General features: G+C 37.4%; 2 protein-coding genes across 3 annotated transcripts; both read right to left on the reverse strand.

Moving 5' to 3' along the window:
• Positions 1 to 17,002: 17,002 nt before the first annotated feature.
• On the reverse strand, positions 17,003 to 33,766 carry HTATSF1 (HIV-1 Tat specific factor 1). 2 transcript variants are annotated; one of them, XM_079124466.1, is made up of 10 exons: positions 33,620 to 33,766; positions 33,165 to 33,405; positions 31,359 to 31,539; positions 30,957 to 31,004; positions 30,089 to 30,243; positions 27,797 to 27,960; positions 26,307 to 26,406; positions 20,785 to 20,874; positions 19,758 to 19,895; positions 17,003 to 19,219 (listed from the first exon to the last, which is right to left on the reverse strand). In XM_079124466.1, exons 2-10 carry the CDS (start codon positions 33,348 to 33,350, stop codon positions 17,993 to 17,995), a joined length of 2,289 nt encoding a protein of 762 aa, XP_078980592.1. In that variant the 5' UTR covers positions 33,351 to 33,405; positions 33,620 to 33,766; the 3' UTR covers positions 17,003 to 17,992. The 2 variants fall into 2 exon arrangements, with proteins under 2 accessions (XP_078980592.1, XP_078980591.1); XM_079124465.1 differs by having other exon boundaries at positions 33,606 to 33,752.
• Positions 33,767 to 38,576: 4,810 nt separating this feature from the next.
• On the reverse strand, positions 38,577 to 42,898 carry BRS3 (bombesin receptor subtype 3; the record flags this gene model as incomplete). The annotated part of the gene is made up of 3 exons (XM_079123945.1): positions 38,577 to 38,996; positions 40,527 to 40,878; positions 42,465 to 42,898. 3 exons carry the CDS (start codon positions 42,896 to 42,898, stop codon positions 38,577 to 38,579), a joined length of 1,206 nt encoding a protein of 401 aa, XP_078980071.1.
• Between the last annotated feature and the right edge of the window lie 29,191 nt (positions 42,899 to 72,089).

Here is a 72,089-nt window from a genome sequence, read left to right on the forward strand (position 1 = left end):
ACTGACAATATGGACAGTACTTTGCAGGTGTTTGGAAGTAGAAGAATGGAGAGATGAAACAATCTGGGGTAGGAGTAGGAGGGTTGAATAAAGTTGTTTCCTTTTCTTAAGCAACATATTTCAACATGATTAAAGACGAGTGGAAAAGGTCTAGTTGAAAGCAGGAGGTTGAATTTACCACAGAAAGGTGTTATTAACAATAAAATACTTGAAAAAACAGGAGGAGAGGATGGGATCAAAGTCCAGCAGAAGGATTGCTTTTTTAATAGAAGGAGACACTGCTCTGTTTTAAGAGGAGAAAAGGAGCATAGGATGGGCACAGACACAAGGAAGTTTATGACCTAGGTCCCTGTGGTAGATATTATTAATTTATTTATTTTTAGGGGTTATATAATTAGACTAGATGACAAGAGACTTTGAATCTATTCTGGGATATTCGTCTGAGTGGATTTGCAATTTGGGAAAGGCTATTTTTCATTTCTTTGCCCATTTTTAAGTGAGGGTGCTCCATTAGATGATCTCTAAGGTTTCTTACAAGTTACACTTTTTTAAGCAAATCAAAAGAAGGTGAAGTCCAACATGGCAGAAAATTAACAACTTAGGAATGTTCGTTTCATTGTTTTCAAATGAGAGTACTCATTTCTAATTGAAGGTGATAGAGTCAATGCATTTAATCTTATTTCCCTTCCAAAATTCCACTAAAATATAAAAAGAAATATAAAAATAAGAAAAATTCCAGAGAGTGTGTTATGGTTTAAATATTAGCTTTTCCCCAAAAGCTCATGTGTGAGACACTGCAAGAAGGTTTAGAGGTGAAATAATTGAGTTATAAGAACCTTAACCCAATGGATGAATTAATCCCCTGATAGGGATTTACAGAGTGGTAACCGAAGACAGGCAGGGTGTAGCTGGAGGAGGTGGGTTCCTGGGGGAATGCCTTTGGGGTATATATTTTTGTCCCTGGTGAGTGGAGTCTCTCTCTCCTTCTTGATGCCATGTTCCCAGCTGCTTTCCTCTGCCACACCATTTCACCATGATGTTCTCTCTTCCTTCTAGCCCAGAGCATCAGAGTGGATCATCAATGGATGGAGACCTCTGAAACTGTGAGCCACAAAATAAACCTTCCACCTCTAAAATTGTTCTTGCCAGGACTTTTGGTCACAGCAGTAACAAAGCTTACTAAAAGAGAGTGCTAGAAAGCCAGAAAAGGTATCACCAGCAGACCAGAAAAATTTAGCCAGCCAGGTATTATGTTAAACAGTTTACATGCATAAAACCATTCAAATAATTCTATAAGGCAGATACTATTGCCACACAATTTTTAAAAGTTGAGTAAACAGAGCCACAGAGAGGTTAATTAGCTTGTCCAAGCCAGGCAACATGACTCTAGAGTCTACACATTACTCTGCTATGTTATTTGACCTTCCAGGAACAGTAAGAACTTTCTGGAAATTATAATACAGAACCCACACCCTGCTAACCCAGAAATAGGAGAAGAATATTGGAGAAATTATCATGAATCTTCTAAATGCAGGCCCAGAAAACGCTCAGAGTTAACAGAGGCTAGGAGCTAGAGTGAGTCATGAAGCAGAAAGTAGAGATGTGAGTTGAAGTTGTGCCAAAGCAACTGGGCCATGCTCCAACTCTGTGCACAGTGTCTTGCTGTAGTGCTTACCTCTGGCTATGGCTGGTGAGAACAGGATTCTAAGCAAAGCTCTTCTCGTGCACAGAGAGGGAACATTAATATGGACTTTGTGGTTGGAAAAGAGTGGGGAGTGCCCAGGTGATTTAGGGGCCATCATAAGTATATGGTTTCAAAAGACATGTTGATATCACTGTTAAATTCTCAAATGCACTCTACATTCCTTAAGGCACTTTTCCAAATTCTGAACTACTAGCTCCCTGAACTTCAACCAGTACCCTATCCACACTTCATAAATGGAAACTCTCCTGTCCCCAGGTCCTCAACCATTTACCTGCACAATGTGGTCACATTGGCAAAGGAGGTCTCTCGGGTGAATAGCGACTTTTACAACTATTGAGGACTCCAAGTCAGTTACCAAAATGTAGCAATCTAGTCTTATCTCATTTGAATAACCAATCATCAGACATTTAAGGAAACCCAACAGCATGGTACAGAAACACTAAGATGATGAGACCAAATAACTGACTTCTGAGGAGAAAAATCAATGGAGAAAACAGAAGATACATTTTAAAAATTCTTTTTAGGGTTTTGAGAGATGTTCATGAGAGCATTGTGTTCATAGGACAAAATTAGTCTGGCATTAAAAATAAGTAATCAGAATATAAGACAGAGTTCTTAAAAAATTGAAAACATAATTGCTGAAATGAAATAACTCAGTAAAATGGCTAAGTTGCCATGGAAATAACTTGAAAACTCTTAGTAGTTTGGAAGCACATGTCATGGAATATCAGTAGAATATTCTATGCAGTAATACAAAATTCACATGTGTGTGTGAATTTCATATTATAGGTTTCAAATCAGTAAGGAAAAGATAGGTTAATTGATGAAATTGAGATAATTGGCTAGTCATTGGGAAAAAAATCAAGTTTATAGACTATATTAAATCTCATTTACCCATTTTCTGTCCTGCTTCAATTTCTTCATCTCTACCAAATCATTTCCATCATCTTTCAAATCTCTGTCCCATTTCTAAAACCTCTTTTTCCATTTCCATGTCCATTCCTCTGATCAATTTTGCAGCAAAACTTCTTAAGTTTGTTATCTATGGCTGGTCACAACCTCTATTTCTCACCTTTACATTCACTCCTAAACTCACTCCTTTGGGGCTTCCACTTAACACCAGTCCAATATATTTGCTCTTGTCAAGGTCACCAATCACCTTGATGTTACTAAATCCAATGACACTGTCCTGTCCTCATCTTGCTCAATCTCTTAGAGGTATTTACAGAGTTGATCACTCTTCTTCTATTCTTCATTCTCCTGTTGGCTTCCATGGCACTTCCCTTGTCTGTTTTTCTTTGAATTCAGTAGTTCTTTCTTCTCATTCTCCTTTATTCAGTCACTAAATCTGATTGCCTCAGAGATTGATTGGTTATGGGATTCCTCCACTGATTCTACAATCTCTCCTTTGATCATCCTAGCCCAGATTTTAATATCTTCTGTGACTATGTCACAAATTTATATCTCCAGCCAGACCTCTCCTCTAATAGGCATTTCAAACTTAATATGTCTAAACCTGAACTATTGATTCCCTGTCAATCTGTTTCTCATACTGTATACAAAAACATATATCATTAAGGTTAAATATAAAAACATAAACATTAAACTATTAAGCTAATAAAAGAATACATAGAAAGGTACATACAGGAAATACACTAAGATAAATATAATATTAAGGTTGGAATGGTCTTTCTAAGCCTGATATGAAGCTCAAAGTCATAAAGAGAACAATTTGGCAACTAGCACGCAGTAAATGTGTATGCCCCAAACCCATCAAGTTCCCAGACAAGCAGCAGATGAAGAGAAACTCCTTGAGATATCTACCCATAATGGTTGCCATTCATAATATTTCAAAATATTTCTATAAATCATTAAGAAAAGGCATATAAGTCCATAGAAAACTCAGCAAAGAATACAAACAACCAAACTAGAGGAATGCCAAGTGAACAAGTATAAGAATCAATGCTTAACTTTAATAGTTATTAGGGAAGTATAAATGAAAATGAGTTGTCATTTTCAACTATCAGATTGGCAAAAGTTTGAACAACCAGTAACACCCAGTATTAACAAAATTATGGGAACAGAGTATTCTAATATGCTTCTCATGAATATAAATTAGATCAATGTTGCTAGAAGTAAATTTGTCCAAGTTTATCAAAATATAACACACATGGCTGGGATTGTGGCTCAGTGGTACAGCGCTTGCCTAGCATGTGTGAAGCACTGGATTTGATTCTCAGCACTGCATATAAATAAATGAATACAAATAAAGGTCCACCAACAACTAAAATATAATATATATATAAAACATGCATATAATTTATGATGTAGCAAAAACAATTTATGAAATCTATTTTTAAAAAATACTTTTCCCTAAATATAATAAAGATATCTAAAAAGAAATTGCATTTAACAAAAAATATTTTTAATTTATAATAAGATAGCTATAAGCAAACTATGAAGTCTCAACATGAATGCTGTTCATCTGTACAAACCTGCAGAAAGACTATATACCACTGTTGATCTTCACTTAAAAACTAAACTGAGCCAAACTAAGGAATGTCAGTCTGTAGAGAGGTAGAATAAAACTGCCTCTTTCTCAAATAGGTAGAAACTGTAGCTATTAACAAAGGTTTCTTGAGGGTGGGGCAGAAGTAGTGGATCTTTTCTGAAATGTTGATTAATAATCTATTATATTTATGGCAGGAAATAAAACACACGTGCATTCCTCTTTCTTTCCTTCTTTGTAAGTAAATTATGATTCACAGAATCTAAATTTGCAGTACAGAAATAGCTAAGCATCGTTCGATTTTTCCCCATAATATTTATTTGGTAAAACTTATACATTCATTAAAACTGCATTACCTAAATCAGTATTTCCTTGGAATGGCTGACAGCACAGCAGATGTGTTTGTTATAGTTTTGTTAACAATATGCTTGGATCACCACATGATAATTTAGCCTAAGCTGCCACCAAAAGAAACAAATAAGGACCCTTTCTCTATTCCTGTTGTTGGCATGCCTAACATTTATGCATTTCTGCGATTCACATGCCTTTTATAGTTAGCTTTTCCTGATTCGCCCCATCAGAAAGGAGTCAGTTCCTTCTCTGCCCAAGGTTCCCAAAGTGTGGTCTCTGGTGCAGCATCATCAGCATCCCCTACGATAGTATGAGAAATGTAGAATCTCAGACTCTACCCTGGACCTACTAAGTTACAATCTCTGGGGGGTGGGGGGTGGGCCTTACATTCTAACTAGTCTTTTGAGGTTTGCATTGCTAAAGTCTTAAGAACCACTGACCTCAGGGCACTTTATCAGAGCATCATCAGTCACTGGGTACAAATAAGGCCACAGTCACACCAGTGCCTAGATGTTATCGGGTCCCTTGATCACCTATGTTTGCAGGATTCCCAAATCTTTTCAAGGTCTATTCTCTTCCCCTAAAGTATTTCTGGGAGTCCCTAGGGCATGTTCACATCTTGAATCGGTAATGGGTTCTGCTAATTTCTTCCGTGCCTGGTCCCCACTGTTGTTCAATAGGTGATAGTTAAAATGAGTAGAGAGTTAAAATGAGTCCAGTCACCACAACTAGACAAAAATACAAGGTGTGATGACTTGATGGAGTGAGGTATGGAAACCACTGGACACAATGCAGGACCAAGTGATGTTAGCTACCCTACAAGTTGCATTGCTAAGGTTGAGTTGCCCACCAAAAGACAACTTGACTACATCTCTACAATTGAGATAGCCTACCTCAGGACTGTTATTTTCCTCTCCTCTCATGCATGTGTATTTCTCCTTCAGCTTTCCCTGATATAATAATACCCATTTAAAAAAAAAAAAACCTTCCTCCCAGAATCTGCTCCTTTCTCTATTCTTCTTCACAACAAAACTACTCAAACTAGTTATGTATAGTTGCTGCCTCCACATTCTTGCCTCCTTTCTCTTCTCACCACCCCTAATTTGGGTTTAATCCTAAGCATTCTACTGAAATGGCTCTCAACAAAGATCACTATCTTCGATCTTGACAAATGAAATGGCCCACTTTCTATTCTCATCTCAACTTCTAGTATCAGGGTTGACCATTCCTCCCAACAGGAAATAGTTCATGTGTTTCCAGACACCCATGTTCTCTTCTCTTTTTATATCATTTACCACTCCTCTATTTCTTTTTCTGTCCCATTTTTCTCTGTCTTGCCTACAAAAGCTCAAGTGTATGAGGGGTTCATCTGGTCCCATTCTCTTCTCTCTCTACACTCTCTCCTGAGGACATTTAATCCAATTCCTTCATTTAAATATCTTCTTTTTGCTGATGTCACCCAGTTTGTATCTCCAGCTCTTATTTCATCCCAAGCTTTTGACTCATATATCTAATCCACTACTTAACATATCGCATTGAATATCATAGATGCCTAAACCTTAACGCAATCAAGACAGAAACCTTCAGGTGCTTCACTCCTCCAGCATATTTCTTTTCCTATTGTCACCTACCAAAGTTAATATAGCACCACCAGCCAGTCACTTAGTAGCTCAGGTCAAAATCCTAGAGAGTCATTCTTGATTTCTTTTCCTTAATACTCACAAGCTAACCATCTGCAAATTCTATCACCTCCACCACAAAAATATAGACAGAATGAATCCTGTCATTTCTCACCATCTTTACTAATATCCTACTTTGAGCCACTATCACCTCTCACTTGGAGTACTGCAACAGTCCCTTAAGGCCACCCTCTGACACCAGCCCATAGTTTGTCCTGTTTTCAGCAGTCAGAATGATCTTTCAGCATAAATCAGATCACACAACTTCTCTGTTTAAAAGCTCCGTAGTCTGTTACCTGCATATGTATTTTTATGTTGGTGATTACTTAAGTAATACTGGAATAATGTTGTTATAACAGAAATGGCTTTGGTTATACGATATAGTCTACTGTCATATATGTCTAAAATGAACCACAAAAACAAAAGAATGGGAACCTAATTACAATAAGATATGCTCCATGTGTGTATATGTCAAAATATACTCTACTTTAAAAGAAAAAAAATTTTAAAAAAGAAATGACATTGGTCACATGCCATTTTTCTAGCACATTGATGTTTTGAAGCTGTGACCAACTTTCACACTACTAAAAAGAAGGCTTTAGCAATACATGAAGATGATAAGCAAAAAGTAGAAAATCTACAGAGAGACCCTCTTGGTACTAGTGTGAGTAGTTAAATGGTTTAAATATCTGCTGGTTTTTTTCCTTCGTTAAGCTAGCTGGCAAAAATGAGTACAGAGGAAGATACTGCAAAAGTAATGTTAACGTTTAACATTCTATGTTAAATGATGAAAAAAGGCTATGTTCCAGAGCACTTTTTACATTTTGATAAAAATCCTCACTATTAGAAGTGAATATTCTCTAAGATTCACATCTTAAAGGAGGAAGCTGAGCAGGGATAAATTGACTGAGTTATGGGGTGCAAATGGCATCAGAGATAAATTCCACTATTACTATCACTGGACTTGATATTTTTCTTCTTAATGCTCCACTTACTAAGTTCCATAGATTTTGGATGGTTTGCCCTAACCCTGCACTTCTCATAAGCCCTATTATTTTTAGCACACATTTTTGCATTGTGTGAGGTATTCAGAGGCATCATTACACTAGAAATAACTATACTTACCATAAAATCCAAACTTCTTAACATGTTCTCCCGGCTTTTTATATCTACCACCAAAATATATCCTAAATCCAATCACTTGTCACTACCTGAATGGATATCACCATCTTTTGCTTGCCACAGCAACTGAAAAACCCACCTAATCTTCTAGTTCTCTCCCCTTGATACAGCTAAAAAGCTCTGTTTAAAACATAAATCAGATGGAACCACTGCTTTGTTTAAAAATCGATATTTTAGTGGCTTTCCACTACACTCCAAATAAAACTCACCTTCTTTCCAGGGTTCTGAAGTCCCTCTCTTTTCTGAACTGGCTCTATGACCTTTCCAGCCTCATCATCCTCTGCTCCCTCCCTTGCTCACTCCACTCCAGACACACTGACCTCTTTTGGATTTTGGACATGCCAAGTTTATTCCTGCCTTTCCTGCCTTAGGGTCTTTTTATTTCTATGTCTGCTGCCTGGAACCATCTTATCCCAATCTTTTTACCTGGCAGGTCTTTTCCTTGATTGGATATTGGCTTAAATGTTACCTCCTCAGCAACCCTCACTCCCTACCATGCTAGCTAAAGAACATCTCCCTGGGCAAAGTTGTCTCTAGTACATCAACCTGATATGATTTGTTCCTAGCATCTTTCATCATAATTTATCCTTCCCTAATTTCTCCTTTTTAATGAATGGTGGGTTTCATTGTGGCATATTTGTACATATTTAAAACTGTAATTTGATTACCTTCCCCACACCTAGAACAATGTCAGGTCCATGGTCTATAATCATTGTGAGAATGGAGAGTCTAACTCCCACTTCTGGAACTTTTATAAGCAAACTTCCATTGCATGGAACTTCGGTATAAAAAGGCTAATATTCAAACAATTGCAGGGCCATTCTTAGAGTCAATAGATATTCTTACATACTCTCACTCATTCATTGTAACTGGCTCATTGATTTCACCATTATCCCTGTCATCATTCCTGGTGATTTCAATATGAAGGGGAGCTAGAAGTGAAGCTCAATGCCTTAATATTAAGAAGACTAAGTTTGTAACAGAAACATTGGTAAGTATATACATGAAAAATTGTCTTATTGCCAAATGGCCCAAATTCCTTTACTTTTGCAGTGATACTAGAATCTACCCTTGAATTGGGCTCTTATTCTTTATTTTAATCAAGGAAGGAGATACTTCTAGTGACTTGAGATAATAGATGTAGTCAAGCTGAAAGGGATCCAAACAAATTTGTAAACACACAATAATTTTTAGTAAATTTGATGGCTGTCTGCAGAACAGATGCAGAAAGTACAATAACAGGGAAGAACAGTGTAGGGAAGTCAAAGACTCAATTTTAGAGATAAAAACAAGGGGTTTCTGAATGGAAATTTCTTGTAGTTCATTTTCCAGCTTGTTATGCTATGCATGTTTTTTCTTGTTTTATTTTTATTGGTCCATACTAATTATGCAGAAAAGTTAGTTTCATTGTGGTGTATTGGTATATACATAAAAGGTAATTTGATCAATTTCACTCCCCAATACCTCCCCCACACCCCTCTCCCTTCCCCTAACGAAAAAAAAAAAAAATCAGATTTCCCTTCTACTATCATGACATCCTTTTCTCCTGATTGTTTGTCTGTTTCCCTCTAGCTTCCACATATGAGAGAAAATGTATGCTATTTTTCTCACTAAGTCTGACTTATTTTGCTCAAAATTATGTTCTCCACTTCCCTCCATTTTCCTGCAAATGATATAATTTCATTTTTATTTATGGCTGAATAAAATTCCATTCTGTGTATGTACATTTTGTTTATCCATTCATCTGTTGATGGACTCTTAGGCTGATTCCATGACTTGCCTATTGTGATTTGTGCTGTGATAAGCATGGGTAAGCTTCTATCTTTAAGTATGCTTACTTTAAATCTTTTGAATAAATGCCAAGGTGTGGTATACTGGGATGATATGGTAGTTCTATCTTTAGCTTTTAGAGGAACCTCCAAATTGATTTCCATTGTGGTTGTACTAACATGCATTGTCACCAAGAGTGTATAAGATTTCCTTTTCCTGCATCCTCCCCAGCATTTCTTGTTATTTTTATTCTTGGTGATTGCCATTCTAACTGGAGTGAGATAGAATTTCAGTGTAGTTTTAATGACAGAAATAAACAGTATAGTTTCAATGATATAAATAAAATGATTTGCGTGTCACTGATAGCTAAAGGTGATGTGAATATTTTTTCATATAATTGTTGATTATTTCTACTTCTTTTGAGAAGTGTCTGTCCAGTTCATTTGTCTATTTATTGATTGGGTTATTTTTTTTATAATGTTGAGTATTTTGGGTTCTTTATATATTCTGGATATTAATTCTCTGTCAGAAGAGAACCTGACAGACATATTCTCCTATTTTGTAGGTTCTTTTCACACTCTTGTTTCCTTTGCTGCGTGAAGCATTTTAATTTGATGCCATTTCATTTATTGATTGTTGCTCTCATTTCCTGTACATCTTTGTCTCTGCCTATATGTTGAGGAGTCTTCCATATTTTTTCTTCTAACAGTTTCAATCTTGCAAAGTTTCAGGTCTTATATTTAAGTCTTTGATCCATTTTGAGTTGATTTTATAGAAGGTGAGTGGGATCTAGTTTCATTCTTCTACATATGGAGATCTAGTTGTCCGAGTACCATTTGTTAAAGAGGCTGTCTTTTCTCCAATGTATGCTTATGGTACCTTTGTGAAGAATCAGATGACTGTAATGAATCCTACCATTATGTGCAATTATAATGAACCAATAAAAATATGGAAACAAATAAATGCATTCCCTTTAAAAAAAATCAGAAGACTGTAGTTGTGTGGGTTTGTTTGCATCTTTCATTCTATTCTATTGGTCTACACGTCTGTCTTTATGCCATCGTCATGCTGGTTTTGTTACTGTGAGTATCTAGTATCATTTGAAATCAGGTATTGTGATACTGCCAACATTTCTCTTTTTGCTCCAGATTATTTTGGCTGTTCTGTCTTTTGTTCTTTCATAAGAATTTTAGGATTATTTTTCTAGTTCTGTGAAGAATATCATTAGTATTTGGATGAGGACTGCATTGAATCTGTAGTACACTTTTGATAATATGGTCATTTAAAAAATAAAAATTCCTCCTGTCCATGAACACAGGAAATCTAACCATCCTCTAAGGCCATCTTCAATTTCTTCAGTGTTGTATAATTTTTATTGTAAATATTTTCACCTTCTTGGTTAGTATTTCTAGGTGGTTTTTTTTTTTTTATATTTTTTTGAAGTTATTTAAATGGAATTGTTTTCCTGATTTCTTTCTCAGTCTATTCACTATTAGTTTGTGGAAAAACAATTTTTGTATATTGAGTGTGTGTGCTGCTACTTTTCTAAATGTGTTTATCAGCTCTAGAAGTCTTCTGGTGGGAAATTTATGGTCTTCTAATTATAGGATCATGTCATCTACAAATATTATTTCTTCCTTTCCAATTTCCATCCCTTTTATTTTTTCTTGCCTGATTGTTTTGGATAAAGTTTCAAATGCCATAAGTAGGAGTAGTAAGAGTGGACATCTGGGTCTTTTTCCTGATTTTAGAGGAAATGCTTTCAGTTTTTCCCCATTCAGTATGATGTTGGCTTTGCAATTTTCATAAATAGCCTTTATTATGTTGAAGTAAGTTCCTTTTATGCCTCGTTTCTTCAGTACTTAGATTCCAAAGAGTCGCTGAATTTTTTCAAAGGCTTTTTCTGCATTAAGATGATCATGTGATTTTTCTCTTAATTCTATTTATGTGGTCAATTACATTTATTGATTTGCATATGTTGAGTCAACTTTGCACCCTGGGATGAAACCAACTAGATCATAGGGTATCGGCATTTGCCCCGATTTTTTATTTGTTCTCTTTAGTTATACTTGACAGTAGAGTGTATTTTGATATATCCTACACACATGGAGTATAACTTCCCATTCTTGTGGTTGTACATGATGCGGAGTTTCACTGGTGGTGTATTCATATATGAACACAGGAAAGTGATGTCCAATTCATTCCACTGTCTTTCCTATTCCCAACCCCCCTCCCTTCCCTTCATTCCCCTTTGTCTAACCCAATGAATTTCTGTCCTTCCCTCTTCACCCCCTCATTGTGTGTTACCAACCACATATCAGATAAGGTTTGGCCTTTGGTTTTTTGGGACTGGCTTATTTTACTTAGTATGATAGTCTCCAGTTCCATACATTTACTGACAAATGCCATAATTTCATTCTTCTTTATTGTATGTGATTTTTAATGCATTCTTGAATTCAATAGTTAATTTAAGAAAGATGTTTTAGGGCTGGTGATGTAGTTCAGTAGTAGAGTGCTTGCCTAGCATGTAAGGTACTGGGTTCAATGCCCAGCACCACATACACACAAAAAAGATACTATCTAGAAAGGTTTCCAGAAATAAGATTCCATAAGGTTCCCACTGAGAGGCTCTAAAGATTAGCTGTCAGAAAACTTAATAGATTTCACCAAATCCTTTGACTACAATACAAATTAAGTTCCTTATGAAGATAAAGAATATATTAAGACTGTAATGATATAAATTCTATATCCCCAAATAGTGATTAACTCTGTGAGATTTGTGTTTTCAAAATTGTATCTTATGGTTTTATGTTACAAATAGGTATTATTGCTCTCCTTCCCTTGACCTACTCAAAGTCCTTCACATTCTTCTAAAATCATGGAGCTCCTAATAATACAACATATTCTTGATGATTATTCCTAACATACACACACACACACACACACACACACACACACACACACACACAAATATCTGGTTGTCTATTTTATGCCAGTCCCTGTGTGTGTCACTGTTCTAACCTCTGGAGATATAACAAAGGCCAGAACAGTGACTGGTACAGAATTTGTGTGCTGCTAGGATGGTGGGGAAAGAGTTGGGGGAAGTGAAATAAACAAACAAAAAAAAAGGCAATTTGAGAGTATAAAAATTGTGCTGAAGAAGGTTCAACAGTAATAGCAGATTTATTTATATGCAGAGGAGGGACAGGTAATAGTGGACAAGATGGTCAGGATTGCTAAGTAGGTAATTCTTAAGCAGCATGAAGAATGAAAAAGATCCTGCTTGGCTGGGGATGTGTATCCCAGACACAGGCATGTGCAAAGGTCCTGAGGTAGCTGTGAGAAATTGAAATAATGCCTGAACAACTGAAGAGTGGTAGACAAGTCTGAAGAGCAGACAAGGGCAAGATCATTTGGGGCCTTGTAAGTAGAACACAGTAAGGAGTTTGAATTTTTTTTTTTTTTTTTTTTTTTTTTTTTTTTTTTTTTTTTTGCAGAGCTGGGGATCGAGGAGTTTGAATTTTATTCTAAGTATTATTGGAGCATTTTCCTAAAGTAATCAGGGCATTTGGAACAGTGGTGGAATAATCATCCTGGTTGTTGTGTAAAATGTTACTTAGAATAGGACAAAACTGCAAGGGAGGCATCCAACTTGGAGACTCTTTCAGGCAGGAAAGAATGATGGGGGTTTGTACTAGGGTGCTGAAAATAGAAATTGGGACATGGATTGAGATTCTTGAAATATTTGGAATTAGAACCAATAGGACTTGGTCATGTAGGGTGAAGGAGGAAGAGAAATCAAAGATGTTTCCTAAATTTTTGAACAGTTGGGCTACTGACATGAGAGGATTGGTAAAAGAATATAATCATGTACTTATTAAATAGTAAAATCATCAAGGATGATAATGAGACAGTAGTGAGGTCAATGAGCCACTTTAAGAGAATGAATGGGGAGTGCTCAAGTTTATCTAAAGGATAAATAACAAATATTTGTTGAGCCTTTACTATGTGCCAGGCATTGTTGTAGACTCTAGAAGTGATTTTGCTGGATCAATACAGTACTAGTGTTCTCTAGAAGAATAGAATCACAAGGATATGTATATGTATGATTATAAAAGTCGACTTGATTGGCTCACACAGTCAGGAGCTGGATAGTCCCAAAATGGCCTTCTGCAGGTTGGAGAACTGGAGGAATAAGTGGCTGTTCAGTCAAAGAAGCAGGAGCCTTACAAGAGGGACCAATGGTGCAGTCCGAGTCTGGACCCAAGGTCTGGTAACTCCCTGGAGAACTGCTGGTGAGATTCCATGTTGGGAGATGTTGGGCGATGGCAGTAGCCATAGATGCACTAACTCAAGAAGAATCAAGCTTGCATCCACTGCAGCCTCCTCATTCTCCCATTTTTTTTCTGTCCCATCTGGGCCTCCAGTCTATTGAATAGTGTCACCATTCAGGGCAAGTCTTCCCCCTCAATTTGCTGTCCCCCATGCCAATTGTTTCTGGAAATACCCTCATAGACATGCTCAGAAGTCTCTTAATCCTAGGCATCTTTCAATTCAGTCAAGTTTACAATTCTGATTAACCATCACAAATGCCAATTCTAATTTTTTTTTCGGTTGTCTTATATCCTTATAGACACTACACCTACCATTCAAGGAGGTACCCATTTCTAATTTCCCCCTTATTCCTCACTGGCCCACCTGATCTAGCATATTATTGGGCACATACTAGCCCAATACATACCTGCTTTCTACCATTGCAACAAAATTCCTGACAAACAAAAGGAGGAAAGGTATATTTTTTGGCTCACAGTTTCACAGGTTTCACTCCAAGGTCGCTTGGCTCTGCTTTTTCTTTTTTGGTACCAGGGACCCCAGGATTGCTTCACCCCTGAGCCACATCCCCACCCGTTTTTATATTCTATTTTGAGACAGGGTCTTACTAAGTTGCTTAGGGCTTTACTTGCTGAGGCTGGTTTTGAACTTGCAATCCTCTTGCCTCAGCCTCCTGAGCTGTTGGGATTATAGGCATGTGTCACTGCACCCAAATTGGCTCTATCATTTCTTCATCCATAGTAAAACAGAACATCATAGTGGGGAGTATGTGGTGAGGCAAAGCTGCTCACCTCATGGCAGCCAGGAAGAAGAGAGAGACAGAGGAAGGGGCCAGGGGCAAAACATACTGTTCTAGGGCATGCTCCCAGTGACCTACTTCCTCCAAATAGGCCCCACCTCGAACAGTTTCCATCATCTCCCAATAATGCCATCATATTATGAATCCATCAATGATTAATTCCTTGATGAGATTAAAGCCATCGTGATTCAATCACTTTCCTAAAAGCTGCATCTCTGTGTGCTGCTGATTAGGGGACCAAGCCTTCAATATGTGAGACTTTGGGGGACATTCCAGACCCAACCCATAACAGATGCTACGGTGAGTATAAATACTCTAAATCAATAGTTTAACATTGCTACCATCTCAATAGGACCCATATATTCCCAGTACATTGTGATACAAAACATTGAAATGCCATGCAAAATTTGATTGACCTAATCTATAATTTCTTCAGAATCACTAAAGATTGAATTATATAAAAAGTAGTATAAAATATTTAGAAAAAAGGGAGTCAAGATAATCACACTTTCAAATCTGAAAGTCAGACACATAGTTGACTGGACATTTTTACATTAAGATGTTGTGGTTTATCATTATTACTTATGCTGAATTGCTATGATAAACCTGGAAAACAGCAAAACAAAGGATGTTTTACACTTGGATTCTGACTTCTAATATTACTATCTCAGCAGAAACACTGAAAAGTAGTGCTTACAGTGGAAACTGGCAGTGAAAAAGCCACCTTGGTACTGTCGGTGCCGTCCTAGCTTTCTTTATCTTGGGATGACCAGCACATCTTAATATTATAAACTTCAAGTCCTACAGGTAACTAAAATATGAACACAAGCCAACCTGTTTATGGTTTCTAACTGAGGGTACTACATCTGATCTATTATATAATCTCAGTATCTTCTTGGTTTCAAATGGAAAATAAAACCATCATGGGAAACTCTGAACACCTTTAAAGTTAACTTCATGTGAGGAATCACTTTTCTCAAGCAGTTATTCCCCATGATAATGGACTATTTGCAGTATCAATTTGTGGATTTTGGAAGATTAATTTCAACTTTTTCTAACATCGGTGAGGTATTTTACTGAGAGATATAAATGAAGTGTGGTAAGAGGCAAACAAGCATGTGAGCAAACTGATTTTAAAGGAAGTGATTGTCTAAAAAACGTATGAAGCTTGTATATGAAAGAGATTCAATAAGGAAAAGTCCCTAAGAATATTGACAAATACTGACAAATTTATAAACATTCTACCATTCACCAAGCCATGGCTTTTTTCAAACTAATTAAAAACATTTCTATTACATGAGTACACCAAGCTTACTTTTTAAAAAAGTTTTGTATTATTCGAGAAAAGCATAATCCAAATATTAGCTAATTCCTAACTTCTATCCAAGGCTTAGAAATAATGAAATAACTTACATCAGGAAAACAGGAAGATGTAGGGCTTCCCAAGTAGATGTGTCTCCTCCAGGCTCCAGAAAGAACCTACTTATGACTGCTTAAGAAAGGAGGATACTAGAAATGGCTTACTCCAATTTTTCCCCTTATCATTTCTTCTGTAGAAAGCAGGAACAACTTCAATACTTCATTAATACTGCTAAAGATAAGTAATTTTTTTTTATCTAACATGAAAGTTTCAAGTTTATTTTTCAAGATAGCTGTGGGCGGAGAACAGGGCAATCACACCATTCAAACGCATGCCTGAAGCCATTTGTGGTTCATACATTCAGGGCTGAATGCAATACAATATGAAATATTTTGTAAAATTAACTAGTCTGAAGGAACATTCAATTTAGACATTATCAGGCAATTATTGAGTGTTGTTGTGCTTAGAATCCATCCCCATATTTTCTTTTGATAATAGGATGTATTGTTGCCTCACAATAAACTGTTTTTAGGACCAATAAAATCTGATTACTTAGTAAACAGGTGGCTATGTGAGTGTGCTGTGCAGCTGTTAATTTCTATTCTTATCACAAGTCATTTACCATTTTACAGCTGTCTGACTTTCATTTCCAGTGTTTATATGAAAAGAGCAGAACTTGGTATCAACCAAATTAAAGAACAGGGAGAAAAGAGGTCAGAATATGGGGACATACCCTAAGTAAAAGATTTCTCTCTCTCACACACACACACACACACAAATGTTCACACAGTAGATGGGAACCTCGCAGGGCTGGCAATGCTTTGTTTAGATGATGCAGTCCCCCAAATACTGAAAGCTTACTATATTCTTAATTTTCCATCCTTATATTGGTCATATTTAGTGAGCAAAGGTTAATATCTGAAACAACAGATGAAATTTATAGTCCTGACAAATTCTGGATCTTCAAAATTACAATTTTAACACAAAGAATGAAGAGGCCCTTCTCGTGGTCATAGAATGTGTAATGTGTCCCAACCCGTTTACAGATGATAAAGCATTCCTTTCCTTTTATTTAGAAAACCAATGCTGCAATAAACCAGTGTTTAAATGATTCCAGCTTATCTTTGAAGAGAACAGTCTGGGTTTACAATATTTCTATATGTAACTTTTTTACTGACTCATCCCTGGTAAAATACTGAAGATGTTAAGAAATCCCACACATTGACTAAAAAGTCCTCAGAACAAAAATGGCCTTCAAGTACAGGAACTCCTTGCTGTCTAAGGAAGATAATGATTACACTTACAGACGCTATAATGAAAGAGCACCAATGCAGTTTATTTTAATGCTAATTTATGAGAATAATTTCTTCCTGCTACATCATTAGTAAAGTCATCAGTACTGAATTTGGAAAGCACAATGAAGACCCATAACTGTATTGGAACTACACAACTTCACACAATACTATGCACCAGGATTCTAAAATAAAAACAAAAAAATAACTGAAGTATGCATGACAAAGTTCTTAATCTTCAAGGGATTCATGAACCTCCCCAAACTGTACAGAAGTTGTATAGTATGCATGCGTACATTTTTCTGGGGAGCAGCCTCATTAATCTACTTCTAAAGGGGTGCAAGGAGGCTAAGAAACAGTACATGGAAGAATGTACTAATCTTCCCTATATTTTTAATGGTTGAAGTTGTGGACCACAGGAAGTTCACTTTTGCACATCTGAGGGTCAATTTTGATGGAAATGGGTAGAAAAGAAAACAACAGATAGCTTGCAAGGATTGGGCAGGGGTAAACTCCAAAGTGGCGTTTGTTTTATGAGTTTAGAAACATGTTCTGATTTAGGAGAAATGGGGCCACAAGTGGTAACATGAGCTGGAAACAAGGAGACTCCTAAGGGATTTTGTATGAATAAAGCAATAGCATGAATTTAAGATGCAATGTAACTCAAGTACAATTTTTAGTTTCTGCATATTATCAACTTATTTTTATTTTTGAATATCACAAACATCAATCAGAATACTTTTAAAAATATTATTTTGCATGCATTTAACAAATCTGACAAAAAGGACAAGTATCCAGTATACTTGCGTTATCAACTATGAAGTTTTAACTCAACAGCCAATTAACATATATTTAAAATAATTAGGTACAGGTAACAATGGAAAAACTTCAATGAATTAAATGGATGGCATCCTATCACTATGCATATGTTCATGTTTAACACTACTAGTAATGACCCTGAAGCACAGGCAAATGGAGATGGAGGACTCTCCCTAAAAAGCAAGTTTAAGGGATTAAATATCGTCGTCATCATCATCACTACTAAGGACAAAGCTGCTGCCTGTGGACAGCCCATCTTCCTTCATGTTCCCCAAAGTCCCCCTCTCATCAGAATCGTCAAACACCTTCTCGTTGGAACCCTCCTCCTCATCAAACTTCTCGTTGGAATTGCCATCTTCAAATACCTTCTCATCTCCATCTTCATCTTCCTTTAGATCTGCATCTTCTTCGTCTTCCTTTTCATCGGAGTCTTCAAACAGCTTTTCATCAGCATCATCATCATCTTCTTTTTCAATAGCATCTTCCCGCTCTTTTTCATTGGCAAACTCTTCATCCTCTTTCTCATCAGACTCATCATCAAAAACCTTTTCATACATATCTTCCTCTTCTTCCTTTTCATCAGAATCTTCATCAAACTCTCTCTCAGAACCTTCCTCATCATCTAACACTCTCTCAGAGCCTTCATCAAATTCGGATTTGTCGGTGTCATTTTCTTCTAACTCTTTGTCAAGAAGGTTTTCAGGAAACTCCTTGTCAGAGCCATCTTCGTCAAAATCATTTTCAAGGCCATTTTCTTCAAATTCTTTTTCAGAGCCTTCTTCCGACTGTTTTTCAGAACCATCTTCATCAGATTCTCTCTCTGAGTCATCCTCTCCAGATTCTTTTTTGGGGCTACCCTCCTCTTCAGACTCCTTTCCAGGGTCATCATCTTCAGACTCTTTGGCAAGGCCGTTCTCTTCATAATCATGTTTGAGTTTCTTCTTTTTAGACTCTCGCTCAGGGCCATTCTCTTTCAGCTCCTTCTTAGGACTATCCCCTTCAGCATCTTTTTCAGGGCAGTCTTCTTCATATTCTCTCTTGGAGCAGCCTCCCTCACACTCTCTCTCAAGGCAACTCTCTTCAGATTCTTTTTCAGTGAAGTCTTCTTTGACCTCTTCTTCAGGCCCACCTTCTTTAGCATCTTTTCCAGAAGCACCTTCTTCAACTTCTTCCCCAGCTTCTGTTTTTTCAAACTTCTTCTCATCAATAGGTTCTTCAAATGCCACTCCAGTTGCAGCTTCTTGGGCATTCATTTTAGATGTGCTTGGGTGCTCTGAAAAATGCCTTATTCTAGAAGGCCCTGCCCTTTCTGGAGCACAGACAGAATTTGAACGCTGAAGGCCTCTGTTGGCCTCAGGAGCATTGAGGAATGCCTCCCATCCCCTCAGCCTTTCCTCCCTTTCTCTTGAGGTCTCCTCCACCTGTGGATGAGTAGAAACTGCCATTAAAATGATTTTAGGCAAAAAGAACAATATCTCTGAGCGTTTCTAATAATGATGAAAATACTCTGATTTTACAAGGCAGCTCCCCTTAGGAAATCCAAGTAATTTCCTGTCTTCAGTTTTCAACACTTTACATTTTGATTTACTGACTTTAAATAACAGTCAACATTAAATAGGATCATTTAAGTAAATGCAAACACCACAGTATTGCAGAAATGTTTCATGTTTTAAGAGTTAGTATTTGAGTCCTGTCTGCACACAACAATGAAGAAAGGAAGCGAAATGTTTTGGTTTTTTGTTCTCTTCTTATCACTAATCTGGGCAAGACTTAGAATTTCAGACTTACAAAGTGCAACATTTTTTCTTTCCATCCTCTGAATGCAAAGTATTGTTTAAAAGAAGTATTGTTAAACTAAACAGATTAAACTAAACCCAAAACTTCACCCTGAAAGACTGCTAGATCAATATTTGTTGGTAATGAAACAATTTGTGTGGCCTTGACAATTGCAGAATTTACCTGATAATCTGTAGTCCCATCCCATGCTTGGGCGGTGATCTGACGACCACCAAACCATCTTCCATCAAGGGTCTGAATACAATGATCAGCTTCCTCTGGATCCCTAAAGGACACAGAGGCCACACCATCTGGGTGTCTCTAGAAAGACAAGAAGGAACAAAAAAGAATGAACAATAAGATTAAAAGTAAAACATTTGATATAGTAGGTAAGGAGTAGTGTTCTCTTTGGTACTTCGAGGTAGAAGACTTTAAGAAGTCTTTTTCCCTTTTATCCCAGGAAATACATGCAATTCAGTTTCTTTATCTTCACCTTCTCTAGCAAGAGCCAAGCATGATGTCCTTGGAATTATTTCTGCTGACAATATTGTCTAATGAGAGGCAAGACAGTTTAATTGTCTGTGAACACTGAAGTGAGATTCACCCTGGGGTCAAATCCTGGCTCTGTTGGTTACCAGTCGAATGAACCCTAGGCAAGGAGGTGTTCCATCTGAAAAGTTTCAGTTTCCTCATCTGTAAAGTCGGTAGAAGAGTACCTATCTACCTTGGAAGGGTTGTGAGGGCTAACTGAGATAAAATGTAAAATGGCTTATAGTACAATCAAAATAAAGGGTGACTTTAAGTTACTATGTCCATTTTGGAAGTAAAAGAAGGAAGAGAAGGGGAAATATACAGCAGAATATTTTCCCAATTGATCCAAATATAGAGGAGAATAATTCTGAGAGGGGAAAATGTGGGCAAATAGAGAACAGTAAAGTCTCATACATATTTCTTGTTGTTTCTTTCACCTGATCACATCCTCTAAGAGGGATGATGAAGGAAAATAAGCAAGGTGTACCAAATCTATCAAAGCCTTGACTTGTAAACCATGTGTATCTAATTATTGTTAACAGATGACTACCACTAAAGAGCAGACTTACTATATCAAATTATTAAAACACAATTTAGGGGCTTACTGATGTTCAATAATCACTTATTAACCTAGAAGAACGACTGCTTTAGGATTCATTTTTCCAAACCATGAACTTACATCGAAGAGAAGGAGCTTCCTAATTTGTCCAAACTTTGAACACTCTACCCGAAGATCTTCTCTGATCTCATTCAGCACCAATGGATCATCCTGTAAAAATGAACTATGATTAAAATGGTTTCCCCTGCTTCTTCGACTATAATTCCTGAGAATCAAATTTATTGCTCTGACAAACCCACAAATAAAACAGTTTTTGCTTATGTTTGACTATGTTTGCCTATAGTCTACAAACTTCAAGGAAAAAAATAAAAATCAAATGAAGTTAGACCACTGCAGACAATGCTACTAGTATAGGTCTACCCTGCTTTAAGACAGAGGAAATGGATAAGCATGGCAAACAGCAGAGGGGGGCCTACAGTGACAAAGGAAAAAGGAGGAGAAGTGGGACTGGAAACTCCAAATGAACAGTAGTAGTAAAGGAAGAAGCCCTGTGGCAATTTTTAGTCAAAGACTGCTAATTCCTATACTGCATGGGCAGCATAATACTGATGAGAGTCCTTTGCTCTGATTTTCTGGATAGATTCGTATTTATGGAAATACTGCAGTAGAGAGAGAGTTATCACTTTCATTGACTAAATGTTCTAAAACCTTTTTTTCTGTGTGCTTCCAATATTCTACTTTAACTCACAAGGTAAACCTTATGAGGATTCCTGTTTATCTTATCTTCTGCCATGTTATAAGAGAACCACACAGCACACAGGTATTAAGCAAACATTAAGACACCTTCTTACTGTTGCTCTTACAACTAGTGAGTGTACTGAGAACATTTGAGCACTACTATTTCTAGTGGCCAAGTTCAGGTGTACTTTCCCCATAAAAGGACTTTTAGTATTCCAGTGGGAATATTTCTCTAAGTCTCAATGTATGAAAAAGGCTCAGAAAAAAGCTATGTTATAAACTTGAATTTCAACTACAAACATATAAATGAAGATATGCTATCTATTTCTACTGAAATCCACTTAAACTAAGAAACAGTTGAATGCATCTATTTTTTTGACAGGTTTTTATTTTTCTTACCAACTACAAAGGAACTACAATGAAGTACCAAAAAGTAGTTTATCCCCCTACAGTTCTCTCAAAAAACAATAAACTGGGAAGCAGTTACTAAAATCAGATTTAATAGGAAAAATATAAAACCCAAGTCACTTGCACACATCTGCAGCTTCTAAAACTAGAGCTGGCAAACTGGATTTCCCCACTTAGAAAACCTAATTTTGGAGAAGAAGCCAATTCATTTTATGCAGAACTATCAGATCTGAGTGTGGGGCAACAAAATATACACATCTGTTGGTAAAGTCATGCAGTGGCCACTGGTGGTGCATGTGTCCAATCAGCTCCTATGGTATCATGTGCTTGCAGAAGGCAGGAACCTTGTTTCACTGAGTTTTGTAAGCAGTACAGAATTTTATATACAACCAATAGTCAATAAAAGCCTTTTCAGAGTTTGACAAACTCTTCCTAATCTCTCTCTTATTCACCAAGGAAAATCAGGGTTATATAAAAAACAAAAAAGAGCTGTTTCTAAATATTTAGCAAATTTTGAATTTAAATGTGATCCCATTAGGACAAGGAACACCATTATTTCCATATCAATGTCTCAGTACTCTTCCTATAAAGTAGGTATCAATTTTGAGCCTAAGACTTCCCAATCCTTTCTTTTTATTTATACCAACTTGAAAAACTAATACATTATTATTGCCGTACAGTATCCTGATGCTCCATAATAATGTTTGCCTCCTTTAGGAAGACTCTTTAACCTAGGGAGCTACACATGGAAATTTTCTGAAGATGACACTTTGCAATCTGTGACTTAAACTGGCCTCCTGTACTGCAACTTTCTACAGTTAACTCTCAGGATTTTCTCCCCAGGATAGTGTTTTGTTTTGTACAGAAGAAATAAATGATATTTCTCATGCCGTTCTGACATAAAATTACACTGGCTAAGACGGTGGACACTGATCACATGAGCCTACTGAACACCTAAAACGTGGCTAATCCAAATCAAGGTACTCTTCGTGTGAAATGCACACCAGACTTTGAAAATTTAGTAGCAAAAGGAAAAAAAGTATACCTCGCTAATATTTTTATATTCACTACATATCAAAACTGTAATAGTCTAGATATGCTGGATTAAATAAAAATTCACAAAAATTAATTTCCTTAGTTTCACATTGTACTTCTATTTGCATTACAGAAAAAGTTCACACAGGCCTTACTTTATATTTCTATTGGACAGTGTAGATACACACAAAGAGAAATGTACCTCTGCAATTGAATTTTCATTCCTCATCTCTTGGTATTCAAATTTGCCAGACAATACATTCTTAAATAAGGCTGAATCAAATACTGCAGACCCTCTGACGTTACATTAAAAACATAAGGCTTCAATGTTTACCCTGTCCCCAAAGAGTATTTTTAGATATGCTGCTTCTAACATTGGTCAACTGTTTAGAATAAAAATATATTACACTCCCAAAACCTGACTTATTTCTGGTAACTTGTAGTAACTTGAGAATTCGGTTTTATGTTTTCCACTAAAAAGCTCAATGCTAATGTCTGCTCTTCAAGCTCACAAGAAGTCTTCAGTCAAATCAATTAATCCCCAAAATTTTGTAATGAAAGCAGGCTTCCCTGTTAAACCCTTCTATTCACTGTCACATAACATCTATACCAGTATTGTCCAATACTTTTCATGGTGATAGGAAATTTGTGTACCTGCATTATTCAATTTGGTACCTATTAACTCCATATAGATAATACAGCTGAAGAATTGAACTTCTTATTTTATTTAATTTTAATTAAAATATTCATATGGGGTTACAGTCTACCATATCAGGTATAGGTCTACACCATACATTCTGAAGTTCAGGCACAGAGAGATAGTGAACAAAAACCAAGACTATTATCTCTCTTGTTGATGGGCTCTCATCAATATAGTTGAACCACTTAAAACTAGGTTGGTGCACAAACAAGGAGAGGGTCACCAAGGATTTCTCTGCCTGTGAATTCTGAAGCCTACCATTGCCAGGACAGACTGTCCTGCCACCCTCTGAAGCATAGCATCTGAGAAGAAAATTGCATTCACTTACAAAAATGGTAAAGACAAAAATATTTTACCCACTGCATGAAAGAAGAAATTCTGCTTTAGAAGAAACAGGGATTTCATTCACTCTTTCAATTATTCTTCACATAAATAATAGGGCAGTGGTTGTGGGGAGCTCAGTGCTAGAGCATGTGCTTAGTACACACAAAGCTCTGGGTTCAATTGCAGAACCATAAAAATATGGAGGGCTTATTAATAAATACATATTGAGGGTCTATAATTCTATGCACTGGAAATACAGCAGCAAACACAGTAGGCAAAGTCCTGGTTCTCATGAAACTCACATTCTAGCAGAAAAGAGAAAATTACTTCAGACAATAATAAATGCTACAAAGGAAACAAAACAGAGTAAAATAAAGACTCTAACTCCAAAGTAAAGTTGTTTATACTAAACCAAATAGGGTTTGTTTTTGAACAATCAGAAACTTATAAACAGATCTGTAAGGGTCAAGATAGAATAAATGTAGCCTTAGTGGGGAAATAATATTTGTAAAGGTAAGTCTGCTCGGGGTGACAGACAAAAATAAGGTATCTCAATGAGCAAGGCAGAAGGCAGAAACAAGAACACATAAAATTACAGACTTCTTTAGAGGATCCAAATGCTTTGAACTAAGTTTGCAATTATATTCACATTTGAATGTCAGGAGTTTGGCATATGCAAATCAAGGACCTCTATGTCACAAAAACAAATATGCTACCTAAAAAACCCAGGGGGATAAAATGCGATGAATCACAGGAAATTCTAGAGTTGTACCTAGTAGATTAGATACTATGATTTATCTATAAATTGCTTTTAAAGCTCTACCTGGCAAGGGCAGCACTTCAAAGAGCAACTACAGGTGCTCTGCAACTTACAATGGGGTCATGTCCCAACAAACCCATCAGAAATTGAAATTATACTAAGTACAAAATGCATTTAGTACACTAAACCTACTGAACATCAGAGCTTAGCCTAGACTACCTTAAATATGCTCAGAACATTTACATTAGCCCACAGTTGGGCAAAATCATCTATTTTATAATACAGACTTGAATATTGCACATAGTTTAGTGAATACTGTATATACACTGTAGAGTATTGGTTGTTTATCCTCATGATTGACTAGGAGTTGCAGCTTGCTGCTACTGCTGCTGTCCAGCAGCATGATAAAGGACCATATCAAATATTGATAGCCAGGGAAAATATCAAAATCCAAAATTTGAAACACCATTTCTACTGAACACATATTGTTCTCACACCATCGAAGAGTCAAAAATGTGTTAAGTCGAAGCAAGGTAAAATCAGAGACCTTCTGTAGTGTGCATGTACACATTTCTGTTTTTAAATCATACTTCATTACTACTGCAAACCTAAAGTACCTCTGTAATATTTCAAGATTCTGGATTTCTAGTCAGCAGAGACGTCATGCAACCTTATAAATACACCATCTGCATCTATCCAATGACTTTGAAAGATGACCAGACTCCACAGGTGCCCGGTGGGTCCAACTGCATCACTATTCAGAGATGGATTTCAACTGATCATCCTGGGGAACATTCTAATGGAACTAAAATGATACTGCATTTTGACATTTTTTACAAACCACACCCAAAACAACAGGAATGAGCACTGGTTGCACCTAGAACGTTTGTAAATCTGGAATTTTACATTATGAACATTCTTTCTTCATGCGTGACTTGCTCTAATTAATTCCAGAACCAGGCAGAGAATAGAGTTGTTTTCCACTAATGATAGTGTCAATCTACACCAGCAAAAATCAGAAGCAGAATGCAGCAAGATACCTTGACAATTAGTATTCCTTAAACCTCTTCAGTAGTTAGAAAACATCCTTTATTCACATTAATTTGCTGTACTTAAGAATTTAATATGAACAATAAATATTACAACCTTCTCCTAATAGCCACTGAAGGGATTTGTAAAACTGAGGTTCTGAAAAAACAACCCTATTATTTAAAACATTGGGGGCTGAATTTTATTAAACTAAGGTTTTCTAAGGATTAAACTTTTAGTAGCAAAGTGAGTTTTCACTTGCAAGTGTGCAACTGGTACTCTCCACCCAAATTAGTCATACTTGTTGAACTGCATGCACTCAAAACCCACAAGCTGTCCTTATCAATATTTAAATGATGATATTTCTTAACAATTTCCTATACCAAGAAGCTGTTATTTGGGGCTGCAATAACAGTATTAAGCAGGGGTGAGGGGAGGAGTTCACTGGACTAGACAAATAAAATGAAGGGAAGGAAAGTGAGATGGGAATAGGAAAGATAGTGGAATGAATCAGACGTAACTTTCCTATGTTCATACACATAAAACCTTAACAATGGGAAGTTGTACGTCACATTATGTTTAATATGTTAAAATACACACTACTGTCATGTATAACTAAAAAGGACAAATTAGAACACCATTTCCTACCTCAAAATCCATAGGGTGAAACATATTTTTGATGATAACAACTCGCTCATGGCGCATCCGGGATGGCCCAGCCCTCCTCTCAGGTCTCCAATCCAACTGCCTAAATATAATAAAATAGTAGAGAAAATGAATTTTGTTTCAGACTTGTTGGACAGAAAATGAGTTGCTAATATAATTCTTTGAGTATTTAATAATGATGACTATTTGATTCCAAAACAATGTGTATTTTTGCCACAAATCCATTCATGGAACTTTCTGAAATAAAAATGCTGAGCAGGGGAAAAAGTAAACCCAGTTTCTGAAACCCTCAGCATATATAAGCAACTCGTACAAACATTCCAATAAAACTCCTAAAATGTCTCATTATTTAATACTTACTACTCTCTGGAAGATATATAGTTATTCCTTAGTATACATGGATGACTGGTTCCAGGAACCCCCTTGCATACAAAACTCCACACACTCAAGTTCTTTATATAAAATAGCACAGTATTTGCACAGAACCTACACACATCCTCCTGTATAATTTACATCATCTTTAGATTACTTATCATATCTCATATGATAGAAATGCTACATAAATAGGTGTTGTATTATATTGCTTAGGGAATTATAACAAGAAAAATAGTTTCTACATGTTCACTACAGATGCAATTTTTTTCCAAATATTTTTCAATCCACAGTACGCTGAGTCCACAGATATGGAACCCATGGATATGAAAAGCTGACTGTTCTTTGAGGTTAAAATTGTTTTGTTAGTTTTTAGACACTTTATCATAAAGAACAAGCTGCACTGAAATATATAAAACTACTCACTTTGTCTTAAATTTTACTGATACCATTTACAAAATCGGTAGTATCTTTTTAAACTAATCTTGTAAAAACTAGGGGACAGTACAACTGAACACTTTTATGATTATTTTATCATCAGTGTAAGCATAATGTTAGAAGTGTAAGCATTCACTCTAATGAAAGTATTTATTATTTTGACTAATTTCTTAAAACTAGCATACTTCAGTCTCAGTCTGTTTAATAAATTAATAAAAATCTGACAATATTACATATATGCTACATATAATTATATAGCAAATGCAATACAAAGTCTATCATTTCTAATTTCTACTAACAAACCTATATGTAAAAATTTAGCTCCTGGTATAACTGATTTCAATCCACAGTGAAAATAAACCAAAGGTTCTGGTATATAAGACTAAACTATCTTGCTAATTTGATGGTCAACATTTTTAAAAAAATTATTTTCTTAGCTCAGTTAATCACCATTATATTACAAATAAATACTGCAGAAAAGAAAAACACCACCATTGCCAAATCAGCCTTTCAACTAGATTACTGAAGATCCCTGATTGATGAAATAATGAAATTCTTTTAAAATGATCTGTAAAACATATTTGATGAAAAAGTGGCTATTATCAAAAATATACTTTCGGATATTCATAGAGAACCTTTCACAAAGAAAAACTAATACAAACTTCTGTTGCAGAGACAGCTTCTTCTTATAGTCCTTGCACTTCTTCTTCTTCTTTGAGGCATCATATTCCCCCTTCAGCTGAAACTTTGCTACCTCGACATGTAATTTGTAGCCTCTAATTTCGTCTTCATCCAAAAGTTTTAATGCAAGTTCCACAGATTCCCTCTTTATAAAGGTAAAATAAAATACAGTCAATAAGTACACATTGAAATAAAACTTGAGACGTTTTATAGAAAGGAATGTTGACAACTACCTACTTTAGGATAAAGAACTTTAGAATGTAAATCAAGAAACCTGCTTTGGAGACACAGCTGCCCCTAACCAGCTGTGTAAACTTAGGCCACTTGCTTAAAATACTGAGTCCCAATTTCTTCATTTGTAAAATGGAATAATACTATGTTCATCACAGGGCTCCTAATGAAATTAAATGAAATAATGCATAGAAAGTATAGGAACTAGCAGACAGTTAAGTGTTTGATAAACTAATTACTGGGTAATTTTGCCTCCTGGAACCATAACTGCAGATCTACAAAATAAGGTGAGTGGACCTGCATAACAGAAAGTTAATTCTAGTTTTAAAATCATATAGTACTCCCACTTGAAAGGCAGGATGACTCAAGGAACTGGAAATAAGATAGAAAGCCTTTAATTTTTTGCTTCAACAACTAAACTGTTCTGCAATACACTAATAATTAGAAGATAATCTGATGGCTTATTCATTAAATACATTTATGTATTGTGGGTCCTACACAAAGTGGGCAGTTATCAGATCCAAACAAAGACCTGAAGGTCTGAGGAAAACAAAAGAAATGAAAACTGCTCAAATCAAATATGGATTCTAAAATAATTATCCATAGTTTTCTGGAACTCAACTTACTGTTTTGATAATCTTGTGCTTTCACGTGCCCTAAATTATACATAGGAAGTTTCATAAAAGTCCATTTTTTTTCTTTAATATTTAAAGAAAATCCACTCAAATCCCCTTAAGAATCAATTCACAGATATTTAATAATCCCTTCAAGAGCTTGTAAAACTCTCAAATCTCCTTACATTTGAAAGTTACAAAAGTACTTTCCTCAAATGGTCATGCTCATGTTTCACACCCATCATGTTTAAGAACCAGGTTAAAAACCTACCTACCAAAAAGCTGTCAGCTTAATCCTTCCTGCTTCTGAAACACAGCAGATTCACAACACACCTGTAGTGTTTGCACTGCCATTTCATCATTTTTATTTTACTTTTTAATTATTGTCAGGTTCTATGACAAACATACATGTCATTATCATGCCCATTTATTTTGTACCCAGCAATAACACATTAATACTCATTTCTAAGGTGGCAAGTGTTCCTGCCTTTGGCACTGAGCTACCTCTGTGCAATTTATGGTACCAAGACTACACAAACTTCTGCAATTTTCTGTTAATATCACTCTCTTCTCTCCCATTCAAAAATATTTTAAGAACTGGGGTTGTGGCTCAGTGGTAGAAGTGCTTGCCTGGCATGTGTGAGGCACTGGGTTCAATCCTCAACCCCACATAAAAATGAATAAATATATTACGTCCACCTACAACTAAAAAAATATTTTTTGAAAATTTTAAAGAAGTATAAGCTATCATCTCATTTATGATCTAATTCAAGGGTCAGAAAAATCCTTTATAAAGAGCCAGTTAGTAAGTAGTTTAGGCTTTGTGGGCCCTGAGGTCTATGCTCAACTCTGATAAAACACAAAAGCAGCCACAGACAAATGCTTAGATCAATGTGTGGCTGTGTTCCAATAAAGCTTTATTTACAAAAACAGGTGGCAGGCTGGAATTTGCTAAACCCTGGTCAAATTCATTGCAGCGGGCCAAAAAATAATGTCTCTAGTTTTTATTTTTCTTCTCAGATTTTTAAACTGTTTTCTCAATTACATTCATGAAGAGATCTTTACAGTGAGAATTTTAAGACAAAAGAAGTACCTCAGTCATATACTTACATACTTTCAAACAAGTGAAAACCTTACCAAAGTGATATACGCACAGGTACCATCTGAAATTTGTTTTCTTTATATCCTGTTTTGAATAGTTCTTGGTTTAAGTTATCATCTATAAAAGATTATAGCCCTGGTTCCTGAGATAGAAATGTAGATATACAGGCCAGATGCTATGGTGCATGCCTTTAGTCCTAGCTACGCAGGAGCATGAATCAAGAGGATCACTTGAGCCCATGAGTTCAAGATCAGTCCGAGCAAGACAGTAAGACTGCCATTTGAAAAAAATGGAAATATGAGAACTTATTTGACCACATAACTAACCTTCAAGTAACAGCAAAGTCCATCTCCTTTAAGATTTCCTTGATTATCTTTGTAAAGCTTGACCTTAAATTCTTCCGTCTGAGGATCCCTCATAATAATACCAAACTTGGACATAAGCTGTATAAATTCATCCACTGTAATGTCAGGAGGCAAACCTGTAAAATCAGGAAAATTTTTCAAAATACTTATAAACGTGAAAGTTACTTAGCATTCTATTAATTAGAAATCTACAACTTAGGTGAATGCAAAACTGATTTTCCAAATGAATACAAAAACCTTACAGCTATAAAACTAAGGAATAGTCACATACTTATGTATTGAAATATACATTAAAATTAATCTTTGCTCAGGCATTACTGAATCTGAACAGGGCAAACTGCCATGAATTAGCTAAAACAGGCAAAGTAAATGGTATATAAAGTTGCAAACACTTAATTTTTCTTAGTTGTATAATAAACAAATTCCTCAGCGTAAACAAGTGAGCAAATAATTCTACAATGAGCTGGGCATGGTGGCACACATCTGTAATCCCAGTGACTTGGAAGGCCAAGGAGGTTCTCAAGTTTGAGGGCAGACTCAGCAACTTAGCAAGACCCTCTCAAAATTAAAAAAAAAAAAAAAAAAAAAGGTCTGAGGATATAGCTCAGGGACAGAGCACCCCTGGGTTCTGTACCCTGTAAAATGTGTGTGTGTGTGTGTGTGTGTGTGTGTGTTTGTGTATACATGCATGTATATGTGTGCGCATATATATATATCCACAATCACTTAAAAAATGGACTTTGAAGCAACTCAAAACTAAAAATCACTGTGAAAAAATCTCAACCTTAAGTATTTTCAATCTCAAATTTGTTTAAAAAGGTATACATACCAGACACATATACGTTTGTATTTCTGTCTTCTTCAACATGAAACCATCCTAAAAATCAAAAGGAAATAAATAAAATATTTGCAAGTCACGTAAGAGTCACATTATGAAGTTTTGACAATGTGACAGTTTGTTGAAATTTCTAGGACCTTTCTTTTACCTTTAGAAGACTAACAAATTCAAATCACTATGTAGCTTTCAAAGTATTTGAATCTTTTGACATATTAGTTTTAGAGCCCTGGCTAAAAGACAAGATGGCCATTTTACTTGATTCTTTATGACTAAGACATCTTAAATAAAAAACTCATTCCTTCGAAGCTATTACAATTCTCCAAAAACTATCTATGTTTACACACTCACATTTTAAAATTTTATGCTCATGTTTTGCAAGCTACAACCACTTGCCTGATTCAGCCTTTCTTTTTTCTCCCTTCTTTTTAGGATCAGCAGGTTCAGGGGTTTTTCTTTGTGGTGGTTCCTCTACAGTCCTAGTATTGGCATCTTGAACATTTGCAGTAGAACTAGATGCACCATCGTTAGAGAAGCCATAATTAGCCTGATAGGTAGCAATGAAATCTTCGGTGATCTAGACAAGAAAGTCAAAACATACATACAAAAATTCAAAATTATCTCCACCCATAAAATGTTTAAATTATTATATTATGGCACACTCAGGTATATAACTTAACATAGAAATGCTTCTGCAGATAACAGTTGTAGTAATTAAACTGTAAATGTAAAAAATACTAAAGCATTAAAAGTAATAATAGCTCCTTTTTTTGTTTCATTTGTAAATTACTACTTCCCTACCATACACTTGACTAAAGCTACAAATACCTAAAACAAAGGAAATAGCAGCCAACAATAAAGCAGGAAAAAAAAAAACAAATGTCATCTAATAATCTACTATAGAAACCACCTTTTTACTGTCTGTATGCACAAATATACGTGTACAATTAATACTCACATATCTGTATACGAGAGCATATGGCATAGAACTCTGATGGTGTATATGAAGAACGAGGCTAACAATTGTAAAATAAAATGCTCATAACTCTTTCACTAATTAAATTACACTATCAGTTAACGTCAACACAAATTAAGGACAAGTCCAAATCATATGTCTTCCTTGCTTTTGGAAGTACAACTGCACAATGACAAAAATGCAGTTACTATACCAATCAATATGAGGTACACATAGGAATGGGGGAAATTTAAAACAAAGTTTGAAGAGTGTGCTTCAACAACATAAAAAGAGAGTTATAGATTAATCCGTTATCAGACTATTGGTATAAGTACTCAGAAGGAGAAAGAAAACAAATCTGTACTCAAGCTGGTATTACCAGTACATAAGTAAAACAGTCCATTTTAACGATTTGTAGAGATTGGAATATACACAATACAAAATAGAAAAAACACTGAAATAAAGTTTTAAAATAACCATCCAATCACACAATGGAGACGTGTTTTGTATTATTGGCTTGCAAGTCACTTACTGTGTTGTTAGTATCCTTTCATACTGATGCTCATGTGGGTCTTACATTATCAGGGTACTTTTACCACAAAGTTTAGAGAACCAAGCTTAACACTGGTTATTTTATTTCCAAGCTGAAATAAAACACTTAACGATTACCTAAGTACTCCAAACAAATGTACACAGATCATTTCCATCTATCTTCTGTGCCTCTCTAGTCACAGTCTTCCGGTTGGTTATACGGTTCAAAGATTTGTGCCCAGGGACAAAATTTAGTATGAAAATAAAGCAAGGGGCAAAGAAAGTTCAAACAATAAAGATATATAAATGGCTATTTTCTAAAAAAAAAAAAAAAAAAAAAAAAAACCAACAAACTGTACACAGTACATAAGCTACACATCTGAATTCCCAGGGTATGTCACCTTGATTATCTTGAGATCAACCGTTCCTAAATCTAGTGTTTTTCCTCTTTGCAATAAAAATCAGTCATCAATGTAATAACCAGCTGTGACCTTCACAGACAAAATTAATAAGGCATACAGAAGGCATTTAAGACACCACCTAAAGATTTACGTTTCTCTACACATCGGTTCTGCAACAGACGCAACAAAAAGACGCGTCACGACCAGACATGGGGGGCTAGGATCATGGACCTGAGCAAAGCAAACGTAATAGGAGTAACCAGCAAGGCTGACCAGGCGGCCCGCTCCGCAGTGGCGCCCGTGCCACTATTTTACCTTGGGGAACCAAGCCTTCTTGTCCAGGTCCCACTCATAGGGGGTGTCAGCCGGCTGCTGCCCAAAAGAATCAGGTTCTCCGCTGGGATCATTCTGGGTGTCACCGTCCTTGGTGTCTCCGTACAATTCTTGCATTCGCAACTGCTCATCAAACTCATCGTTCGCATCCAAGTTGTTGCCGCTCATGTTTCCTACCTTGCCCGCGGGCAGGGTTTAGACTAGAGAGGAGGCCGAGATGACGCTAGAGGGGAGCAGAAAAAGGGAGGTCCGCTGTGCTAGGCTCGCGCCCCGCCGCCCCCCGGCCCGCCTCCCCGCGGCGCCCCAGCAGTCCCCGGGAAGTCGGGGCAGCTCTGCCGCCGCACCACCCCCGACTCCGCCCGCCCGTCGCACGCGCGCGCGCGCGCGCGCAGCTGCTCCGAGCTCGGCCGCGCCGCCGCCCACCTGACTCGCTTTACCGGGCCGCGTTGCCGCCGCTCGGTCCGGGGCGCAGCAGGAGCGCCCGGGCGCGCCGCTGCCGCCGTCGCCGCCAACCGGGTCTAAGGCGATCGCGGCTCCCGCGGCAATGTCAGGAAATGATTTAAAAACGAAGCCCCTCAGGCTGACGCAGTCGCCATTGCCGGCGCGTCGAGACGTCGCGGATCGCGCCGACACGCCCACAGTAGCGTCAAAAAGCGCCGACGCAGGCTTGCGGCTCGCGGACCGAGGGCGGGGCGCCAGGGGGCGCGTTGCTGCCTCGTGTCAACGCCCAACCGAGCCCGCCCGGAAACGGGACGTGGCCCGCTGGGACCCGCAACCCCTTGGGAACCTGAGGCTGGGCGGAGTCTCTCGCGGGTTGGCCAGGTTGGGCTCCAGCGGTGTCCCGAAGGAAGGCGTGGGAATATTCCCATGCAGCGGGCGCCGGGCGGTATCGCGGCAGCCGCCATCTTGGGAAAGTGGGTGGGGCGGGCAGGAGAACTTTCTCTTGCTTAGAGAAAATGACGCGCCTCCTTCGCCTGATAGCCCCTCCCCCGCGCAGAAAACGTGTTTTACTTATTTTTCAATGATTGCCCTAGGATAGGCATCCACTGTAATTCAACGTGGTAGCATAAGCACCTGATACGGGGTCTGGTGTTTAGCGCAGACTGAGTGAATGAATGAATGAGTGACTGAACAAACGATGGGGTAGAAGTGCCAGTCTTTCCTCAGGCTTAGCTTTCTCTTATATTGATCTGGTACCTTCCTCAGGCTATACTTCCATTCTATTGGAAGGTCGGACGGGCAGCGGTTGCCTGCGCTTCTACTCCAGTACTCAGAGGTGCTCAAGGTCCAAACTTGAAGCGAAATTGTAAACATTCCAGTGTAAACGCCAGCCTCAGTGGTCGACTGTTTCTTTGTCTTCCTTTTATAAATACACAACATGCTTCTTTTTCAAATAGATTTTTTTCAGAAATTGTACACATTGATGAGAGTGAAGGGGTCCATATTTTTTAATTGGGTGAATATTTATTGAACTACTAAGTGTCAAGCACTGTACCAGGCTCTGGCGACAACAGTGAACAAGACAGGCACAGTTCAAGGGATAAAAAGACTTGGAATAATTGGCAAATGATATGTTAGGAAAGGTTCGGGATGCTGGAGAACAGCAGTTCTTAAACTTTAGGGTATCAGCATCCCTTTACATTCAAAAACTATTGAAGACTACAAAGAGATTTTTTTGTATGTGTATTATATTTATCAATATTTGTTGCCCTAGTATTAAAAATTCCTTTTAAAAACTATTAATTCATTACAAATAATACACGATGTGTAAACATCAGTATAATAACCCGGACTTCAGAGTGGGGAAAAGCTTTCCAGGAGAAATTATTTCTGTTATTCCAGTGACCTTTGATTATAAACATAGAGGTTGTGTATGAATTCTAGAAAACCCTGGTTCCACACATACCAGCAATGTGAATCTGGTTTCAATCATAACAGTGTTTTTTAAAATAGTAGTTTGGGTTTGTTTTTGTTTTCAGTTACATTTTTTTATCATGAAGTTCTTATTCTGGTAGGAACTATTAGTGAACTGAATTTGCATGCATTGTATATGGGTTTTGTTAGGCTCCTTTAAACATTGCTTAATGTTTTTTCCTGGATCCAAAAATTGTATACAACTGTTTCCAGCAGTATGTTATTGGGCTCCTATTTCATTCCTGAATTCACAGTATAGGTGATTATAGGCTCCCTACCCTACTGCACATGACAGTGAATGTTTGCTGCACCCACAAGCCCTTTTCAAACAGGTGACCAAACATATCCCTTATGCCTAAGTCCCATATCACCCAGGCACCCTGGTCCAAAGGCTGCCCAGATATCTGTAGGGTGACCTGGCAGGTTAGATAGCAATGCCTTGTAGACTGTGTTTGATTGAGTCAATAAGAGCCTCCCCCAGAAAGTTTAAGTATGGAACACATGGGTGTCAGACTAGAACAGAAGCAAGGAGACCCAGATAGAGAAGGTAAAAGGAGCAGCTGAAGCAGCGTTAGTTACTGATACATGATAATAGTGGAGCAGTGGAATTGAGAGCTAAGCACACTTGTACCTGTGATGTCATTCTCTTTGGCTGTGACACCTGACCATTGAATTTTAACAGTGCTGTCCTCTGTGAGGCCAGGTTCCTCTTTGTGCTTTTTCCCTTTATATATGCACAGAATAACTCTAGTAACATGTTATCCAGAAGTGTCTCTCTTTGCAACTTGTCTTTTTCAAGATTTTTTTAAATTTGCAAGACACAGAAAAACTAAAACAAGTAAAAAGAGAGTCTATAAAGATAGGCAGCAGCTCCTGAAACACCAGGAGCACAATGGAAATGGGCCACATAGAGACTGCTGGCTTTAGGAAGAGGAATCCAAATAGCTGAATAGCTGCTTCCTCCTCCTCTCTCTGACCTCTGTAAGGGATGATCTGTGTGGTAGTCCTGGCCTAATAGAACACAGCCTTCTTGGTAAATAGAAATACATGAATCTACAAAAATAGAGACTACTTGGCCAGAGAAGTCACCTGTGTAGCCTAAGGAACTGTTTCTGGAAAGTCTAGGAACTATACCAAACTTTAGTTTGTAAAAATAACCTCTTCAAGCCCACTTTGTTTAGGAATGTTCTTGTCCTCATATCCTATAATTTCAAGACTTAGTGGAAATAAAAGGACTTCTTCCAACAGAGATTGATGGATCCTTGACCTAAGATAATTCAAATTACAGAAATTCTTTAAACCCAAATTTGCTATCTGCAGCAGGCATGCCAGTGTTAAATGTAGCACTTTCAACTTCTATGACAAAAACTTCCCTGATGAACATGATTTTGGTTATACCTAACTTTGTGACTATGTTTTCATGCTTTATCAGTATTAATATAGCCCATGTCCTAAATCTTGGGTAAGGGAAGACTGAGCAAAATTGAAAGGTATATGAAATATGTTGGGTATATATCCCACTTTTCCACTATCTAGGACTTTCTCCAAAGAAGTAAAATCTTCCATGGAAACATTTCTGGTACCACAATAAGCAGTGTGAATGAAACTGTGGATATTGTGGCCTACTTATAAGGTTACCTCTGATAAAATCTGTTAAAAGAGAGACCACCCCCTCTGAAAAACATCAAAACAAAGCAATGAATTTTAAACCCAATTCTCCAGCTGTGTGGATGGGAGGAGGTTGGCACCCTATAAAACCATTTAGGGAATTACTTTATATCAGATCCCTAACTCACTTGGGGATTACTAAGAATGAAAAAAGAAAGTTCTTTGATCTCTGGTTTTATGAACTGCTAAAAGGTTCTCTTGGCTTTTATAATCTGGTACTTTTATCAAGTTATTCCTAAAATGTTATTTTTAGGAGAGTAAAGATGTAACTTTTACTCAAAGTGAGGATAAAGGTAATATTTTGGAGTTCCGTGACTTGAAAATAACATAAATCTTGGAGTTGAAATGGGTTCTTAGTTATATTCTGCCAGAAATGCTGTTTTTTGGATATAAATTACACAAAGCCATTCAAAACTTTTATTTCATATTTGTTTCTCCCCACTTATTACAATGCTAACTTTAAAACAATATTAATACAATATGAGCACCCCCACTTTAAGTAAACCAGTTTTACAGAAATTTGGTCTAGTGTTGATATATATATTCCCTTTTGAGCCACATCATTAGCAAAAGTTTACAACTACACAAGCCATTGAAAGAAGGCTCAAAACTACCAAAAGCATACTCAAAAATCAAGTTTTTTAAAATACAAATTTATCTATAGTGACAAATGTAAGTTTTAATTTGCTTCCAAGAATACATTTTCTGAAACCACAAATCTACATCTGACAAATCTATTGACAACAGTTTTTAAAATGACAGTAACAAGCTTATTGTGTTAGCAAGTAAGATCAGAGGATAGGAGATCAGATTCTTCCATCTGATTTCTAGGAACAGAGATTAATTAGGTCATACTCTTACAGGACTTAGGCACCCATTGAGTTTAATAAAATCAAGCAGGAAGATGATCTGATGATGATCGCACATCCAGGTGTTAGGGATTTCCGTGTGGTAATTCTACATGTTTTTAGAAAGAGGGCACTGCTTACCCAAAAGAAATCAATTTCCTTAAAGGAAGAATTTCACACACTGGCAGGATTGCAGCTTTTTCAACAGTGTCCCTTAATGATACCAGAAATATGCCATTTATTCTGCCTGTGAAAATGGCTAGTTCTTCAAAATATTTGTGGAAAATAACTTTGCCCAGTTATTAATCTGTGATAATTGTAAGTAGAACCCACATTAAGTCAGTTAAGTGTTGACCCAGTAAGGCAATCATCTTCCCCAGACCCTTACTCAGTACTCACCCCAAACATTTACATTTCAGTTGCACAGATTTATAATGAGATAGCCATTAATGGAAAGGGGAAATCATTCTGTGAAGGTGTTCTTTTTTTTTTTTCCAAAGAAAACTGCTTAAGAGACGTTTTATCTTTTATATCCCCTTTTCATACACGAAGTATAACTGCAGTTGCTAGGTTTACAGCACATTATAAACACGGACACAGTTTTATGACAATCACATGAGTGGGTGAGAAATGCGAAGCATCAGAGATGGATGGAAACAGTGGATTTTTAAGTTTCATTGTCTTTCTTTTGCCTTCCCTCCTGTTCAGCTTCCCTTACTATTCACCAGCATATGCAAAAGCATCTTTCTATACTTAACAGGCTTCATTTTATTTAGAAAGCCCAAGGACATTTCTGCTTGTACTTTGAAGAAAATCATGGTTTGTCTTTTACTAATAAGAATCCTTCGCTCCTAAGATTTCAACACAGTTCACAAACAACAAGAATCTGGACACCATACACCTATGCACAGCTTACAGTTGGATATACACATTGGGAGGAAAAACACCACTTTGAATTGAAAAGCTAGACTCTGTCCTCTTCCTTCTTCATACTGCACCCACTGAACAGGGTCACACTAATTTCAGACACCTGTGTGCTCCCAGTGCCCATAACCGGGACCCTTCCCATCACAGCCAGGTTATTAAGAGGGGTAGCAGCAGGAGAAGGCTCAGACAGCTCTGCCTTGCAGCAGAATAGCTGAGCTTTAAAATGCTTCTGGAAGGTTTTGCTCAGCCAGTAGAGAGCAAAGGGATTTACGCAAGAATTACTAAAAGCCAGCACCCGAGAGAAAATGGTCACAATAAAATGGATGGCAGAGGGATCTACATAGGTTTGGTAAGTGAATGAGTGGTAGAGATACAGTAGGTGATTCGGCAACCAGCAGAGAGCAAACAGAGCCACCAGCACAAGTACCGTTTTGGCAATTCTCTTCCGGGATTCAATCTATAGGGGGAAGAAAAATAACACACACACACACACACACAAATCATTTAGCTGGCAGAGATTTTTTAAAGCCAGTCTCTATAGATTTACACAGAAATTTTCAATTAACAAACTGGTCTCCCTCTGAACATGTGCTGTGAGCTAACTGGCTGGGATGTGCCAGAAGTCAGCCTGTGGCTACAGAATACAGCAAGTTAATTGGCATGGTTACCCATGATCTTGGGCTCATTAACTCTATTTCAGAGACCTCCCACTGTCCCCTGATTTTGAGATACTCTAGGACTACTCCAGTTAATTCAAGGAGTGTAGTGGAATTCCCAGCAATTTCATTTAATTAAAACCCAAGGAAGATACTATACAAAATTGCTTTTGCTACATCAGCAGAGGCTGATGAGGTTAGAATAGTCTTCTAGGATTTATGAAAGTTGTCATGTTGGTATCCAAAACTGTAAGGGCTGGTGGTATAGCTCAATGCTGGAGTGCTTGGTTAGTATTCACAAAGCCCAATTTGATCCCCAGTACCAAAATAAGGGGGGGGGGTTATTTGTCTACAGTAATTCTAACCATGTAGTCAAAGGACTAAAACCAAATCTGCCACCTTTCATATGTGATAATAATCTTATCCACATCTATTAATAAGAGAGATGAACCAGATTAAGTGAAGATATAGTCTGTTGTCACAGTCGGAGCAAAGTTAACTGGTTCACAGAAGCATTAAAAATGCAACTTGAGCCTCTGAGCACCACTGTGTAACTAACTGGACTAACTCCCAAAAAAGGTGCAACTCTCCTCATATAGACCAGAAGGTAAATGGAATCACCTCCCCCTCTCCCAAGGGTAGAAACCCTATGGAACTATGTTTTGACAACATCCCTTTTCTTCTGTCCAAATTTACATGAGGAGAGCACACCTGGCTCTGGCAAAATGGTTTTAATTCAGCTTCTGGAGTCACTGTGTTCTCTTGCCACTGGCTCTTCATCCAGCTGCCCCCTCCACCCCACCTCACCCCACTGAAGTTTGCTCATCTGTGTGTAAGTGGTTTGAATTGAATAATGTTATGGGTTCTTGCCAGTTCTACAATTCTGTGCATTTCTATCATTCTGTTACATTGTCTAAAACAAAATATGCTTTGCTTTATAGTCTCACCTTATGTGATGTTTCTCACTATTCCATGGGTTAAATAAATTTGTCTCCTCACACATTTCAGCTGTACCCTCTCTAATAATAATAATAATTCTGTCATTTATTTAATTCATACCCTGCACAAGGAGGTATGCTAAGCATTTCATCTATATCATCTAGTCCTTGGGTATGTTTTATAGGCAAGGAAATTGAAGCTCAGAGATGTTAAGTAGCTTGCTCAAGATTGCTCAACTAATATGTGATAGGGCTAGGTTTAAAACCATAGTCCCTGGTCATAACAAAAATATATACTGCTATTGAATTTATGTACAGGTAAGTATACAATTGCAAAAGGAGGAATTTTGCATTTAATTCAAACTATTTGCATGACTGCCAACCAATACATACCTGTTTGCGGGCATGGCTTTGTTCCTCAGTGGGTATGTTCAAGGTGCTTTTATAAAGAGTTCTAGCAATCAAAGAATAATAAACAGAGATAATCGAGAGTGGAATGATGTAGAAAACTAAGAAGCATAACAGAGAATGTATTTCTTGCAGGAGCCTCTCAGAGACAGGGTAAGAGGCACATGATTCAAATGTCATATTTTTGTTGGGATCTCGAAAAGTGTATACATTTGAAAATATAGCCTCTGGTAGAGCAAATATCATAGACACTATCCAGATGCAGCCAGCTTTTGCACAAGTTTTCAGGATGGCATTGGAGGGCTGACGCTCAAGTGGCTTCACAACTGCTTTGTATCTAGAAACACATAAGCAAAAGCAAGGGTTAACATAAACACCAATATTACAGACTCTTAGGGTTAGAAAAGACCTTAGCAGTCATCCAGTTCTACCTCCTATCTATACGTATATAAACAAATCAACTTTAACTGACTAGAATTGGTTATGGTTTCAAAGACACATAAAACACCCCAGGATTTTATAGTTATGCTAATCAGCTATTCCCTTATACATTCCTATGAGCTATTTCAGATTTTCAATTTTACAATTTTATGTCTAGACCCTCTATTTAGGACAAATATTTTTCACTATGATTTTATGTGTGATTGAAAGTAATTCACTACCTACATATTACCTTAAGTGTTCTAAAAGAATTCCTTTTTTGTAAGTGACTCATGTTAAACTGAATTAACTCTTTTCTTCATGGGCAAGCAGCCTTCAATCTCTCTAGAAAAGAATTCCAGGGATTTACAGCAGTAAAGAGGTGAGGGTTAATTTCTTCTCCATTCGTCAGTGCTACTTTGTTGCCTAAACTGATGGACCACGGGGAGATTTAGGACAAGTAAAGAGTGAAATTGGAAGACCTATGGAGGTGCAGAAGATGTCTCTTCATTGGGACAAATCCACTTTAAAATATGTCGCCTTTCTGCGAGTCTGCCCTCAAACAGAGTGTAAGACCAGTCAAAGCAAAAATCCAAAAAAGACTCGGAGGAAAGCTTTTCCTCCTCTCAGATGCCAGAATCGAAAGAAGCTATTCCTTCTGGTACTGCCAGGCATTGATTACTTACAGGCTTCTTGCAGGCTTTTTAAACAACACTTTTAACATTTGGAGCCTCAATTTTTTTCATGCTTTCTCAATTATCATTCTACAATAGGAACACAGAAAAACACAGTACTTAGACTGAAAAAAATCCTAAGAGAGTCCTAACACCCTGACAGCAAGAGGTTCTCACACACTCTGTCCATAAAGCTCTGAAAGTCAATCAGGATTAATTTATTTCCCTGGAAATGATAATGTCACTGAATGCCTATGGAGAAAACAAATAGAATTAAGTGATGACATTACACTGAGTTATCAGGGAGCTGAAAACCTCACCGTTTTTCTGTCATTAGCTAGTTTGTTGAATTTCAAATAAATTAGATGCATGTTATCTCTTTACCTTCCTCCCGGTGTACAGTAATGCATATGTGGTCAATTTCACACCTATGCCGATGTTTTCATGTTGACTATATTGTACCACTAGGCTGCACTAATGTATAAAGCATGAATTTTTTTCTTTTACACCTGTAACAATTTGCCTTACTTAATAAGCCGGAGGAAAATAAAAACACTATTCAGTATTCTTTCAAGCAAACAATTATACTTCAAAAAAAATAAATTCCCTCGAAGCATACATTTTCATCCTCTCATCAGATGCTAATGCTGGTATGTTAACATTTTTACACCAACTTTCATTTAAAATGCCACCGGATTTTCCAATCTTACATACAGGTTACAGAGAGTGAGAAAAGCAGAATAATAGCTAGTAAATGCTAAGCACAGGCTTTCCTTTCTTTTTGCCTAAATCCACATCCTTGCAAATAAAACAGAGACAAGAAACTCACCTGTCAGCGCTGAGAATTGTTAATGTGAACACCGACACACCAACAGAAGTGAGCCGGATGAAAGAGAGCACCTTACAACCAATTCTTCCGAACAGCCATCCCTCTGCAAGGTAGTGGGTTGCATCCACTGGCACACAAGTCAGCAGAAGTAAAAGATCTCCAAAAGCCAGACTGGTGATGAAAATATTTGGAACTGTTTGCATGGATTTGGTCTTGAAAAAGACTTTGATGAGAATAGCATTTCCAAGGATGCCCACTGAAATGATCACAGCATAAGTGATATAGATGGCACACAGTGCTTCTATTCCTGGAGAGTTGTCTCCGGTCCGTCCTTTATTTGTGGTATCGTTGGAAACGACAGAGCTTGATGATTCTGTGTCATTTGTGATTGAAATTAAAGTCTGATTAGGTGACTGAGGCTGCCTTTGAGACATTTCTCCTGGAGACTGGCTGTGTCTTCAATATTTCATCTGCTCAGTTCAAATGTAGTTGATTGTCATACCCGATGCCTACCTACGTCTAGCAATGAGGTGGTATTAGGAGAACAGAACAGAACAGAATGGAAAGAAAATCTAAGACATCCGGATACTCCTTCCCTTCAGTTGTTCTGTGTCTCCCAGCATGCTTGGCTAAGCGCTTACCAATCTGGCACTAGAGAGTGGGAGGTGGAGGATGGAGGAGTCTTATTGGTGTTCCTGTGACATAAGGGGAGGGAGGGGGCTGAGGAAATGCTCTGCAGTTGCTTATTCTTTCCTGTTGGGTAATCCTTTGATTAATTAGCTTCATTAAATCATCTTATTGTTTATTAGAATCACCCTGTCTTTGTGTCTATCCAGGAGGTCCATATTGATCTTGGCAATTTTTTTCTAAAAAAAGCATCGCTTACCCCTCTGCAATCACATGGTAATCTAATGAATTCTGTTTTACATGACAAATAAGTGTAGGTGTCCCCCAAAGCATAAACTTGAACCCACTCCTCAAGATTTAATGTCAGAGAGGCCCTGAGGCAAAAAGTCCTTCATACATTTCCAGGGCTCATGTCACCTCCAAGAAGCAATAATTCAGGTAACCTGAGCTTAAAACCTAGCTCTGACACATGGTAATTCCCAACTTTGTGTGTTTCCTGGCTGTGCTGCACCATTTCGAGGCAACCTTTACTAGACGAAAAATCAAGACAAACTACTAGTTGTTTTGTCGCTAAATGCCCTAATAAAAACAATTTTACCATTTGACTCTCAGTTTTAATACCACATTTCAAAAAAGAGCTGTTTAGGGAGTCTCTCTCTTAAAATGGTTAAAATTACCTTGACGTATTCCCAAACGAAATAATATAGAACACCACCACTTGAGGTCCTGATACAAAAGGATTCATAAGAATGAAAATCATTATTTTCCAATGAGGAAATGCTATAGATTACTTTAGAGGTGAGGGGCAGGTATATGATGTTTATATCAACTGAAGGAAGTAGAAAATTTAGTCCGGGCAAGAAAAGCCCCCTTTTACAGAAAATGGTGGTGGAGGGGTTGCTTGGGAATTAAATGCAAGCAGTTTGAAGGCAGCTAATAATAAAATCTGCCCCAAAATATTCTCTGAAACTATCAGATTCAATGGGTATTCTCTTAGTTAGAAGAAACTTTGCATAGTAAGATATCTATAAATATAACTATATTAGAAATTAGTCTGGAAAGTGAAATGAAAAACAGTGAAGTTTTCAGCTAGTTGATGAACAGAGGAAGCAAACAGGCTGATCCTTATACTGATGAATTATGTTCAATAAATTGTACAAAGCAAAGTGAATGAATTATATGAATTACCTAGTTAATTTGAGCCCACCAAACCACACTTATCCTCCTTCCTTTATGGAATTATCTTCACTGTTCGAATTACTCAGCTAAATATGTGCTTTTGATGGGAATAGGGTAAGGGAGTGTTTGCATAAACCCAAATCCCCATACTTTTCAGTATATAAACTTAAGTAATTTGTGCACTGAACTGTGTCTTTAAGATCATCTCTACCTACCATGACCCCCAAGAAAGGATCTGTAGAGTTCACATCTTGTTCTCACCAAACCAATGATGAACTCCCTCCAGGAGTATCATTTAGCAAAGAACAAACAGTGTCTCCCAATTCACACCACAGCTGATCTCCACACGGCACTGTAACAAACGCTGGTATATCATTTCTGAAATTATTTGAATTCCCAAGATCTCTTAAGTCGTGCTTTTAAATGGTTGCAGCCATCAAGGTCCTTTGCCTTCCCCTTCTTCCTTCTGATCAGGCAGAAGTCAGGGGAGAGCAGCAGTATTGAAGTGGTGCTGGAGCAGTATGTGGGGGTGTGTCTTTGATCCCTGGATTTCCAGACTCTTCTATTATTAGAGATGAGGAAATCAAATGCTCTCATTTTGCAGAGACAGAAATGAGGTCCAGAGGGGAAAGAGTCTCATTCAAGATCTCAAGTGCACTCTGTAGTAAAACTGAGAGCAACAAATTCTCTCTGGCTTCGGAAAGGTTAAAAATCAGTGACAGGAGCTGAAAAACACTCGGTTCCTCACAATGAGCCATATTTTCTCATTTGGTATTGTAGACTTAGATTTTCTGCATGTTCTATTAACCTAAGAACCAGAAATTTCCAAGCTAATCAGTCATTCATGATAGATAACTCACCCACAAAACTTAACCACACCCAGTTAATCATTCGAAATTGAAATTGAAGGGTACTTAGGTTATATAAAATGATGAAATCTTTTTGTTGTTGTTGTTGTTTTTAGAACATAATTGGTCAACATCATTCAGGCTTTTCAAAACCAGTGACTTGTTTGCAGATTAAACAATTGAAACACAATCCTAATGTAGCTTTTAACTCAAAGACATATTGCACTTTGAACAAATAAATTACTAGTTTCCTGAAGTTGCATTTCCTGGTTCTGCCTAGTTCAGTCAGTTAGTGTTGTCAAAATCTTTTTTGAATTTCCAAGGAGTTAGGAATATAAGGATGCAGAATAGCCTTTTCTGCCTCCAAGATGGTGGAGAGAACAGCTAAAATATGAACTAGTGAGAGGCTGCAAATCTGGCTCTAAGTTTCTCAGCCACCAGTTAAAAAGGACAGTGGTTGTCAAATTTTGGCTTCCATCAGAATTACCAGGAAGGCTAATCAAAACAGGGATTGCTGTGTCCTGCATCCAGAGTTTCTAATTTGGTAGATCTGGGATGGGACCTAAACACATATATTTCCCGTAAGTTCTCAGGTGATGTTGCTGCTGCTGGTCAGGAACCACACTCTCAGAACCACTTATTTAGGATCAAAGTAATCCAATTTGTTCAAGATAATTATAGTTTCTCCTAATATTAAGGTTGAAGAAATATTTCTATGGATCTTCATTAAAGAAAAACACATTGTGTGATATGATTAATGTGCCAAATATCTAGGATGTGGCCCTCCTCTATGGATCTCCATCCCTGGTAAAACAGATTTGCTGAACTTTTGGTTAGTTCTGCTCAAATGGATCAGAGAGCCTTGGAGTGATCCTTCTAATGAGTAAAGATGAACAGAATAAACTTTTTGCTTCTGACACAAGCACAAATACTCTTTGTATATTTGAGAACTTAAAAATTAACTAGAAGTCTCAGTCGCTAAGACTCTGATTGCAGAGGTTCCTTCTTTTATACTCTTGTGCTGGGAAACAGGATAAGTTTTCTTAAAATTTTAGGAGAATATAATTTGACTTGTGGGTGTATTTGGATCATGTAATAGTGATTTCTATTGTCACAGAGTTCTGTTCTCCCTCATAATGTCTTGCCTCCAAATTTCTTGCTTTATTGGTACAGTTTCATATCCTGAGATTACTATTCAGTATGGTCTCTATAAGGACCAAGTAAAATAAATACAAATTGCAAATGGTGGGCTTACTAAAAATGGAAATTCCAATTGAATCCTTTAAGTGGGTTTTTTTCTTGAAGGCAAATTCTTACCATGATTAAACCTAAAGGTTTTCTAAAAGTGAACATTTGTGAAGGCCATTCCCAGATTTGATAGATGCCTTTGTCTCTACCTTTGTCCACCTACACATGCCTAATCTTACATACTGTGATCAATGTGAAAGTCTATGATTATAACAGTCTGTGACAATTTTGAATTAGATAAAATGTTTAGACTTTTTGAATACTGAAGTAAAAATTACAAAGTAGATGAATTCATCTCTTAATGCATTTCTGTCTCCCTTCTCATTAATCTTCTTTCTTTTCCAGAAGTTTTTTCCCACACACTCAATCATGTTTCCCATTCCCACATGGTTTACTTTCAGCCTCATACTTGTTAAATCCCATTAATAGGCTTCAAACCAATGAAGAAAAGACATTTAACATATGATTCCACAATTCTACTCCTAGACACCTACCCAAAATAAATGAAAGCATATGTTGACACAAAGACTAGTATGCAGATGGATATGGAAGCATTTTTCATAAAAACAAATTGTAAATAACCCAAACATCCATCAGTTAGAAAGCAAGTATACAAAGTACTTACAAAGTATTTACTAAGACATTGGAATAGTACACAGCCATAAAAATGACAAACTTGCTATGTATTGCCAGATGGATGAATCCTAAACATATGCAATGAAAGACACCAGGACTACTATATGATTGCTTAATATAATAGTTCTAGAAAAGACAAAACCATAAGTGATGGATAGAACACCAGTGGTTACCTGGGTCTGAAGTTTGGGGCAGGGATGACTGCTAAGGTGGATAGGGAAAATTTAAGAATGATGAAGTTATTCTAAAACTACATAGTTTGGCGATGGGTACATAATTCTACACATTTATTAAACTCAACCTCTACACTTAAAGTAGGTGCATTCATGATATGTAAATTATACCTCAATGAAGCCGAAAAATGTGGGGAAAATGTAAGCTGGGGGCCAGGTGCCATTGGAGGATAGAGGTGAGTAAGACAGTCTTCACAGCATTCTGTCTGTCAGGAACCGAATTTGTGCTCTTGAGAAAAAGAGAGATAAGAAGACTTAGCACCTGCCCTCAAAGATCTTAATGAAGGAGATAAGGTAAGGAAACAAACAAACAAACAAAAAAAGACCCACAAAATCTGAATTTCTCTGGCTCCAGCACATACTTGTTCACACCAGCACATACTTGTTCACACAGGAAGTTTAGCCTATTGCCTTCTTATCTGTAGTTTTGGGCTAAGGTTTTATTAGAGTTAGTGGCAATTATTGAATGTTTAGGGGTTTGTTATAGGGGTTCCCCTGTGATGATAATCAAAGATATTTCTTCCTGCACTGTTGCTGTTCCATTGGGAGCCCTATACTCTGACCTATAGTCTCCATGTCACTCTGCCAGGTCTAATAGCTTTTTTCCCACTATTCCACCAAGCATAGAAGTTCCTCTCCACTGGCCTTCTGGGAACTTCCAGCATGACAAAGTATGATAAGGCTGCAAATTAAAATTAATTTTCTTATCTATAAATATCCAAATTACAACAGCATTGAGGGCCCTGTTATGGTTTGGATGTGAGGTGTTCCCCAAAAGCTCACGTGTGAGACAATGCAAGAAGGTTTGAAGAGAAATGATTGGGCTATGAGAGTGTTAACCTAATCAGTGAATTAATCCTAGATGGCATTAACTGAGTGGTTACTGGAGGCAGGTGGGGTGTGGTTAGAGGAGGTGGGACGTGGGGGTGTGGCTATGGGTATATATTTGTATCTGGAGAGTGAAGTCTCTCTCTGCTTCCTGATCATCATGTGAGCTGCTTCCCTCTGCCACACTCTTCTGCCATCATGTTCAGCCTCACCTGGAGCCCAGAGGAATGGAGCCCACTATCTATGGACTGAGACCTCTGAAACCATGAATCCCCAAATAAACTTTTCCTCCTCCACAATTGTTCTGATCACATCTTTTAGTAGCAGCAGTGAAAAAGCTGATTAAAACAGCTGTTTTCCCTATTTTTTCCTAGAAAGAATTGTAATGATGATCCTCTTTAAACAGAACCAAGAATCTCTAGGGTTGCTTCCACATACCCACATAACCATAATTCATCCTCTAATTTGTTTAATGCAGTCTACTGAGTGATTGGCAATTTAGTCTCTCTTCTTGAAATGGACTTCACAATTGCTGACATCTAGAAGGTGCCACTTACTGTTATCAGTTAACTGCCTCTATTATTCCCATTTATATATGAGGAAGCTAAAGTACAGAGCAAATCAAGTTATCAAGTTCTAGAGTATGTGCTCTTAGCTACCACCACAACCAAGCCACCAGCTTGGTTCTGGCATACAATGCTGAATTGATCCATCTTCAAGATGGTTTCTCAATATGTCATCCAGTATTCTGTCAGATTTAGGCCAGAGATATCCTAAAGAAAAACTACTCAGATCCAGAAGTACTCTGACTCTTCAGTGGCTTAGATACAGCTCTGGTCTTGGAGGAACATCCACCAGGAGTCTAAAATGACAGCATGTACTTCCTTCCAGTGAACTGAACTACTTTTACCTCTGAGGAAAATATTTTCTTAGAGCAGCACACTTGCTCCTTTTCTAGAATTCGGTCTCATTGGAAACACCCTGGATCTTTAGACTTCATTTATACTGTTGAATTCAATGATTCATTTTGGGAAGAGAAGGGCGAGATCTCATTCACTTTGCTGCCATAAGATTTCTTCACGGATGTGAATAGGTACCCTGATAGAACACAGGCATACATCCAGGGAGGTTGGACTGGGGCCAGATTCAGGTAACAGTCGGCATAGTGTGCTACAAATGGCTGCTTCCTACTGTAGACTTGGGCTTTGTGTCTTGTCACCTCCCTTTAGGAGGCTTTTTCTCTTGGGAGGCCCTCAGTTCCACCATTCCCTTAGTATATCTGAACCTGGACAAGGACCACAATCGAGGATCGAGCTAGAATCCATGCCATAAGCAAGACTGAAATTAAATTCTTTTGTGCTTCAAAGGAAGATAGCAGTCAGTAATAGGAGGGTTGAGGGTTCAGGAAAGGATTCATGGCAGGGTCCATTTTTTCAGAGGAACTGTGAAAGGGTTTCAGTAGGGACCAGAGAAGATATTGAAAATAAAAATAAATAGAAAAGACACAAAGGTGGAAATCTATGGGGTTTGTTTAGGGAATGAGGGTTCAGTTTTGCTGAAGTATGGGTGTGAATAGGAAACAAGGTGAAAAAATCCTGGTAAAGTAGATTTAGGTTACTTGGAAAACATAGGAATGTTGTGGGCTGAGATTGCATCTCATTCAACGGGCAAGAAGAACTTATTTCAAATATTTTAGCAGGAGAGTAAGTGATTTGGACCCTCTCATTCTCAGATGGGATATCCAGTGAGCATTCTCATATACTTTTGTTGACAATTTAAGGTTACAACTGCCATAGTTACACTTGTGCTGGGCTGTGTACTGCAGTGAATTAAAGTGATGTCTGGGTCAACTTGGCTACTATGAAAACATACAGGATACACTATGTCTCTTAGGGCCAGCAGGCGTAGCTCAGTGGTAGAGCACTTGCCTGGCATGCACAATAACTCAGTAGACTGCACATACACACAGACAAAAAATATACTGAACCATGCATAAGGGGTACCCATTACAGACTGACCATGTCCCTCGAATGATTTCTGAGGATCACTTTAACCTGCCCATACCTCATCTTATTTTCATAACTTTATTTTATTTATTTGTTTGTTTTTATTTGGTGCTGGGGATTGAACCCAGTGCCTCACACATGCTAGGCAAGCACTCTACCACTGAGCCACAACCCCAACCCCCCTCATCTTCTCTTTGACCACACTTCATCCAAATCTTACTTAGTTTTAAGACCTGATCCTGTTTTGCTTCTCCTGTCCTTGTTATTTTCCAGTCTGGCCCAGTATAACCAGTGTTTTTTGGAATTAAGTGAGAATCTAGATGAGGAAGGGCTTCGGAAAGAGGTTCGTAGGGCCCAGCTAATTAAAAAACCTGTTTCAAATATGTAAAAACAAATCCAATAAAAATGTGGAATAGAGGGGAAAAAAGGGCCTGTTTGCCAGAGCTGTCTACTGGGGGAGATAATCCACTTGGTTGTGAAGGGAAATGTTCTTGCTAAAATAAAATAGTAGCCAGGTTTAAATGTTAAGAGCATCAAATTAATTTTTCTTTGTCCTCTCCTTAGATCACACAAGTCTTACATGTAGAATGAATAGGTGCCACCTCAATGGCTTGATCTGAGTTGGAATAACAGCCACCAGACACTGAGTACCTACTATACACTGGGTGATACATATTCTTTAATTTAATTTGGAGACATATGTGACAGGTAAATGACATTATTTTTGCAGTTTAGAGGCAAAGAATCTGATGTTCAGAAGGTAAAGGAATTTGCTTTAGGTCAGACACATCTATAAGGAAGAGTCAGAATTCAAGTCCAGAACTTTCTAATACCAAGCTCCATTTTCCTTTTATTTTTATTCATCTATAAGGCCAGACAGAAAAGAAGGAACCATAAAGACATATTAGAAGCAGGAAAAAATCAGATACATAGAATAAAAACTACTAATGAGTCAGTTTGGGAGCACCCCTTTTCTGTGAAGGCACCTCATGCACAGTATAGGAACAGGTGTGGCTGTTTTAGTCTCCACGATCCTGAATTTTTTGATTAGTGATCTGAATGATCTTTAACTAAGATTCCTTTGGCACTGTCATGGGACCTTCCAGGACCTAGTAGGCAGTTCTGACTAGCTGAATCTGGCTTTGTTGCTATGAGTCAGTCTCATATTTGAGAAGAGGTTAGACAGTACAGCTAAGCAACTGGAACTTCTAAACTGACTCCAGGAGGAAATGGAAGAATGTAAATCAGACAGCATAGAATATATAGCATGGGAAGCATGAAGATCAACCCTTACTTGCTTCAAGGGATTCTTCCAGAACTTCACAGTAACACTCCTCCCTATGATTTACCTATCTGTACTCTCCACCAACTCCCCATCTTGAGAGGGAGATGAGTATATTTTGTAAATTATCAAGAGAAGGACTTGGGTCCAAGTTTAGAAAAGGTTAAAAAAAAAGGTAGGAACTATCATCTAAATTAAATGCAAAGACAGTGTCACAAAAGAAAGAAAGGTAGTTTAAGCTGAACCCAGAATGCCAGCCTAGAGCTCTTTGTATGTCCCTTTTCCTCAAAGCCAAGCCTGGTCATATGGACTAGAGTGTGGGACTGAATGCATAGGTGGGAAACCTATGGTCCTATGAATGGGTACCGAAGGATTCCATAGTCTGAGATATGACAGAATCAGCACTGACTCTCTCACAGGTCATGTAAAGCCCTTACAGTCTGGTACAAGAGAAAAATGACTTTCCTGGGCTTTGTTTGCCTCCAGAACAGTCCTCTCTTGGAAGTTCTAGGGATCATGTCCATGGTGCCTCCTGAGTGTTACTTAGGTGTCTAAAACACTTTTCTAGCAGGAGTGCAGAGGACCTGAATAATAAAACATCATGTACTATAAAACACAAACTAAATATCATCCAAAGAAAAATAAACATCTAGATGAGTTGAAAGTTGAGTTGTAACTAATAAGGGTAGTTTAAAACTATGGAGATGCACAAAAATAATAAGTGAACCATGGATTCCTGACAAGCAAAACAAATGACTGTGACACTGTGAATTTGTAATTAAGCTTGAGTTCACATTTTTTTTCCTATTATTGCTTTCAGGATGCGTTGGTTTTCACCCCATAAGCTTTCCTTCCAGCAAAATGATGTGGTGAATGGCTCTCTGCATTGCCTGGCACACGTAAAGCAAGGAGACAAACCCCTGTCTATCCCCAGTGGGGACGATGGGGCCTCGGCCCCAGCAGGGGGCAGTCAGGGAGAGCGAGGACCAAGCCTTTATCACTCCAAAGCCAGCCTCACCAGGAGATGGCTTCCCTGTGCAGTGCTGTTAGAAACCCCAGGTTTTCCACCCTTCTTCCTGTTTGGACTTCAGTATTCAGGAGGTGTAAGGCCCAGGAGGCAGCTCTGTGTTCCAGGAGCACATACTGTACTAATCAGGAGGGCAGTGTGGGCTTGGATGTCAGTAAGTGGGGGTCCAGAGTGACAGGAGGCTGGGGAATGATGGAGCTTCCCACAGGAACCTGACGTTGGCTAACAGAGGCAGGGCGAGGAAAAGGCTGCCAAACCACACCCTCCCACACCCCAGTCCAGTTTCCCTTATCTTGTAGAGTGTTTAACAAGGATCTGTACAAGGACAATGAAATGAACTGTGATCTCTCACACACACAACATATTTCATTGCACATCAGTATGCAAAATTACTTACATAACCTCAAAAATGATCTCTTGGAAAATCTTGAAAATAATATATGATCACAATAACCATGGATACTAAAGGGGGATAAGTTGGTGAAGCTGGAACAAAAATTTGCCACTATACCAATTCTAAAGTTCTCTAGAGTCTGGCTTCCACTTGTCACAGCCCTGGGTACTTGGAGGTATCAGTTCATCCCATTCTTTGGCTCGCCTTTGCAGGGAGTAGGGTATTCAATTTAGGTAATGTCTTACTCTTTCTTCCATATCTTCTATGGGCAAGGGGACAAAATCTTGGTTTCTAAAATGATTAAGCCAGGAATAATTCTTGAATCTTTGGCCATGACTCAATGGCATGCAGTGATGAAGACTTGAAAAGGATTTGTGGTCATGACTTTGAAAAATATAAAGCAGAACCTGGAAAACAAAGATTCAAACTTTTCCTAAATCGATTCATCCTCTTTACAAAAGGACCAATATACTCTTTCCACATTCTTTTACGCTGTATTCTTCTCTCTGCCCTAAGTCTAGAATGTCAAGCTATTCCAACTTTACCTTCTCTCTTGCATAGGTAGGGAAGCTAAATTTGTGCCTTTGCAGAGGCCCAGACTGGAAGTACCATCAACATTTCAATTTACCCAGAGCCCCATCTATTTGTAATAGAAGAAGTTGTGCACTGATTATTAGGGGATAAGTAAAAAGTCATTTCCTCTTGGTTGATGAGTAAGAAAGAAGCCCAAGGGGAGACAGGGGGAGCTGGGGTGTAGAGAAAGCAGGAAGTGGTGGAAGAAATATTGCTGCCTTGTAAGGTATAGAACATAGTTCACAAGCCTCTCCTGCTTTGTGCTCTCTGCAGATCTCTTCTTTCCGAGGGGCTGAGACTTCTTTGGGCCTCTACAGAGGCTGAGAACTGGACATACATCAGCTTTTCCATTTTCCCAGAAGCTTTATCTGTTTCCAGTGGAAGCAATTGTGCACTGAGAAGGGTTTTGATCAAGAGATCTCCTCCCCTTGCTGGTTGGCTGGGAGGAAGCTCAGAGGGAAAATGGGCTGAATGACACAGACAGGGAGGTTTGGTATTAGTTGAGGGAACAGTGGGAATAGCAGACAAAGCTGTTGCCCTGTTGCCATTAGATTCCCCTTCACAGGGAGTCCCCTGCCCTGCCATGGGAGGGCACCTAGGACAAAGACCAGACAACAATTTCTTTTGCTAGTTGTCCATAGCATAGCAGAAACAGTGGAGAACATGTTTGACCTTGAACACATGGTATAGGAGATTCCTTTTCTGGGATAGAGCAGCTGTGTTTTTGCCTGTACAGAGCCAGGTGCCTGGAATTACTCACAGCTTTTGTCATCCTTAAGTTTTATCTATGTAGAAGAGATATATGTGGGTGGAATTTTTGGTAGAAAAATGTGTATCAGTAGTGATCCTGTGTGCTGGGCTGAAAGACAGCTCCGAACCTGGTGTGCCAAAAAGGCTAGACATGTTTAGGGATTTCTGAAAGTATTCTGTGGACTGGTAGGAACAGTGATGAAGAAGTTGTTGCCCTTTCCCCTATAGCTCCCCTTTCCATATTTTCATTTTTCATGAGTCCCACAAATTACGTGACCAGCTCTGTGGAGCTGCTATGGCCTGGGCTTGAGTTCAAAGAGGGAACTATACACAATGCATTTCCTCCCTGCCAAACCAGGTTCCATTTGGGATATGAGATACATTCTTTGGGACTTGATTTAGCAGATCTATTAGCCTTGCCCACCCATCTGATTGGTCAGCCATAGCCCTTCTCCAGTGCCCCTTGCCCTCTCCTTTTTATACCAGGGACCCCACCCAAACTCCATGTTCTGGGACTTTTTCAGTGTCAACCTTGTCCTCAGCTCTTTGCAGACTTCTGTGAGTGCCTCAGGTCAGCAGGTGACATTTCCTTGTTGAATGAGATGAATGTCCCTTATTGCTAACCAAGAGGTCCATGATCTCCATTGAAAGACTGATCCACTCAGGAGGCCAGCAGGAATCAGGCAAGACATTTCTGCACAATGATTTGTGATGAACGAAGGATGCTTGGCTCATATTCCTTGGATTTTGTTGGGCATACTTTGCAGTGTTCCATGTTTCTGTGCAGCAAAGCAAGAGTGACAAATCAACCATTCCCTGGGGTTCTGCTGGCACTAAGAGAAAGACCAACAAGCAGGATGCAGCCCAGCCCTGAAGTGTTTAGAAATACTAAGGTTCAGGTGGCTACAGCCCTCTGTGTCTGCTTGGGGGCAGGGGAGTAGAGGTCATGATGTAAGCCCAATATTCTATTCTATTCTATTCTATTCTATTCTATTCTATTCTATTCTATTCTATTCTATTCTATTCTATTCTATTCTCTCTCTCCCTTTCTTTTATATATGTGTGTATACATATGTAATTTTTAAGTTGATAATACACCTTTGTTTATTTATATGTGGTGCTGAGAATCGAACCCAGTGCCTCACACATGCTAGGCAAGTGCTCTACCACTGAGCTACAACCCTAGCCTTCTCTCTTCCTTTCTTTCCTTCCATCATTCCATTTTTCATATTTTTCCTCCCATCCATCCTTCCATCAATCCTTCCTTCACTTATTTTTAGGTCTGTGAAATTGACTTGGCCCCTAGAATACAAGACTATAACTTAAGATTAGGGACTCTGGCACCTTGCTAGGGGACCAATAGGTAGCCTCCAGGAAAGTAACTCACTTTGCCTGGTAGTGGTGGCATGTATAAACAGTCTTTGGTTCTATTAGCTGTGGTTGATGCTCTGGTTGCATGCACCCAGAGCCAGATACTCTGAAATTGGGTTGGCCCTCTGTTCTTTAAAGGGGACTCTCTTCTAGAACATTCTTCATACATGGTCTTTGTGCCAAAGGAATAAGGAGTCTTAGTGAACTGGTTTCATGGCTGTGATTTAGCTGTGCTGGGCTGTGGTGGTGAAGGAACACCACAAGAGAGACACAGTGGGATCAGGTAGATTTGGGGTGATACGTGGATGTGTTCTGCTTTTCTTTACTTCAGACCTTGAGTGCAACCAGAGTAGCAGGCAGAGTATGACTGCAACAGGTGATTGATATGTAGGCAGTGGAGTCAATATCTGTGCCATAGGAAATTGGAGGCTCTGAGGGAGGGAAAGAGGAGGGGTGCTGGGACAATGAAGGATCTGCTGAGATACAGGAGAAATCTAGATAGGTTGACAGGAAACTGTTAATAGATATCAAAGTCTAGAAATAAATTTTGTTCTCTAGAAGACAAGTCAGCAAGAACAAGGCTGGTATTATGGTGTCACAACAGGAGGACAGAGTCCATTTCTTGCTCTTGGCTCACTAGCTGGAAAAGTACAGTAACCTAAGAGGTTTGAGACTACTGTTTTGACTGCTGGTGAAGGCTCACCTTTGCTTGTGCCACATTCTGCTACTCATTTAGAGTTTTACCTAGCCTGAATTGTAGGATCCCCGAGCAGGAAGGCATGGCCTCTCTGGTAGGCACCCTATTCAGAGCTGAGTAGTATGTTCCGCTGAAGCTCCAGTTTCCTACTAATAGTTGCGGTATCTGGAGTGGCTCCTCTGAGGCAAACTACCCACAGAGAGGGCTATCATGCCTGTCATAGGCTGAGGTCCATAACCACTAACAAGGTGAACTATAGAAGTCTCAACAAAGTCCTAAGAGTTTATGCTGTCATGACTGCCTCTGTTTCTGTCACAAAGACCCAGACCCTCCTGGGTTTAGTGTGACCTATCCTTGGTGTCTTGTGGCAAAATGTTTGATGTAGTCCAGTCCTTCACCTCTAAAGAGGCACAGGATATCCTCATACCCCTATTGTAATGCAAAACTGACTGCTGAGGAGCCAGAGTTTTGTTATGGCTCTAGCATCCCATTCTTGGGCCCTGGATACATTTAAGACAAAATTACACAACCTAGGTGCCACGGCAAAGTTGAAAGCTAAGGAGAAAAGTGCTCCTTCAGAAGACAGAAACTGGGACTCTGGAAGAGAAGCCCACAACTATAAACAAGAGGAAAGGAAAATTCCAGTGGCTTCCTGCTTAATTAGACATAAAATGACAACTAAAGGGCAAGATACAGACGCACAATGTGAAACCTCAGATCTGACCTTGTTGGACATTAACAATTCAATTTAGGCGTACATGCAAGTGAAGAACAAAAAAATGGGCTGATTGGTTATTACACCCTTCAACAATGGCACAATGATCAAAGTCCTAGGTATGACACCAGACTCAGGGGAGAGACATAGATCCAGTGACCAAAACAGATGTTCAAGGGAGGCCTGATCCTTCAGATGAGGTATGTGTAAAGTGGTAAAGATTAGAAATGTGCAGTCTCTCTACTTATTCAGAGAACCCAGCATGTGCCAGGTGCGGGTACTGCTCTAGGTGCTGGGTCTGCAGTAATGACTAAGACAGCATGATCCCAGCTATATTAGTCTACTCACTCAGGTTTCCATAGCAAAGCACCACAGACTGGGTAGCTTAAATAGACATTTTCTCACAATGGAGGCTAGTAGTCTCAGATCAATGGAGTGATTCCTGATAAGGGTCCTCTTTCTAGCTAGTGGACAGTCATTTTCTTACTGTGCTTCCACATAGCAGAGAGAGAGTGGGGGGATAAGCTTTCCGTTATCACTTTTTGTGAGGACACAAATTCTATTAGATCAAGGCCCCAGCCTTATGACTTATTTAACCTTAATTGCTTCTACATAGGTCCTGTCTCCAAATACAATAACATTGGAGTTTAGAATGTCAATGTATGAGTTTTGGAGGGGTATAATCTAATTCATTACATCAGCCATTGTAAAGTTGATGAATAGAAATTGCTTGAACTCTAATACTAATTGTGTAACCTTGAGCAAGTTACTTAACTATTCTTTGATTTGGTTTTCACAATGCATGTGAAGTTCTTAACTCCAGTGCCAGGTACATAGTAAGTAGAACCTTACCAACATCTAATTCAACAATTTAGTCCGCAAGACTGGACTTATGCAACCTTAATCAGTGTATTGGGTTAGATTTATAGTGATTCTTAGTCCTCACTAAACATCAAATCATCTGGGATCTTTTAAGAGGTATCTATGTCTGGCCCCAGCCCCAGAGGCCCTGAATCAATTGGTCTGATGTGGGTCTTTAGCTACTGTACTTTTTAAATCTCAGAAGTGATTCTTAATTTGCAGCAAGGGTTACAGACTAAAGATAAGTCTAAATCTGTATTGTGGTCAAATTAATATTGCCTGGTTAAAAAAAAAGAAAGCCTGCATACTCTAGGATGAGTTGGGGCCTTCAAAGTAGGGTTGGGGGGTAATAAATGGCCACATTGATTCAACCACTGAGCAGGTAATTCCTCCCTTTACCGTTTTTCATGTGAAATACAGCACAATATCAATAGAACTATAACCACTATAACTACTATAACCAAAGTGTTCTTTTTCATGCTTTTTCCCAGTGGAAATGCCACATCATAAGATACTTTTGGAGCTCACTGGCTAATGGAATGAATAATTCAATCTTCAGGAAATTAGAAGCAGCACAAACATCCTTTTTTTCATTTCTACTTTGAGCTCAAGATGTTACTTGGCAGATAAATCTGAGAATATTTCTATCTTGTTTATTTCTGGGCACACAGCATCTATTCCAGGGGCTTATATGGAGTAGGTTCTTAGTAATTATTTGTTGAATGAATGAATAAAATGAACATGGCTCCCCACACGGATCCATGGTAATGAACTGAGCTTCCAGATAGATTCTAGTTTAGTGATGTATGTATAGAAGGCAAACTTCTTGTCTTTATATTAGTGGGTTAATGTTAATTTTAAAATAAATTATAACTAAAAATTCTCACATGTGCTGCCACCTCAGAATATTACAGTGAGTGAGGAGGAGATAGAAAAATAACACTGAATTTATCTACCAGTAGTTCTGATACTTCTTCATTCACTATGCACCACTAGTCCTGTACAACTTTTCATCTTGATTAGTGGAAAAATAGCTGAGTCATGGTATTTAATATCACATGATCAGGCATTTACCCTATGTGATCTGAGAGGGAGGTTGGGTTGTTGATAGAATGGGCACTTCCCTAGCCTGCTTGCTTGGGTTTATCTAGCTCTTTCTTACTTTTGTGCTCACATTTGTTACTCTAGTCATAATTTGGAAAGAGCTTTAAAGTATCAGCAAAAATGTTCCCTTAATGGACTCTTAGAGGCAGGCACATAAGCTAAACCAATCCACAATCCTCATCCAAAACCCTTGGGGGCCAGATACATTTCAGAATTCAGAAAATTTTAGATTTTAGAAAGATAATATGGTACATATACTCTATGTTTCTTAACATCCCTAATGGGGTCTGGGGTAATATCTCATAGGAAAATACATTAGTATTTCTGCAGTGAAATGGATATATATTCACATTAAGTACAGTAAAGAAAGATCACAAATAGTCTAATGCCATTTCAGGATAGGTTTTTACCAACAAATGAGTTTTTAAACAAAGTTTCCAAAGCCTTTTGTATTTTTGACTTATGAATAAGAGATTACAGACTTGTAATAGGTGTTTTTTAATGGAATGTGCTTAGAATAGTGCCTGGGGCTTAGTAAGCATTACATAACTGTTAATTTTGTTGTCATTATTACCCACACTGATGTATCTGTACTGCCACATTTAAAAGAAATGCAACTGAGCAGGGTCAAATACATCACTCCTTCCACCAAGTTATGGTATAGCCTTATGGATTTAGGAGCATAGACAAATAATCTCTTAGGAAGGTTTGACTTCTGAATCTAGTCAAGATGGAATATCACATTTCTTCCAACTCTTCCCTCACACAATTAAAAAATATTGGATATATTACAACAAACAAGCACTGGAAGATTTGAAAAGGTGGAAAGAAGATAGACTATCTGAGGTCCTTAGGGCTCAATGATTGCATGGTGGTAGGTCCCCTGTATTTCCTCATTGCTTCCTGTTTATTCTCCGCAGGGTTCTAACAAAGCCTCCAACACAGAACTACCAACAGGCACACAAAAAAAGAGTTCCAAGAGAAGTCACAGCCAAAAGAACAGAAAACAGTGTGCTGACAGAATAGAAAAGAATTGAATATATCTGCCACAGCCCAGCCAAATACCAACTGAAAAACCTCACCAGCCCCTATGGTTTTCTATGGTTTTAGCAAGACTAAGGAAGAACGTTTTTCCACCACCCCCTCCTCAAAAAAAAAAAAAAAAAAAAAACATTGAATAGAAGCAGATAGTGTTCTGATTCCACTGCCAGGGCACTGTCAGCCGAGCCTGGCAGGGAACTGAGTCTTCACCTTTTACCAAACATCAGTGAAACTAAACAAGGTGGGGGATTGGTCCAGTGGGTTCAGCCTGCATTCTAATTTGCTACCCACTTTAGGGTCAGTGGGACCCAGTGGAGAGATCAATCCCCACCTAAACCCAGCATCAATGAGGTGGAATAAGGCAGCGTGAGACAGTGATTTGTTTTTATCATAGAATCAGGAAGTGGGGCTAAGCTTTCACCTCACTCATCTGCAAGGAGGCAGTGGAAATGATTGCTCACTTTTGCTGGGTATGGGGGGAGATGAATATCCACCCTCATAGGGACATACACACTACACCTAAACAGAATGACTGCCTGCTAATGAAGAAGATTAAGTAAGAATCAGACTTTCCTAACATAGTGACCAAAATGTTCAAGATACAATAGAAAACCATTCATCACTCCAGTTGAATGAGAAGAGACAATCAGCAAATGCCAACGCTGAGATGACTCAGATGTTGGAATTATCTGAATTGTTTTATAAAACAGCTATCACAAAATGTTTCAACAATCAATTATGAATTATCTTGAAATGAATGACAAAATAAAATTTCAGCAAGTGAATAAGTGCTATGAAAGAACTGAATGGAAATTATAGAACAAATAAAAATAAAATATTAAAATCTCACTGGACAGGCTTAATAAAGGTTGGAGACAACAGAGTAAAAAGTCAATGAAATGAGAGACAGAGCAGTAGAAATTACTCAATCCAAACAACAGAAATGGGGAGGGGAGCAAGCAGAGAATCAAAGACCTGTAGGATAATAACAAAAGATCTAACATTGGTATCATTGGATTTCTGGAAGAAGAGAGTGTGGGATTAAAAAAATATTTGAAAAAATAATGATGGAAATTTCCCCAAATTCATAGAAAGACATAGTCTTACAGATTCAAGAAGCTATGCAAATCCCAAACAGGACAGACTCAAAGAAATACATGAAAAGACACACCATAATGAAACTCCTGAAAATTAAAGACAAGGAAAAAACCTTGAAAGCAGACAGAGGAAAAATGAGACAATATTTATACAAGACCAACAATTCAAATGACAGTGTATTTGTCACCTGAAATTATGAAAGTTAGAAATTGTTTGGGGGAAATTGGTTCCTTGGAAAGATAATAAATTAGTAAACTTCTAGGAAAATGAAGATAAAGAACTGACTAGTCACCAAAATCAGAAAAGTAAAAGATATTGCTGTAGATCCTATAGTCATTAAAAGGAAAATAAGGGGTTAACATAAAAAATAACTCTACACACACAAGACTGACAAGTTGCAATAAATGGATCAGTACTTTAAAAAGCACAAACTATCAAAACTCACCCAACATGAAAAAGAATATTCTGAATTCTTCTATTACTATTAACTAATTGAATCCATCATTTTAAAACTTAGGAGAAGTCTTCATGCATTGATGATTTCACTGGAAAGTTCTATCAAGTACTTAACAAAGAAGTAATATTAATTCTCACAATCTCTTCCAGAAAATATAAGAAGAGGGAGCATTTCCCAACTTGATATATGAGGTTCCTAATACAAAACCCAGAGACAGTGTAGAAGGAAGGAAGCAAGGAATGAAGGAAGGAAAGAATAAGGGAAGGAAGGAAGCTACACTAAATCTTTAATCAATCTAGAGTTGATTTTTGTAACTGGTTGAGAGACAGGGATCTAGATTCATTGTTCTATATGTGGATACCCAAATTTTCCCAGCACTGTTTATTTATAGTCTGCCCTTTCTCCAATGCGTGTTCTTAACACATGTCAAAAATTAGTTGGCATGGGTTTACCTCTAGACTCTATTATGTTCCATTTGTCTAGGTGTCTGTTTTTATGCCAATTCCATGCTCTATTGTGCAGAATATTTTGAAGTCAGATTGTGTAATTTTTCCTGCTTTGTTCTCTTTGCTTAGAAGTTTTTTGGTTATTTTTGTGTGTGTGTGGTTCCATACAAATTATATAATTGTTTTTTCTAGTTCAATGAAGAAGATCATTGGTATTTGTATAGTGATTGCACTGAATCTATAGATCACTTTGGGTAGTATAAACATTTTAACAGTATTTATTCTTTAAACCCATGAATGTGGGATGTTTTTCTATTTTTTGTGTCCTCTTCAACTTCTTTCATCAATGTTTTGTGGTCTTCTTTGTAGAAATCTCTCATGTCTTTAATTTATTACTAGGTATATTCGTTGTAGCTATCATAAACAAGATTGCTTTCTTTATTTCTGTTTCAGATAATTGGCTATCGGATCTAACATTGCTAGTGATTTTTTCTGTATTGACTTTGTATCCTTCAACAACCTAAGTATCTATCGAGTGGTGAGTAGATAAAGAAAATGTGGTTCATATATGTGATGGAATACTATTTACCCATAAAAGGATGAAATCCTGTCACTTGCAGCAACATGGATGGAACTGGAGATCATTATGTTAAGTGAAATACCCCAGGTGCAGAAAGAACAGAACCAGATAATATCACACTTATTTGGAATCTAACAATACTGATATCCTACAAGTTGAGAAGAGAATGATGTTTATCAGAGTTCAAAAAGAATAGAAGGCGAGGGATTGACATTCAGGTGTACTATTGCACAGTAGGGTGACAACAGATAATAAAAATGTGCTATGTATTTTTAAAAAAGCTAGAAGAAAGGATTTTGAATGTTTTCAACATAAAGAAATGAGGAATGTTTGAGGAGATAGATATGTTTAACCTGATTGAAATATTACACAATGAATACACACATCAAAAGATCACATGGTACCCCATAAATTGTACAACTTTTGCATTTTTACATATCAGATTAATTTAATTTCAAAACAGAGGAAAACCACAGACAAATGATTTTTGTGAGCCTTGATGCAAAAATACTAAACAAAATACTAGCAATAGAACTCAGCAACACATACAATGAATCATGCACATGACCAAATGGGGATTATTTCAGGAATGCAAGACTGATTTAATATTCGAAAAATCACTCAACGTAATTCACCATGTTAACAGGATATAAAGAAAAATCATATGACTGTGTAAATTGATATGCAAAATACACTTGATAAAATACAACATGGATTCAGAATAAAAAATATGAACAAATTGAGAATAAAGGAGAAGTTCTTCAACTTGATAAAGAATGTCTACAAAACATCCCCCATAGCTTCCATCATGCATTATGGCAAAAAACTGAATGCTTTTCTTCAAAGAACATCAAAAAAGCAAGAAAATTCACTTTCACCATTCCTGGAAGTTCTAGTCACTGCATTAAGACAAGAAAAGTAAATGCATAAAGTTTGGAAAGGAAGAAAGGAAAGGTCCCTATTAAGGATGGCATGAATGTCTTGTAGAAAATACAAGAGGATCTCTTCTTTCTTTCTTTCTTTTTCTTTTTCTTCTTCTTTTTTTTTTTTGAGAATATTACCCAGGGTTTCTTTACCACTGAGTCACATCCCCAGGCCTTTTTATTTATTTATTTTTTTGTTTTGAGACAGAGTCTTGCTAAGTTGCTTAGAGTCTTGCTAAGCGGCTGAGTTTGGCCTCCAACCTCTGATCCTCCTATTCAGCTTCCTGAGTCACTGGGATTACAGACAGACACCACCATGCCCAGCCTAAAGACTCTAACAGTCTATGAAATTGATAGTTGAGTTAGCAAAGTTACATAATATAAGACTAACATGCAAAATTCAGTAACATTCCTATGGACTAGAAACAAATATGTGGAAGTGGAAATTAAAAACACAGTACTGTTTTTTAATCTCTCTAAAGAAAATGTAGTAATTAGGTACAAATCTAAAAAAACACAAATAAGATTTCTATACTGGAAATTATACAATACTGATGCAAGAAATTAAAGATCTGCATAAATGGAGAGACACTGTGGATTGGAAGATTCCATATAGTAAAGTTGTCAGTTCTCCCAAACTGATCTATAAGGTTTAATGCATTTCTTATTGAAATCTCAGGAAGACGTTTTGTAGATATAACTAGATTCTCCTGAAATATATTTGGAAAAGCAAAAGAACTAGAGTAGCTAAATCATTTCTGAAAAAGAAAAAAATGGAAGGAATCACTCTACCTAATGTTAAGACTTATTAGCTATAGTAACCAAGACAGTGTAGTATATTGGCAATGGAAATAAATCAATGGAATAGAATAAGGATCCTTGCCTAAATAAATATAAATTTGTCCAAATGATTTTTGACAAAGATGCAAAAGTCATTCAATGGTATGAGAAAAACTCGACATCCATGCACACACAATCAAACACACACAAATGAACAGTAAGCAAAACCTCACACTACATACTAAGAGTAATTCAAAATGGATAATAGATTTAAATAAAAACGTAAAATTATTTTTAAATTTTAGGAAAAAATCTTTGGGATCTAGAATGAGACAGAGTTCTTAGAAATGGTATTAAAAGCATGATCCACGAAAGAAAAATATAATAAATCCAACTACTCAAAATTAAAACATTCCTCTAAAAAGATCCTGTCAAGGAATGAAAAGACCAACTAGAGAATGGGAGAAATTATTTAACAACCAGATTTGCTTCTTAAGGTTTCCATAAAAAATTACCACCAACTTGATGACTTAGGAGAACAGAAATTTATTCTCTCAAAATACATGAAACTAGAAGTCCAATATGAAGGTGTCAGCAGGGACACAATGTCACTGAAAGTTATAGGGGAAGAATTCTTCTTTGCTTCCTTCTAACTTCTGGTGGTTGCTGGCAACCTTGGCATTCCCTGGCTATAGATGCATCATTGCGATCTCTGCCTTCTTTATTACATGATGTTCTCCTGAAATCTCTGCCTCCTTTATTACTTGGTGTTCTCCCTGTGTGAGTGTGTCCAATTTTTCTCTTCTCATAAGGGCACTGGTCATTCGATTAGTACCCACCCTGATCCAGTATGACCTCATTTTAACTTTATATTTTCAAAGGCCCTATTTCCAAATAAAGCCACATTCACCAGTATCAGGGATTTGGACTTGAATTTATCTTTTTTGGGGGAAAGAATTAGGCCTACAACATAAACCATATATGTAGCAAAGGCCTATACTAATAATATATAAATAACTACCAAAACTCAACAATAAAGAAATCAAACCAGTTATAAAATGGATAAAAACATCAACAAATAATTATCTGAAGAGGAGATGTGGATGCCAAATAATCACAGGAATAAATTCTCAACATCAATACCTATTAGGGAAATGCAAATTAAAATCACAATGAGATATCATAACACACCTCTTAAAACAGATGCAATTAAAATATGATAATACTGAATGCTGGTGAGGATGTGGAGAAATTGAATCATTCATACATTGCTGATGGGAATGTAAAATGGTACAGAGCCTTTGGAAAACAGTTTCACAGGTTCACATAAATTTAAACATATGCTTACCTTATGGCCCACAAATCACTCTGTAGGCACAAAGAAATGGCAGCTTATATCCACATAAAAATTGAACACTATTATACTTAGCAGCTTTATTTGCAATAGCAAAATGCTGGAAATAGTCCAAATGTTCTTCAATGTGGGACAGTTGCACAAGCTCTAGTATATTCTTACAGTGGGCTGTGACTCAACAATAAAAAAGAATGACCTATTCATAACATGCAATCACCTGGATGGACTTTAATAAAAAAAATTCAATCTTGAGAAGTTATATACTGTATGATTCCATTTATCTAATATTCTAGAAATGACATAAACAACAAACTAGTGCGTTTTGTGGAGCAGAGATGGAGGTTAGGTACAAATCTGAAAAGTTAGCATATGGAAGTTATTTCATAATAACAGATACAGTTCTGTATCTTGATTGTGGTGGTGGCTACACAAATCCATACTTAGGGTAAAATTGCAATGAAACACACACACACACGCACATACTTACATGATACAGCTTTAAAATGGTGAAAACTGATTAAAGTTTGTAGTCAACAACATACCAATGTTGGCTTTCTGGTTTTGATATTGTATTATACCTATGTTAGATTTTACCATTGAGGGAAACAGTGCAGGGCATGCAAGCCTCTTTCTATTATTTTTGCAACTTCCTGTATAGTTCTTTCAAATTTAAGTTTTTTAAAAGGCTTGAGTGCCAAGTGTGCATGTTCTATTTAATATTTCAGTCAACTTTGGCTGGGTTAACAGAGGTATTATAAGCTCCGCGTAGTAATAATGAAGATTTGCTGAACATTTAGTATGTGTGAGAACCTGTGATAAGCATTTTACATTCATTATCTCATGCCATATTCAGAAGAAGTAGATAATATTATGTCACTCTCCCCTTTTACAGATCAGATCAGTTCAATAACTTGACCCAGTTTACAAAACTATAAGTTGCAGAACTAAGGCTTGAACCTCAGTCTGACTGCAAAGTGTGTAGTCTTAAGCATGATGTTGTAATGACTCCATACTTGAGCTGCAATGACGTTAATCTGAGGCATCACACGTCAGTTATCTAGCTCTATGTGTGGAACACAGCATCCAGTGAACGGCTTTTATTATCATTTTCTTCCTCATCATTATTTATTAATTGTGGTCTTAGCCTTAGCACTGAGGAACATCTATCTGGTCCTTACACTTACCTCAATGTCTCAAATCCTTATCTATTCAATCATAAAAATATCCTCCATTTTATTGTGAATTGGGGCTAAAATGAAGGGTGCTGGTGATGTGAATAGGGCTCTGTAAGCAGTGAAACTCCCTGCATGCTAGTTGCACTGCATTTTAGTCCATTATTTTCCTTCTAGATTGGCAGTTAAAAAGCTTTTTGCCTCTCAGCCATGCCACAATCCACAAGCTCATCACCCGGCTGGCTTGCTGTGTGTTTCTATGGCATCAATCACCATAGTTTCTAGATTCTCTAACAAAAATATTAGGTGAAAGGCAGTTTAACAGAAGGAATCAGTGAATTTGATTCATAGAACCCTGTCCTTTCCACCTCAAAGCTGAACAGCAGCAGGTCACACCTTCATAGCTTCCCCATTTGTTACTTCCAGGTTCTTTTTGCAAAACTTAAATAAAGTGATGGATTTCAATTTATTTTTTTGAGGCTTTCAATGACATAGATCTCTCTGAAATCATCTTTGCTCCCAGGATAAAATTTCACAGTCGTTGCTCTATAGCAAGGTTGGCAAACTATGACCTGTGGGCTACCTGTTTTTGAATGATGCATGAGCTAGAAGGGATTTTTTTTTTACATTTTTCTAATGCTGGGGGAAAAAGTTTGCAGAAAATCAGGATGTGTGAAATTACATGAGGTTTACATTTCAGTGACATAAATAAAGTTTCATGGGAACACAACCACTCTTGTTGTTTATGCAGAATTAAGTAGTCATAAAGCTGAAAATATTTACTATTTGCTTCTGTACAGATAAAGTTTGTCAAACCCCTGCATAGTAAGGACATCAGTAGTCAGTAACAGCTAGGTCTATTTTCAACCTACATTCAGTCCTGCACATCACCCACCCCCAACATGTTTTTAAAACATATTTATCTCACACACTCCATAGCGAGTTCTTTGGAGGATGAAGTCTATTTTTTCTTGTTTCATATATGTATCCTGCAAGGTGCCTAGTACAGGGTTTTACTCATAATAGGCAAATAATGAGTGTTTTTTAAACAACAGAACCAGATCAAATTTCCATAGCAACTGAATTTCATGTCTGAAGGTTCAGTGCGCAGAATCTTTTATATCCAGTCCATTCCATTCAGCTCTGGAGGTCAGATGTGAAGATGTTGCAGGTAAAATAGTCTTTAAACTCTGCAGCAGGAAGCTGCACTAATCACAGTTCTGCTTAAATGTTCATTGTTTTTATTCTCAAGAAGACCATTCTAAATGTGTCACAAAACAAACAAAAGAAAACATAAAGGAAAAGCCTGATGTATTTGATTACATAATAATAAAGAATTTCTCCATGGCAAAACCCACCTAAACAAAGGAAAAAGACAACTGAACTTCAGGGTGGGGGAAGAATAAATTTTGCTCAATGAATTGTGTTTCCAAATCAGTAAGAAAAAGACCAACAACCTTAGAGGGAAAAAATGGTGAAAATGTACAAGCAGGTCACAGAAGAGCAAATACAAATAGCTGTTGACATATAAAAATATGCTTAGTTTCAGAACAATGGTAAATGCAAATTTAAACTCCCACATGATAGCATTTTCACCTATAACACTGACAAAATTTAAATGACACATTTTATTGGCAAAAGTGCTGGGAAACAAGCACTCTCATGTGTTGCGGGTGGAAATATTAATTTTCTCTGTATAACAACACACATGCCTTTTGACCCAATAGTTCCATTTCTAGGAATTTATTTTGTGAATGTACTCATACATACATGAATTGATTTACATACAAAGTTAGTCTCTGTGGCATTTTTGTAACAACAAAATATTAGAGAAGACTTAAATATAAGTCAATAGGTGACTGGTAAATAAATGATGTTAAATACAATATGACACAATGCTATGAAGTTATAAAAAATAACGAGGAAGCAATTTATATTCTGGGGATGGAAAAAAATGGCAAAATTTCTAATGTATACCCTTTTGTATATTTTGAATTTGTGCTATGTGATGTATTACCTTTACACAATAAATTTGACTTTTTAAATGTATTTATTTCTTGTTTCTTGAAGGTACTTCAGAGTTTGTTGTATTATTAATCATTATACCTATGCTATACTTTTCTTACATATGTATTGTTTACTAAAACATTAAAATAAATGTCTGTTTTGAAGAGTAAAGATTTTTTAATTATCAAAATTTTATTATTGACAAAACTGTAATGTTTACAGTATAGAGAAAAGTATTTTGATACATGTGTATATTGTATGATGGCTAATTCAAGCTAATTAACATATGTATTATCCCACATACTTATATATTGTGTGGTGAGAGCACTTAAAATTGACTCCTTTAGCAATTTTCAAGTATACAATATATTGTTATCAATTATAATCACCATCATATGTACTAGATCTCTTGAATTTATTCCTCCTGTGTAACTGAAATTTTATATAAGTGTATGGGCTTTTAATTTAGGAAAAACATTGCAGACTATTGGTTAAAATGTTTAGCACATAAAAAATGACTGAGTCTGTGACTTGGGCATGAAAAGCATGATTTGTGGGAACATAAACACATTTTAATTTAGTTACAGGCAATGAAGGTAATGAACATAGGCCAAAACACTTACCTACAGTGAATCATTAATTTTGACAATAGAAGTGTAAATAGTACCATAAATAGAATTTCTAATTATTCTCTTATGCCAAATACATCAGATAAGGGTTAGTCATGACACATAATTATAACAAGTAATATTTTCTGCACTCTGTTCCATTCAGCCTAATATTGATCGTGAAAGAATGAAGGGCCCTGCTTCTCACTGGGTCACTTTTGGTTTGTCATCTCTTTTCAAACGATCTTTCCCTACAAATGTCAAAACAAATTGGGATCATTAACAGCTAATTCATAAGCTAACCGAATTAGAAAAATCCTTTATTCTCTGAGTGTATTCTTTCTAGGGATGAGATTAAGCTTAAAATATGCATGTATGTATATAAAATTAACTTATAATAGTCATTAATTTTATACTTGCTATCTCAAGTTCCAGTGAAATTCGTGAGTATCCAAATAACTTACTGTGTGATTTTTAAGTTCAGGACTAGTCACTTTCTAATGAAGCTAACAATACCACACTGTATTGTAAGTGTGAATGCCCATTGGCTGGCCTGTCTTCCTTATGAACTTGTGAGATTTATAAGAGCAGGAAGGTACGTGCATTTTTTTCATCCTTTTAGCTTCTTCTGGGTCTCCCTAAACATTGGCATAGAATAGGTACTCAGTCGGTTATTGCATGAATGAATGAATAAACACCCCTCTCTGGTGCTTTATGCCACCTGTTTTTAAAGCAAGAGTATTTAGAAACTTGGTTGTGTGAGTTTTGGAGTAGAAGTGATAGGCCGAGGCCAAGCAGAGCTCCCCAGCAGTGCTTTATTCTCATTACAAACCAGTGATCAACTCCTCCCTGTGTTGTATGGTGTTCAACTACTGGCACACAAAAATAAGTATAAGAACACAAAGGAATAGATCAGTATTATGTTTGAACCACTGCACCTTTGGCGTTCACACTAATGTATACGTGGCTAAATTGTTTTGGTTTTCACTGCTTCATTTACTTACATAGGTAAAACCAAACTGGACAACATACGATAGAAAACCTCAGAATTCAGGTGAATGTGTACACAGCTTAAACCTCTGCTCATTAGTTTAAATGAGCAAAAAGTACTTATAATACATTTGAGTACATGTTCCTAATTAAATACGCTACTTTTATTCTTTTTTCCTCTCCAAGCCTGTTGCCATCCTATAAAGCAGAAGTTGGCAAACCATGACCCATGAGCAAGCCACCTGTTATTGTAATAAAAGTTTTATGAGAACACAGCCACACTCACCTGTTTATACATTGTCTGTGGCTGCTTTCTCGGCACAGTTGAGTAGCTATGATATAGAATTTCTCACCCACAAGCTGGCAATATTTACTATCTGGCCCTTTACAGAAAAAGTTTGCTGGTTACTGCTATCTCTGCATGATCATATGACAGAGGATCAAAAGAAGGGCACATTTACTCAATAAATAACTGATATTTCGCTGAACTCAAATATGTGCCAGCCACTAGAAATTTAAAGATGACAAAAACCTTTAATAGTGTTTGTACAGAACATACTTCCAGCAGCAAGAAAAATACATATTCTCATTCCAGATGACAAGGGAAACAATTCCACATTTGAAACAAAAATGTTACGGTGAAAATCCATCAGACATAGCATGGAGATCTAAGACAACTAATCAGCTTTGTCTTTCACAGAAGCAATTACATATTTTCTAGAAACCTAGAAGAGTACATTCATTCCAGATGAAAAAATACCTAACTCAATGGATACACATTGAACTGAAAGTAGGAAGACGCCAACTCAGTAACTAATAACAATAACAATAATCTATGTACATGCACCATTTATTATATGCTAGACACATATACAAACTTGTCTGAGGTTCATAAAACTCCATGAGTTAGGGGGCTATTATCATCATCTCCACTTTACATATGAGGAAATTGAGATATTGGGAAGTGATGTAATTTGCCCAAGTTACTCAGCTAGTAATTGGGAGATTAGAAATTTGAATCTATGTAGCATGTCTTTGGAGTCTGGGTTCTTAACCATCCACACTGCCTTGAACTGATTTTATAATTTGGAACATAAAATGAAATATTTCATCTTGGTCTTTCAGGTTCTACCAGCCATAGTATTACAGGTTTCTTGGTTTTAAAATATATTTACATGTACCTAATGTGGGAATTACAAGAAATGATATAAGACACATATTATTCATTCATCCAATAAATAATTAATGGGTGCTTACAGTGTACCAATCGGCGGTCCTGGCTCTGGGGATAAAGCAATCAACACAGACAAAATTCCCTGCTCTTGTACTGTTTGCATTCTAGTGGAGTGGAACAGTAAGAATGACAGTGTACTTCTTAGGTGCCTTCATTGTGCTATATGGTTTATGTGGGTTGTTTTTTTTAATCTCCATAGCTACCATTAGCCCTATTTTACAGACGAGAAAACAGACTTGGAGAGATTTGGCCTATTTTTTTTTCATTGTTTCTTTTTTTTAATTTTAATTAAAAATCATAAATTTACATAGGGCAATGTTGTTTGATTCAGTCTGTTATTTTTTCCCTTCACCCCTCCCCTCCCACCCCTCTTTTCCCTCTATACAGTCCTTTCTTCCTCCATTCTTACCACCCTCCTTATCCCTAACCCTAAACCTAACCCTAACACTAACCCCTCCTACCCCCCCATATGTCCTCATCCGCTTATCAGCGAGATCATTCGTCCTTTAGTTTTTTGAGATTGGCTTATCTCACTTAGCATGATATCCTCCAATTT

This window comes from Sciurus vulgaris, assembly GCF_902686455.1.
Source record: "Sciurus vulgaris genome assembly, chromosome: X".
NCBI lineage: Eukaryota > Metazoa > Chordata > Mammalia > Rodentia > Sciuridae > Sciurus > Sciurus vulgaris.

Bases quoted from the DNA above. Each gene is read 5' to 3' on its own strand.
- HTATSF1 (XM_079124466.1), bottom strand. From the start codon at position 33,350: ATGAGCGGCAACAACTTGGATGCGAACGATGAGTTTGATGAGCAGTTG. The intron at 27,961-30,088 runs GTTAGTTATGTG...ACCTTTATAAAG, and splicing joins GACTTTGCTGTTACTTGAAG to AGGGAATCTGTGGAACTTGC. The intron at 19,896-20,784 runs GTAAGTTCATGG...TTGTCTTTCTAG, and splicing joins GGAAGCTCCTTCTCTTCGAT to AGACACCCAGATGGTGTGGC.